This window comes from Lactuca serriola, chromosome 4, assembly GCF_051521515.1.
Source record: "Lactuca serriola cultivar US96UC23 chromosome 4, Lser_US96UC23_V15, whole genome shotgun sequence".
Taxonomy (NCBI): Eukaryota; Viridiplantae; Streptophyta; class Magnoliopsida; order Asterales; family Asteraceae; genus Lactuca; species Lactuca serriola.
In genome coordinates, this window is record NC_136411.1 from 60,627,262 (window position 1) to 60,699,350 (window position 72,089).

Sequence of the window (72,089 nt, forward strand, 5' to 3'; positions counted from 1 at the left end):
CGAGTATGGATCTTGTGCTTCCATTAGTATGATCCCACTACTACCTTCCACACATATCTATACTTTCCTCAAGGATCATCTAGGTCCTTTAAGACCTACTCATAATAATACTCCCGATACCTGCTCAACAACGAAACAACCACACTAAAATACTTATTAGGTTCTCCTAGGATTTCCCACATCCCCTACCATCTACTTCTGAAGGACTCCAAACAATGACAGCCAACCACTTCATGAATACAATTACATGCAACAAAACTTGAATAATCTTTTGACTAAAGGACCCAACCCTACAACCGTTGGACTCAGAAAAGATGTGCATAATAGGTCCAAGTCCTTCATTCTAAGATTATTTAACCTTCATAGCATGTAATTTAATGTATTCATTTGATGCTTAAATCACATCAATATGGGTACCACAAAGCACAAAGAAAGCAACATTCGAGCAGAGGAGCCGACTCGCACTAAGACACAATAAAATCAGGCACATCCTCATACGAAATTCTCGATCTCTATCTCCTAGCATCTCGGATACATGTTCAACCTGACCTCACTCTCTCAAGAGTGGATAATAATTCTCACGCTGACCCGACATGCATTGCACCTACTCATGAAACTTCCACCAGCCCTACAACACTCGTGTATGCTAATCATACATAACACTAGATCCTATAGACATTTGAATATTCGATCAATACCCTAAACCCTTCATCAAACAAGAACATGATATAAGGCTAAACCAAACGTATTGGGTTTTTTTACTCTAACATCCATGTGGTGCACATACAACCCTAATTCTTTGGATCTAAGTTTACTCTAGTTACACATGAAATATTCATTTTTCCAAAGCATGAAGCCTAACTAGCATACAATTGGAGATATACAACATAATAAAACTAGTTAGATGATTACATCTTTTATATAGCTTGTAGAAGTTGGCCTTTCAAGAGCTTATTACCCCAAGTGTGATGCCTCAAACAAGTCACAAACACCATGAAAAAGTGGAGGATAATGAGAGAGAAGTTATGAAGAATAAATCAGCTAGGGTTTTAAGTTTTAACCTTAGGAGTCTTAGGGTCGATTTTAGCTAGCTAAGGGTTTAATTTATAGTTTGGAATTCTTACAGTTTCAACTTGTAAACCCTAATTCACTTGGGCTTTTAATCCAATAACTCATTAGCCTTTTGGATTAACTCTTCATGGACTCTCACAAATATTTAGTCCAATCCTAATCAACATGGATCATTATCCCAAACCATAAGTATTACTGATTTACCTAATCAGTCCCCGTAAATTTAATTAGTCTCTTTTGAACACTAAATTAATTCCAAATTAATTCTTGATTAATACCAATTAAATATTATGATTTCTCAATTAATATATTATTCTTATAATATATTAGTAAATCATAAATAACCTCTTTCTCAAAATCCATCATATCAAATTGTTTTGGTGAAGGCAACCCGAAATGGACTATGTTACTCTCAGGGTCAAGTACATATCAATTATAGTTATGGGCTTAGACACCTAATCCAACAGTCTCCCCTTTGATAAGTCTAATAACTATAACTATAATTACGAATTAAACACCGACTAGAAATCATAGCTCTCAAAAAGCCGTTGTCGAACTCTGACACGTCCATTAGATAAGGGATCATATATTCCTCTATTCTACAAGACATCGTATGAACTGAGACATGGATTATAATCATTCTCTCTATTCATGTGTTTTTTCCCGATTTCCGATTTATGACGACTGACTAATTGAACAAATTAAATCAGTCCAGACATGGATTATAATCATTCTCTCCATCTAGTTTGATTTAATTATATGTGAATGTGATTTTAAAATTGATGAGTGAGTTGTGTTGTTAATTTCAGGGTGGTTGTGGTTAAGGGTGAACATTTGGACTGGACCAGACCAGACCAGCTCTTGGACTGGATCGATTTCGGAGCATATTATGGATCGTGGACCAAACCGAATAAGATTTACTGGGTCTAGGTCCATTTTCGTGTCTAAGTCCGGGTTTTCTGGTTCTTGGACTCGCTTGGACAGGTACAACTTTACATGCATACAGTACAACTTGGTAAAACACGTTTTTGGGTTTGATACAACTTGTTAAAACGACTATGGACATGGTACAACTCCTAAAAATGAACATGTTTCTGTTTCTTGTGACCTTTGGACCAGTCAAATTTTGATTGTTTATACTTTATACCATTTGTTTGAAGGATTGTAACTCATTAAATATAATACCAAAAACAACACAATTATAGTCTAAAGTCATTTAAAAACTCTAAATTATAAGTTGGAAAAAAACCTCATGTCAATTCGACTTAAAACAAGTAAGATATTCTTATTTAAAGAATTTCATAGAATACAAAAGTTTAAATTTCTTGCTGAAAAACTAATATATTTTAGCTTTGATATCTCATCTTTGAAGGATTGTAACTAATTGAATATAACACCAAAATACAACAATATTGTAGTCTAAAATCATCTAAAAACTCTAAATTACACGTTGGAAACAAACCGCACGTCAATTCGACTTAAAACGAATGAGATATGCTTGTTTAAAGAATTTCACAGAATACAAAAGTTTAAATTTCTTACTAAAAAGTTGAAATATTTCAGCTTCGATATCTCATCTATGAAAGATTGTAACTTATCGAATATAACACCAAAACAACAAAATTATAGTAAAAAATCATCTAAAAACTGTAAATTACATGTTAGAAAAAACTACATGTTAATCCGATTTAAAACGAATGAGATATGTTTATTTAAAGAATTTCACAAAATATACAAGTTTAAATATCTTGCTGAAATGCCGAAATATTTCAACTTTTATATCTCATATTTGAAGAATTGTAACTCATTGAATATAACACCAAAAACAATAAAATTATAGTCTAAAATCATCTAAAAACTCTGAATTACATGTTGGAAAAAACCGCAAGTCAATCTAACATAAAATGAATGAGATATGTTTGTTTAAACAATTTCGCATAATAAAACCTTTTTAAAAAAATATATGGCGGTCCAAAACCGGTTTTTTCCCGGAACCGGCCGGACCGGATAGGTTTAGCTCAAATCCTAGAATCGATAACCGACCCGGGGGTCCAAAAAAAGATCCGGCCTGGTACGGTCCACAGGTCCAAATGCTAATCTGTAGTTGTGGTTCCATTGTACTCGTATGAGATCATTTTCCATTACCACCACTTGTATATGTACATGTACTTATTTTTTATTTTTTATTTTAGAGTTAATTACATATTTGGTCCCTAAATATAATTTATTTTTTCAGTTTTGGTCCCATAAAGTTTTCTTTTTAAATTTTTGTCCTCATTTGAGGTTCTTGCAATGTTTTTTGGTTCATGTTTCAATTAAAAAACTATTTTGAGTTTAATTGATTTTTTGAAATTATGGTCCTAAAATACAATCATTTTCTTGGAACAGGGACCAAAATTGCAAAATATATAATAATCATGGACCAAAATTGTAATTTACTCTTTTTTAGTTATAACTTTCTGACATCATCATGTATAATATAACTAACATTTTTTTTTCTAGTATACCAAAGCTAGGAAAAATGGAATGTGTGTAAGTCCTTTTTGCAGACTTTCAAAGCTGTGTGCGGTATTACTTAATTCCTTTGCATAAACAATAGATAATCCACTTGAAGCATACATAATCATAGAGTTACAAATGTATTGCAAATATGTGTCGCATCAAATTAATTAAACAAATCTTTTGAATCACAATATTTGATCTAATTTAAATTACAACGTGTTTTTTTATACTGATAACTGTGAAATTGACTCGTCAAGGCATTAAGGGAGAAGATATTGGTTTTATAACTCCTTAATTTATCAGGCCAAGCTCATAAAATAATATCTTCCAAAATTAATGGAGATACATACCATACATAACTACAAGGTAACAAACACATTATTATATAATAATATTTAAAAGATGGTCTTTATATTTTTAATCATTTTGGAAGCTACTTAAAAGAAAGTCTCATGGTTTGTATTTTCCATAATGTAGGGAAGGAATAAGATTGCATATTGGTGTCCCTCTTAGACTTGTAATGACTATTTTACCATTCAAATGTTTTTTGGTCCCGTTTGTATCCCTTTGAGCAAAAGGATATGGTACGTACATTAAGGGAGGTTGATTTTGGGGTACCGATTCCATCAAAAGTTGGGGTTGAGACATCCGCTAGGGATTACACACTAATGTTTGACGTTGCTACAACTGTTGGTTTAATTTCAGTTTTCACTTTTATCCAACTGTGTTTTGGCTCAATTCAACACTATCATGTCTACAATATACTATTTATTGGATACATTCAGAGTCTATTGCTCTGGTGTCCTTGTGCTCACATCACCTGCCTAAGTTGGAACAGCAAAGTATGCCATATTTTTTATTAGTTTATTATAGGTTGTCATTAAGTTATCTAATAGACTAATACTAATTTGTGTGACTAGTTTTATTTATTTATTTTTCCTTACCTTTTTTCCTTTTTAAAAAGGAAAGACAAATAAAGATTATAAAATGTATATTTATATATGCAGGATCTTACGATCAAGTTATTTGTGTATCAAGAATATCCAAAGGATTTTATAGCATCATTTAAATAGGGGGTAATTTTTTTTCATCACACGTAATTAGATAACTCTTTTTGAGGCTTTCTTTTTGCATCCAACTATTTTTTGTATCTTTTCTGAAGGTATCTCTCATGAAAAAGCTTCAACATTCAAATAATATTTTTCTTCATGGGATAATAAACAACAAATACGATTTAACTTTTAGGTCAAAGGCGCTTAGCTAGGTTTGACTTAATTGCATTGACTGGGTTCTTGTTCCTTTTTGTAGCCTCAATGGATGAGTCCAGAAATTCTTTGTAACGAGCAAGCTGATGAAAAGTAAGTCTATATACAAGGAAACAAATATATATTTTTCATGAATAATTTGGAATCCAATATTTGGTTTGTTTGCGTTGGGATTAAACCTAGAGACAATATCTGATATGCAGAACTTTAGAACAATAAAGAATAAGCATATATTAAATTCAATATGTTTTTTTGACTTTCAAGATTTATCATTATAGTGAGTATGACATTGGTGCATAAGTAATTCATATATCTATGATGTTTTTGTTTCAACTTTAAGGGTATTTTAGACATTTAACTATTTTTGTATATACATTGTGACGTAGGAAAAACCTTACATATGTTTTTTTACTTAACATAATATTTTTTCTGTATTACGAATATTATACTATTTTGTTAACTGGATTGATTTACTGAAATATTATATGCAATTTTTTTCTCAGGTCCGGGGTAGCAAAGTCCATTACACATATGATGACATTGATAAAATATGTGAAAATGGTTGACTTTCGTATCATGCTTCATTTATCGGTGATATTTTGTATGTACAAACAATATAACAGTGAAATGTTAGGTAGCATCGTCTTTTGACATGTGGTTTACAATGTTTTTGTTAACTGTACATGTAGCGTCCTCTTTTGACATGTAGTATACATACAATGTTTTTGATAAATTGTTTAACATTTAGATGAAATTGAATTTTTGGTATTATATTTATTTCTATATTAAACGTAAATAAATGTGGTAAATGCATATCATAAATGCACGTTTTAAATGAGTATCTTTATTTGGACGCTAAATTTCTGACACGCAAATGCATGCCATATTCATTTATGACATGGGATTTAATGATATGCATTGCGCGTCATAAATGTGCATGCTAAGGTTATGACACACATATGCGTGTCGTCTTACTTTATGTCATGACCTTCCTTGACATGTAATGTGCTTCATATATGCATGTCATAAGTTTACGACACACAAAAGCTTGTCGTCTTCCTTTATGACAAGGCCTTCCTTGACATGGATTTGCATGTCATCTATGGTTTTTATGACACGCAATGCATGTCATTAAAGGGTATTTTGTAGTAGTTGCCTAACAGAGTAGGTGGTGGATGTTGACTTTAAGCATATAGTCTTCCCTAGTGAAAAGATAAGATTTACAAAGGATGTTTAGTTCAAATTATGTTTGTGTTGGATTAAGGCGTCTAAACTAGTAACTAAATTGGTATATTCTTGTAATAAGAATCAAAATATTTTTGGGGTTTCCTCATAACTAGAATTTGGTTAGAATGACATTTATAGAAAGAGGATGATTTATTTGAATATTATATGATTAATAAATTAATTGAAAATTATGAGGAAATGATTTATGAATATATTATATGATTAATATATTAGCTAGAAATAGAAAATTTATATGATTAATAAATTAATATGAAATCAATTAGAATCGATTAACTATTAATCAAAATTAATCTGGAAATAATTTGGGAATAATTAGAATTAACTAAAGGTGCAATGGGTGAATTGTAATTTTTCATAGTTGAGCAAGAAAAGGCAATTCTAAAACCTACCATCAAGGTGGACGGTTTTGGGAGCCTTTGTAGGGTTTCGAGAAGCTTCCTGGTAGTAAATAAGGACATGATTTGAACTAGAGATTAAATCTATTATTTAGTCATTCAAATTTTGCTTTGTTCCTAATTTACCTAAACCATAAATATTTACCAAAACCATAAATAGGACCGCAAGGACATTAATTTTTGTGGATACACTTCCAAGGAAGATACTCTGGCCTAAAATCTCCTCCTTAATCTCTCCTTTTGTCTTCTAGTTCTAGGGTTTAGGTGTGATCCATTAGAGGCATCATCCTTTTGGTACTAAGCTTTCCAAAACCTACACTACAAGGAGATTGAAGTGATTTGTTTACTACAACAAATCAATAGGTATGTAACTCTACATTTGGTAATTTCCAATTACACTAGGGTTATAGTAGGTTTAATTGCTCATTGTATGCTGTCATCAAGGTGTATGACATAGATTTTTTATATGATGTATGTACCCTATTAATTGTTAATTGTTTTCCACTTTACTTTTGTATTCTATAAAACCGGTCAATTTTGACATTGGGGTAGTTTTGTTGGATTAGGTGTCTAAACACATAATTATAATTGGTATAAACTTGAATTTATTGTAGCACAGTCTTTTTGAATTGCCCTCAAACCTAGCAATTAGACATGATGGTTTTAGAGAGAGGGAGAGAGAGGTTGATTTATAATTTGATTATTAAATTGAAATAAATAATTTATTAATATATTCTGAGAATAATATATTAATTAGGAATAGTAACAATTAAATAATAATTAATCAAAAATAATTAGAATTAATTTCGAGATTAATGGAATTAATTAAAAGTGTAGTGTAAAGTGTAATTGTTCAATAGTTGAACAAAAGGCTCTAAAACCTTTCACCAGGAGGGTGGACGGTTTCTATGAGGATAATCTAGGGTTTCTAGATTATCCCATGTGGACAATTACGACATCCCTTTTCTAAGATGTGAATTATATAGTTTGATCCTAGCCTTAATATTTCCTTTTTGGGTTTCTATATTAAGGATTATTCTTATTTAACTAATACTACCTTCCTTTTATAGATGTCTACTCCAAATGATGATTATGGTTCCTCTTCCTTCAATCAAAACTTCTCGTTGTTGAACATCTACTCAAAGGTGACATTGGATGGCACCAGTTACAACGAATGAATGCAGAACATGAAAATGGCCCTTCGTTTCGAGGACAAGGAATATGTCCTTGATAAAGAACTAAATGAGATTGACGAAAAGAAGTCCATTCCTGAAGAATTAACCGCCTATAAGAGGCACTACAATGATACGACAAAAGTTGTTTGCATCATGGTCGTCACATGATCCCTGAGTTGCAAAGATTCTATGAGGATTACTGGACGTATGAGATAAACAAGGACCTTGTGGAGAAGTACCACAAGCGAGCTCGTCAAGAAAAATACAAGGCGGTAAAGTCCCTCATGGCGTTCAAAATAAAAGAGGGAGAATATGTATGAGGCCACATACAGAGAATGCAATGTTACATGGAGCGCCTTGTTAGGCTTAATGTGCATTTTGATGAGGATTTGGCTATTGATATAGTCTTGAACTCCTTACTAAGTTGTTATGTTAAGTTCATCTTGACCTATCATCTAAACAATAGTGACACCACCTTGGCTCAATTGCATAACCTCCTGCTAATAGCTGAAACATGTATGAAGGTAAATAGTATTGCCTCCACTCCTGCTAGGGCTACCGTCCTAGCCAGTGGGCAAGGAAAAGGGTAAAAAGAGGAAAGGTCCTCCCAAGCAAAACTGGAAGGGAAAGTCTCATGCAGGGTCATCCAGTAGTTGGATCAAAAGGAAAGTCTAGTTCTGATCACCCACCCTCTTCTTACTCCAAAGAGGCTATCTGCTTTACTATAACGACAAGGGGAATTGGAAACGAAGCTGCCCGAAGTATCTGCAAGATATCAAAGATGGAAAGGTGTAGCCAAATTCTGCATGTATATACACTATTTTATCTAATAACTCATCATCTTATCGTTCTTGGGTCCTTAATACACGATGGTGATTTCATATTTATTCTGCTTTTCATGGGCTAAGAAGAAGTGAAGAGGTGGAGCACGGTAGAATGAACCTGATCATGGGGAATATGCGATCTTCAACTGTTACCAAGATTAGAGTTTATAGTCTAGTGCTTGGTGATGGTGTTAGTTTGGATTTAATAAATTGTTGCTACTCATCCAAAATGACACGATTTCTTTTTATGCATTGTTCAGACAAGGTTTCAGATATTCTTTTAATGATTTTAATGGTTCACTTCCTGCTTATAAAAATTGTATTTTTTATTTTGAAGCTTTAACTTGTGATGGTGTGTATGAAACTATGATATGTGTAGACAATTTAGGCAATAGTTTATTTCAGATTGATTCGTCTAATGGTATAGACAAAGCATTCTTGTGGCAGTGTCATCTTCGACACATCAACAAGAAACGCATCGCCCAAATCCAAAAGGATGGAGTGTTGGAATCATTTGACCTAAGTTCGGATGATTCATGCAAATATTGTCTTTTGGTTAAGATGAGAAAATCACCTTTCATTGGATCTTCTGAAAGAGGTAAAGGTTAGGTGGACCTTATAAACACAGATGTGTGTGGGCCCTTCAGATCCATTATAAGGGATGTAAATCAATTTTATGTAACATTTACAGATGATTATATTATATATGGCTATATTTACTTAATCAAACATAAATCAGAAACCTTTGAAAAGTTCAAATAGTTTAAAAATGAAATTGAGAATCAATTGGGCAGGAAGATAAAGATGCCCTGATCACATAGAGGCTGATAGTATCTTAGTACCGAGTTCCACAACTACCTCAAGGAATGTGGAATAGTTTCACAATTGACCCCTCCTAGGACACCACAACTTAATGGTGTGTCTGAGAGGCGCAATCGAACCTTTTTGGACATGGTTTGTTCCATGATGAGTCGAGCTTCTCTTCCAATTTCATTATGGAGGTATGCCTTAGAAACTGTCACCCATATTAATAATCTTGTCCCAACTAAGAAGGTTGTCAAAACACCTCACGGGATGTGGATATGGAAGATTCCCTCGTTATCACATATAAAGGTTTGGGGTTGTGAAGCTTTCGTTAGACGAGATACTCACGACAAGTTTGAACCTCGTAGTGAGAGATGTATTTTCATCGGCTGCCCACAAAAGTCCTTTGGATATTTGTTTTACAAACCTAGTGTGAACGTGGTCTTTGTAGCATGAAGAGGAGTCTTTCATGAGAGAGAGAGAGAGAGAGATCATATGCAAAGAGGATAGTGGGAGTACCATTAACCTTTGAAGAGATTCAAGAATCAAATGATGAAGGAACCTCTAAATATGCTAGGGTTCAACCAGAGGAAGAGATTTCAATTAGACATGTTGACAATTCATTACCTGTTAAGCATTCCAGTAAGGTTTGCATGCCACCTGATTTCTACGGTTTCCATATAACTACATATGGTAATACGTTTATCAGTGATAGTACACTGGTAAATTTGGATGGACCTCCTAATTACAAGGAAGCAATGACATGCTCTGATATAGACCAATGGAAAGAGGCAATGGACAGCGAGATCAAGTCCATGTATGACAAATAAGTTTTGAATTTGGTTGATCAACAACTTGGTCGGAAGACAGTATGTTGCAAATGGATCTTTAAGAAGAAAACTAGCATGGATGGTAATGTTTACACATTCAAAGCACGACTGCTTGTGAAGGGATTTACTCAAACCCTAGGGGTTGACTATGACGAGACCTTCTCACCAGTGGCTAAGATAAAATCTATCAGGATCATGCTAGCCATAGTTGTCATTCATGACTATGAAATTTGGTAGATGGATGTCAAAACTACTTTCCTCAACGGGAAGTTGGCTGAGGATGTTTACATGAGTCACCCAAAGGGTTTTGTTGATGTAAAGTTTCCCAATAGAGCGTGCAAGCTTGAGCAATCCATCTATTTGTTGAAACAAGATTCTCCTAGATGGAATCTTTGTTTCGACAAGAAGGTCAAAGAGTTTGGCTTCTACAGAAGTGAATATCAGCCCGGTGTATATGTCAAAGCTAGTAGGAGTATAGTAACCTTCTTAGTGGGAGTATAGTAACCTTCCTATTTATATGTCAAAGACACCATCGGTTTTCGTTTTGCTTCTTTGTTCAGGGCTGCGCCCAAACCATTAGTCGTCATGAGCCTTTGGACCTTGGAGAAGAAGGAAATTGGCTCTTTTCAGATGTGGGAGTTATGGTTTAAGTGATCCAAGTGCCCAATGGTGTCTTTGGAGGCCCATGGTATAATCATAATTTGATAACTCGATCTTTTATGGATTTTGCGTTTTGTTCGGGTGGTTTTAAGGGTTGAGTGTGTTTTTAGAAGCGTAGGGCTTCTCACCACCTTTCCATGGATATAAGGCTCGTTGGAAACGGACCTAAGATAACGAAGTTGTGGCATTTTGAAGATTTTGGCAGAAATGTCCCTTATTGCAAAAGGCTTGCATTTCAGTCCCATGCGTGCATGGCTTAAGGCACGTGCCTGGGTGAGTACACCCAGCGTAATATGGGGGTACGCCCAGCGTAATGATCAGAGTGCCAAACCCCTAATTTTTAGGGGTTCAACACTATTTAAGCATCTTTATGAGCTCAAGGCTCTTTCATTTCTCAATCTCCATTGTCTTCTAGCCTTATTTCGGAAACCCTAATCTCACTTTGAGTGTTTGAGAGATCTAAGTGTGCTTTTTGGTGTGTTCTTGCTCATTTTCAAGAAAAGGGTGCTTGGTGCTAGCTTGTGGTTTAAAGGAAGACTTATGGATCCAGACTTTTGGCTTCATTTCCAGCTCATTCAAGGTATAAAGTTCTTATCTTGACTTTTTCTTATGTTTGTTTGAGTTTAGGGCAAGATTAAGGGTTTTTATGGTGTATTAAGTTCTTCTTGTGTGTTTGAGCCACTCTAGGAGCTTGGAGTGATAGATCTTGCCTCTTCTGATGTTTCTAGTTAATAAAAAAATGATTGCTTGATGTTTAAGAGTGGTCCATGCATGTCCTATTTGGATTATGTTGGGTCTTAATGGATTAAGTTGGTTGTTGGGTCCCACTGAGTCATGCAAATGCATAAAGGTGTTGATTTTATGCATTAAGAGCTTAGTTTGAAAGTCTTCTAAGGTTTTGATGCAAGGACTTAACAGATTAAGTCGTAATTTAGATTTTGGAAAAGTTTTGGTTACGCCCAATGTACCTTCTTTTGGTCGCAATCTGGAATACGTTGAGTACGCCCAACATAGATGAGCGTACGCACGGCGTTCGTCGTCAGATGGGTTTTGGACTTCGCATCCTTGAGCCACTTTGTTGCTTTGGGCCTTTTGGTCTGACTCCTAAGGGTGCCAAGGGGAGTGTTCTATTGTTGAGGTTTTGGTTGGAGCATCCATCCTTTGGACTTCACGATTTGAGTGTGATATCATTTTAACCATCTGGGGTTATCAATGTTGTTGGGATTCAAGAAATGTTCAGCTAGTCTTCAGGGGTTGTGCGGTCTTTTGGGATGGTTGGTGATGGAACACTAGCATTGGTAAGCGCCGGTTGTCAACAGGTCGATCATTGGAGGGTAAGAAGGACTAGACATCATTTAATTCTCCTGTGCTTTGAGAACTTAGTCGAATCAAAGTGGGGTATAATCATTTAGGTATTTAGGAATAGAATCAGGTGTGAAACTTGGATGAGTTTCGCATCCCTGTCGGGGACGAAGATGGCCCAAGTTTTATAGTAGGGAGTTGGGAGTTCGGGAAATTTCCCATAATTGGGTTCGTATCTTCTTGGTGTTTGATAGTAGGCTTCGGGGCACCCAGTTTGGGGTTCCAATCATGACTCGAGTTCAGCATGGGTGTTTGGTTGAGTGCACGCTCGACTCTGGATGTGTTCGAATTGATAGATTAGCGGTAAGGCTTTGGGCGGCGGTTATGGAAAGGTGGAAGTGTTGTAAGATTGCGAGGTGGCCAGTAGCATTTACTAGCAATCAATTAGTATGGGAAGTGCTGTAAGACTGCGGGGTGGCTTGTAGCATTTATCGGTCTTTGTGTAGCGGTGAGATTGTGGCAACTGGCAAATCTGTGATTTGCTCATGGATTTCTTTGGATGGCTGTTCGCAAGGCTGTGGGAGGGCCACAACATGTTTAGAATCAGGAATTGGTAGGTTGTGGGAGACTGGGTATGAGGTAAGACTATAATTTGTCCTGTAGCATTCAGTTTAGCATCAGGTTGGTGTCGAGAGGGTTCGGGTAATTATCGCTAGTCAAGGTTTTCTTTCAAGAGTTGCGTGGGGCAACTGTGTGAGTGTCTTTTGACTCAACAACTGGGCGAGAGTCTGGTATTTCAGATAGTTGGCAGACAAGTTGGGACCAGGGAGGTCTCGGCTGCTTTTGGAAAGCAGCTAGGAGGCAGTGTGATGATTCGGGCAGTAGTAGTGACATGGGGTTCTTGTGTGTGGGGTAGCTTTTTGATCGGGAAATGCTAAGTCGCTTGTAGTGAGATTAAATAATCTCAGAGTAACTGATTTGACTCTGTTGAGTAGCTCTCATTTGAGTCTAACCGTTGCAGGGATGGATCTTCTACATGAAGGATTATCTGAGCCATTTGTTAAGTATAGGCATTCTGCATCTGGTTATGGTCAGTGAATTCTTTCTGTTGGTAGCATCAAGATGTTTAGGGTTGGAACTATTATGTTTGGTCTATTATTCGATGAGGACCTGGCATGGAGTTGTTTCAGCGTGGGAGGTCTGTCAGGGAGTCAGACCAATGTAGATTCCGGGTTTCAGAATGGTAGAAATTGTTTCCATCGGGGACTAAGGGTTTGTTTTCTTCGGGATGGAAGTTTCGGTTGGGTTTAGTTGTCTTAGGAAGGTCGCTTTATGCATAGTATTTTCAGTTATGTTCCTCGAGTTGTTTGGTATGATATTAGTCTTAGTAAGGAACGATTTCGAGGACGAAATCTAATTTAAGTGGGGGAGAGTTGTAACACTCGGTTTTGATTTTGCTTCTTTGTTTGAGGTTGCATCCTAACCATCAGTCCTCATGAGGGTTAGGGCCTTGGAGAAGAAAGAAATTGGCTCTTTTCGGATGTGGGTGTTATGGTTTAAGTGATCCAAGTGCTTGATGGTGTCTTTGGAGGCCCAGGGTATAATCATAATTTGATAACTCAGTCTTTTATGGATTTTGGGTTTTGTTTGGGTGGTTTTAAGGCTTGGATGTGTTGTTAGAAGATTAGGTCTTCTCGGCGCCTTTCCGTAGATATAAGGCTCGTTGGAAACAGACCTAACATGAGGAAGTTATGGCATTTTGAAGATTTTGGCAAAAATGGCCCTTATTGGAAAAGGCTTGCGTTTCAGTCCCATGCGTGCATGGCTTAAGGCACATGCCTGGGTGAGTACACCCAACGTAATGGCCAGAGTGCCAAACCCTAATTTTTAGGGTTTGGGCACTATTTAAGCATCTTTATGAGCTCAAGTCTCTTTCATTTCTTAGCCTCCATTGCCTTCTAACCTCATTTCGGAAACCCAAATCTCATTTTGAGTGTTTGAGAGATCTAAGTGTGCATTTGGGTGTGTTCTTGCTCATTTTCAAGAATAGGGTGCTTAGTGCTAGATTGTGGTTCAAAGGAAGACTTTTAGATCTAGACTTTTGACTTCATTTCCAGCTCATTCACAAATTTCTTATATTGACTTCCTCTTATGCTAGTTTGAGTTTAGGGAAATATTAAGGGTTTTTATGGTGTATTAAGTTCTTCTTGTGAGTTTGAGCCACTCCTGGAGCTTGGAGTGATAGATCTTGCCTTTTCTGATGTTTCTAGTTCATAAAAATGCTTGCTTGATGTTTAAGAATGGTCCATGCAGGTTCTAGTTGGATTATGTTAGGTATTAATTGATTAAGTAGGTTGTTGGGTCCCATTGAGTCATGTAAATGCATAAAAGTGTTGACTTTATGCATTAAGAGCTTAGTTTGAAAGTCTTTTGAGGTTTTGATGCAATGACTTAACGGATTAACATGTAGTTTGGATTTTGGAAAAGTTTTGGTTACGTCCTGCGTAACTGATGGTACGCCCAACTTACCTTATTTTGGTAGCGATCCGGAATTCGTCGAGTACGGCCAACGTAGCTGAGCGTACGCCTTGCGTTCGTCATCAGATGGGTTTTGGGCTTCACATCCTTGGGTGACTTTCTTGCTTTGGGCCTTTTTGGTTAACCGAGATTTATTAATGGCAAAGGAATTATTGGGCTTTAGGATAAGGCCCATATGGGTTTGGACCCAATTTGGAAAATTGGACCATTAATGGGCTTTTATGGATCTTGTAGTTTTGGGTCTTTGGTTTTAGGCTTGGGCATCCATTTTGGTTCATGTTGGGTCAGTGGTAAAATGGTCATTTTACCCCAAGTATGGATTATGGATCATAGTTTGGAACCTAATTGCTAATTGGGTGTTATTTTGGTATTAATAGCCCGGAGGGGTCGTCAGGTTAGCAGCTAGGGATTTCTTTCAGTGAGCTTCTGCATTCGAGGTGAGTCTCCTCACTGTTCTATGGGTCGAAGGCACCAATACCGACCCATTTGGTTTATGTATTGTAGGAAGAACCGGGGGTAACCTTTGACAGTTTGTATGAAAGACCAGGAGGCGGCTCCTAGAAAACTGTATGTAGGACCAGAGTCTGAACTCTGTATTTAACTAGTTAAGGAGTGTAGATTGTATGTTGGCTGTCTTTATTATGCTTGCATGAAGACCCAGAGGTGGCTCCTGGCACTTGTCTGTAAGACCTAAGGTTTTGGCCCCGGCCTGGTAAGGAAGACCACGGGGCGGCTCATGGCATAATCGCAAGACTATGGCTATCACATAGCACTTTTATTGATTGATTGTTTATGTATGATATGTATGGATCGTTTGATACGTTTGGTGTGTGGTTTTTGGGGAACTCACTAAGCTTTATGCTTACTGTTTATAACTTATGGTTTCAGGTACTTCCAGTTCGAAAGGGAATGGTCTGGCTTGATCGCAGCGCATGCACCCATGTTTTTCGCAATATGTGATTTTGGGAATGAACTCTGATAATTGTTTTATTTTGAAATGCTTTTCAATTTTTGGATGAAGTTACACTAGTGTTTTAGGGATGTTACAATGAAGGACCTAGGTGAGGCTTCCTATATTATGAGGATAAAAATGCTAAGGACATGAGTAAAAGACTAATTAGACTTAGTCAAATTACAAATTTGGAAAAGGTGCTAAAACATTTTAGTATGGAAAATTCCAAGAAAGGAGAACTGCCCATCCAGAGTAATACCAAAATGACTAAGACTCAGATTCCGAGTACCAATGTAGAGATATCAGAAATGAGTATGATTCCATACACTTCCGCTGTAGGATCTATCATGTATGCTATGGCATGTACTCACCCTAACGTGTCCTTTTCTTTGAAAATGGTTAGTCATTATCCGGGAAATCCAGGTAAAGCTCATTGTATAGAAGTTAATAATATTCTCAAGTATCTAAGAAGGACTAAGGACTGAGTCCTAGTACTTGGTAGTAGTGATACGTTGAGAGTAACGGGGTATAGTGACGCCAACTTTCAAACAGACAAAGACAACTTCTGTTCTCAATCTGGCTGGGTGTTTACCTTGAATGGAGGAGTAGTTACTTGGAAAAGTTCCAAGAAAGAGATAGTGGCTGAATCTACCTGTGAATCAGAGTACATAGCAGCAAGCAAAGCATTGGAGGAAGAAATTTTGTTGAAAAAATTCATTGGAGATCTTGGAGTTGTGCCAACCATCAAGAAGTCAATGGAAATTTTCTGTGATAATGAATGAGCGGTTACCTTGACAAAGGAACCAAGAGATCATAGCATATCAAGTCATATCGACAGAAAATACCATTTCATCAGACATAGAGTAAAAGAAGGTCACCTCATAGTGAAAATGGTATCATCTGAAGAGAATCCTGCAGATCCACTCACAAAGGGTCTGAGTAGGGCTAAACACATTCCGCATTCCAGGAGCATTGGTCTGAAAGATGATATTAGTTTTAGTAGTTAGATAGCTAGTTTAAAAGTTGTAACAGAGTAAATGTAATTGGCTTTTGGTTATAAAATAATGGATAATTATTTATGTGTTTTGTTTACTATATTTTGTCAGTTGTTTATTCTTGTGTTTCATTTTATCATGTTTTACTTCGCAAATAATTTGATTATTCAAACTCCACAGTCGTTCATACTTTTAGAAGTAAGTATTGAATTAAGACTATCATTAATTGAATTGTATATTGTCTAAAGAGTTTTAGACATAACAATGGTATTGCTACAATGTTCATGGGTACTTAGAAATGGAGATTTAAGTATTGGATTAACCCACACTCATAGAATTACTTCATGGGATTTATCACGAGTAATTCTGAAACGATAATATCTTATGATCTTAAAACAAAGATATATGAGTTGTACTTTACAAGTTAGTTGTGCATTAATGATACATAAACGCATCAGTAACTTGATTTTATAAAACGTATTGTTGTGCACGATTTGATGAGTAAATGGTGCAAACATATAAGTCAAAGTTTATTCCTTCCTTTTTCCCTAACGAAAAAAGCGATATCTTTGGGCCCCTCAGTTATTTGGTGTTGACTTATAGTGTTGGGCCCGACTAAGACTAAATTGATGTGTTCGATTAGAAGTTCTATGTCATTACAAATCAGAAATTGGGAAACAAAGTATTGGACAATGAGATTGATTCTATTCCATGTCTCATGTTTGAATGATATCGTGCAGAACAGAGGATTATATGATCACTTATCTTAGGACACATAACTGAATGGGTTAGAGTGTGACAGCGGCTTTTCGAAGCTACAATTTTTTGATCGATTTGGAAGTTATACTAGCAATTATAGTTCTAGACTTATCCGAGTGGGAGATTGTTGGATTAGGTGTCTAAGTCTATACCTATAATTGGTATAAACTTCAATTGATATTAACACAGTCCTTTTGGGTTGCCCTCAAACCTAGCAATTAAACATGATGATTTTTGGAGAGAGAGGTTGATTTATTATTTGATTAATAAATTGAAATAAATAATTTATTAATATATTTTGAAAACAATATATTAATTAGAAATAGTAATATTTAATTAATAATTAATCAGAAATTAATTGTAATTAATTTCGGGATTAATATAATTAATTAAAAGTGAATGGTATAAAGCGCAATTGTTTAATAGTTGACCAAAGGCTCCAGAACCTTCCACCAGGAGGGTGGTCGGTTTCAAGGAGGATAATCTAGGGTTTCTAGATTATCCCATGTGAATAATTAGGAAGTTAGATAACTACCAAATTTGAATTATTATTATTTAATTCAAATCAGGGTTATCTAGGGTTTCCTAGTTGTAGTATATCAGGACCCTATGCTATGATTTTCGGCCATCACTTCCTTCCCAAGGCTTGGCCAGAATTCTACTCCCCCCTATCCTCTTTCAATAATCTACTTCTTGCTAGCTTGGGTGTGAACCACTAGAGGCCCGACATTTGTGGTGCTTGCTTCCAAATCTTCTACAAGTCAAGGATAATTGTTATTTACCATAATAACAATAAGGTATGTAATCTTAAACCTTTTCTTGTGTATTTCGAAAATCACCTAGGGTTTTTAGGGTTCTTATTTTGATGCTCTTAGTTATAGGCCCAATAGTGAAAACATAGATCTTCTTTTAGGTTGCATGCACACTTAAGAGTTTTAAGTTTGTTTTGTTATTCCTAAAACCCATTAAGATTTATATCAAGATGTGCATAAGCTCGGAATGAAGAATAGAAATCTATGTCTTAAGTGCTACTTGTGTCAAGGTATTATTATGTGCTTGGGTACAAATCTTACTCATGCTAGGGTACTATATTGATGATGTGATTTATTCCATTCCCCTCATTCGTTGTAATTATTAATCCTCGTTGGCTGCCAAGAATCCCAAAAGCGGCATAGTCAGCTCATTGTTCATATTGATTCATTGGATTAGATCTTGTAGGATTCGTCGAATAGAATCAAGCTGTGAGGATCGTTGGAAATGGGTACCAAGGGTAGATATGTTATATATATATATATATATATATATATATATATATATATATATATATATATATGATAGCACTACAACAAACGAGACCTATAGGGACGACATTTGTCGTCTCTATAGGTTCAAAAAGTCGTCCCTATAGGTGATTGGGGCGACATGTCGTCCCTATAGCTTTCGTTTCTATAGCCCCGTCGCAATAGATCTGTACTGTCGTCACTAAAAAGACTCGTCGCAATTGGTGGCCTTTGGTGACGATAGGTCGCCCTATTCTGATTCGTCGCAATAATTTGTTGGTCTCCTTTGGTAAAGCTATAGGGACGACATGTCGTCTCTATAGGTTCATCTATAAAAGCAACTTGTCGTCTCCACAAATACAGCAATAGAGACGACTTGGCGCCTCCATAGATAAACCTATGGAGACACACGTCGTCCTCATAGATGCGGCGATAGACACAACTAATCGTCTCTATAGAAGCATACAGAGTGGGCAACAATCACCCTATAGCAACGGTGTTTCGTCGTGGTTGATACATCTGTAGAGACGACATGTCGTCTCTATAGGTGTGCCATGTCGTCTCTATAGATAACCTTATAAAAACAACATGTCGTCTCTATAGGTATGGCCATGTTGTCTCTACAGATCTGTTCATATAGCTCCTTTTAACCACTATAATTTTCTAAATTCTTAAAACAATAAATTTACAAAATAGCTAAATCGGTAAATTTAATAGCAAAATATTAAAATACAATATAATCTCAAAACATTAAAATATAATACAATCTCAAAACATTTACCAAAACATTCATTTGAAATGTATAAAAGTTTCATAGAATTACAAATACTACCTAATTTAATTTGATCCACTAGAAGTTGGCCAATCGGTCATTTGATCATCATCACTTTGGGCATCATCACTTTGAGTATCATCATTATATATCACTTTTCTGTTCGGAAGTTGTACATGTGAGAGATCAACATTGAATTAAACCGGCAGTGGAGGTTGGGTGTTTGGATTTTGAGACATGAACATTTGTTGCATTTGTTGATTAAACTGTTGACTCAATTGTTGAGTCAACTGAAGAGCAAATGCATTGAGGTCTACATTATTTGTTGAAGGAGCCGGGATATTATAAGGTGCTACATTTTTCACTTTTCGACCAACACCCCGTGTATGACCTCTCCTTTCTCCAAGTACACGAGCCAAGCATTCTAGCTGTTTGACTTTTGATTCATCACCACCAACCTCGTCCAACATTTTCTTATACTCATTTTCAATTTTAACCTACAAAAAAAACAATAAACATACATATAAACATACATTAGTTTTTTTTAACTATAATTAATAAGAACAATAAGTCTAAAATTTCATCATACCTATCATAGCAATCTACTTTTGATATATTTAATGTATTTTTAAATAGCAATATAAACAATCTAGGTAATCCACTTTTAATACCATAATAATATATAAACTTTTTACTCACCCAATCTTGTTGTGCTCGCATGTTGCACCATCCACGACCTTCTTTATAGTGACTATTCTTCCAACCCTCAATATAATTCACCTTTCCTGTTGCTTTTCTCTATATAGGGTTGGAAAAAAAACTATTATTAAGATTTCATATAACTATTAATAAATCCTTAAATAATACTAAAAATAAACTTACTTCCTTAAACCGTTTTTGGGAATAGGGTTCACTCCCATGTGAACTTGGATAAAGTTGTTTTCCTCTGTTCTCGCTATTTTGTACAGACTTTCCCTTCCATTTTTCATTTGTGTAAAGCTTGTCGATAACTTTTCCCCACTCTTTTTCAGACTGTGTCCGTGGGGGATTTCTCTTTACGAAGTCCACATCCTTATAGCCTCCCACTGTATCAAAATGTTCTTTTAACTTCCCTTTCCGACGCCTGTAACACGATGCACAATCACTGTCGATTCCTTGAATCATTTGATTCCAGAAAGGTGCGTCTCGGAAAGCTTCAATATCAAAATAATTCTACAAAAGAAAGGATTATTACACATCTAAAAATTATAAGATTTAAATAAAAATAAAACATTATATTGTATACTTACATGCACTTCGAGATAAACTTTTTTTTTGAATTTTGCAGGGACATCTTTCCAACTTGGATAGTGAAAAGGGACAAATTTTGCAACACTATTTGAGACACACCGTATGTAAACTTGGTAATTGTCTCCACAAAACTTAAATTGTTTTCCCGTAAGTTCAATTTCAAGTGGTAGTGGCCCTTTGTTTTTATCAAACTTTCGTTCCAAATTTATGTTTCGTCCATTCATACGAGTTTTCTTTGGCTTTGCTACATTGACACATGTAATTGAAAAGTTAGTATGTTAAAAATATATTCACTATGAAGACATATTTTATCATAAGTTACTTACATGACTCACAGGATGTCGGGATCTTCTGTGGATGTCGGGGAGGTTCATTCCCACCATCTCCACCATGGCTCCGTGCAACATGTGCCGACATTTCTTTGATTGAAATAAATAATAAAAATAAATTAAACAAATATTATAAGTAACAATTAAAACATTGTAAAAACTATCCATTAAAGATACAAAAACATTACAATACATTCAATCATAATCATCACTAGAATAATATGTGTCTACAGGATCATCATCGTTTTCATCATTATCAATAATTTCGTCTTCTGAAGGGTATGTATCACTGTCTTCCTCATCATCATCAATGAAACCTTCATCTGCTCTCGTTACAAATAGGACAGTTTTGCTTCGACTCATTCTCCTTCCAAAACAAAGCACAATCATTAACACAAGCATGTATAGATTGATATCCTAACCCAATTTTTTTCAGCTTCTTCTTAGCTTCATAGTGTGAAGCTGGAATCGTATTTTCTTTTGGGAATGCAACTCTTAAAAACTCTAAAAGTTGGTCCATGGAACTGTCTGTCCATTTATTGATGGCTTTCATGTGCATCAGTTTTGCTACAAAGTTTAGGGAAGACATCCAACTACAACCAGGGTATAACTCTGTATTGGCCTCTTTAAACAATGCATCAAATTCTGGGTCTAAACCAATTCCTTCTCCATCAGTATTTCCTTCATGTGTATTTTCCTCTTCCATAACATCATCTATTACATCAAACATTTCATTTGTTGTTGTAGTATGGTTTTTAGGAAACCAAATGTTTTCTAAATCCGAAGAAGGATATTCCTCCCCGTGATGAATCCATATACGATATGATTGAAGAAATCCACGGTCATGTATGTGGGCATAAACTGTAGTCACAATTTGTCGATACATATTCGCACAATCTCTACACGGGCAACATGTTTTTCCTTCACCATCGACATGGTTCTTTGCAATCTCTATAAAGTTTCTAAGACCTTTTAGGAATTCTAGAGAGCTCCGATTTGGCAGTGTAATCCAACTCTTATCAATTGTCATAACTGTTTGATTATCAAGAATTAGATTGTATGTATAGTAAATATAAAACTAATTTGTTTTTATTTAGGAATTATTTTTCATATTCTTCATATTATATCATCTTACTTGTATTGCTTTATTTTTTTATAGCATTCTACTTCTACTTCTATTGCTTTATTTTTTTATAGCATTATACTTCTATTATAGCTAAACAACTTGAAGCCTAGTACAACAAAATGAGGGAATATATATTATAGATTAATCCTAGAAACTAGAAACTTAATTCTAAAAACCATACTTGAAAGTTTAAACAAATTACTTTTAGTAATTCAAAAGATCATTTATGAATGTTGAAATGGTTCATCTCTAGTTGTTTATATTTGATCTGATTCAACATACTTTGTGTGCTTAATTCATGTTAAGTTGCATATCATACTTTGATCAAACTACCAATTATAACAAGAAATAGCATTGTACTTTTATTGATTTGATTACTATATCATTATACTTTAATCATTGTTCCCTATTGAATCATCACATGTTAAGGTTATTGCATGAAAATTATTAACATGATGAAATGGATTTACCTACAAAAGGAAATTACTATACATGATTGAAATAAAGAACTCTTACCTCTTTAAACTTGAATTTTCTAAAAAGTTAACTTTGATCGGTAATGTTACTACTCGAGCTCCATGATTTCTTACTCCAAATTCTGCAACAAATTAAATAATCAGATTATACAAGCAAATGATTGGAATCTTACCCCATTCGGTGACTTGTTATCTGTAAACTCTGTCCTAAAAATAAACCCTGTACCAAGAATCTACAAAAACAGAAACAACCAACAAAAATAACCCAATTAAATCTTTTTGGTGTTTGGTTTGTTTGATTCCATGGGATTTGTAATTCCATTCCATTGTTTGGTTGTAAAAGACTATGGAATTTAATTCAGTTGGAGTTCACAAAATCCTTTTTGATTCCAACATTTCATTCTAAGTCCCAAGGAATTCAAATCCAAGCATCTCCTTTTTAAGAATACATATTTTTTCAAAGGGTAATTATCATTGTTTATAATATTTAAAACCATTTATCATTTATATTCATTTAAAAACGAGTAGTTTTGCCACTTATCATTTAAAAACAAAAATATACAAAGGAATGGAACTGAATTCCATTTATCTTAGTTACTTGATATTATGTTATGTTTGCAACACAACATGAATCTACTTAGTTATAGCAAAAGCCATTTAGTTCAAAAGCAATTCTCACAATTCTTACAATTACAATTGAGAATACGATTTGCACTTAATGCATAAAGAACATAAGAAACAGCACTGATGTTAGCATATCTAATAAAGTACTTAGTTACAATTCAATACTGATTTTAGCATAAATTGATTACATAAACTAAGAGCAAAATTCAGATTTCGTACATATATGATACCATCATAGCATAAATTCTGATTCAACTGATTCTGATTCAACCGATTTCAACTGAAAACTGATTTCGTATATAGAGTTCATCTCGACAGGAGGGAGGAGCAAAATCATATAGATCAAAATTCAGATCATCCATTAACACCAACATCAGTTTTTCAACTGATTTTAGAAAAACAATAAAGAATCGAATATGAATATTCATTTTCACATTAAGTCATTCTTTATGTATTAAGTCAAAATGAAACAATAGATTAACCTTAGAATACCAGAATCCAAATAATGTTTTAAACATGATTTGTTCTTGTTGATTAAGTTCTGTCAAGATTAAGTCCATTAAGACAAAAACAGCTACTTAACCCCACTAACATCATTTATCTTTTATCCATTCAGCACTTTATCTTATAAAGCATTTAATGAGGGGAAAATGAGTATTAAAATCTAATCATTTACAAAAACTTTCTATGTTCTAATGACTAATGAGATAAGCCAAATTCCTAATGTTTTACTGAACCTAACAAAACTAACTATTTTCAATTGTGTTGAAAGTGAGATAACATACATATCCTTGTCACCCAAGACCAAAGGATTAATGCCAATGGTACATTGACAGTGAAAGTCAAAAAAGACCTTGCTACACATCAAATTGCACATTTTTTCTTTTGCAGAGAATCAAACAAGACCAAAAATTAGTTGCAGGTGATAGCTGTTAGTATAGTTTATCAGGAATTATGAGGGCGTTTGGTTTGCAGAAAGTGGAAGGAATTAAAATCAGTTAAAGGAATTGGCATTTGAAAGATTTGGAATTGGATTTCTCCAGGAAACGAAATGGGGTTAAATTAGGTTACAATAAGTTATCTGAGCACAACATCAAACTAAACCCTAAATTCTGAGCTTCTAAATCGGTGCTGCAAACATATCTGGGTGAAAAATACCTTTAATCGCAGAAGCGAAATCCACAAAGAAATCAATACTCCAGACTTGAATAACGAATAACTAGAAGGAAAATCAACAGAAAAATTGTTGATGTGGTTACAGTTTATCAGTATTGCATCTTCAAAACGAGAAGCTATGAAAGAAAATCACATTCTAGTTTCAAAAAGAGAATTACTAACCTAGGTCACCGGAGTGAGGCTTGTATTCACTAGAATTTGTAACCGGAGGTGAAATGAAGCCGGTAGTTAGAATCATCGGAGTTGAAGCTAATCATCAGTGGTCTTCGGCAACTAGCATGGGGATCGAGAGAGATGAAGAAGATTTGCAGTGATTGGGAGGTGAGGAAGTCGCAATAGTTATCCCCAAAACGATGTGCAAAGTTCCGACTCGCTTTAACCCCTATTCGATCGATCGATCGAGAAAGAGTGAGATTGTTGATTGAGCGTGCATGAACAAAACGAAGGGGTTGCTCTCGTTATTCCGGGCAAAGAAAGCTATGGGGACGACAAGTCGCGTCTATAGTTATCCCCAAAACGATGTCGTATTTTTATTTCCGTGGAATTATTAAAAAAAAGTCATTTTTATTTTTTTGTTATTTGTTATAGCGATAAGTCGTCTCCACAGATGTTTAATGAACGCGCCAATCCCACGTCATTTCCCGCTTCACATATTGAGACAACATGTCGTCGCTGTAGCTTCAAAAGTCAAAAAAAATCCGTCAACTCTATGGAGACGACATGTCGTCCCTATAGGTAGCCTATAGTGACGACAAATGTCGTCCCTATAGATCTCGTCCCTATAGGTGCTTTTTCTTGTAGTGTAGTTGGTTTTCCAGGTTTATAAATTATTTAAACATTGTAGGATTGAAAACGTTATGTATCTCACTAGGTTTTCCAACATGACTCGCTCATTTTATATATACAGGTAGCGATATTTAGACTGGTGAAGACTTGAGTAGGAAGCAGAGTGATTGAAGAGAAGACTTGCAATAATGTTTAGGACCATTAGGTATTTACGCTGTAACTTATCTAATATATTGATTATAACATCTTTAGAGTTTTATTATTTTTAGACATGTACTCAAAGTTGTTTTAGTGTTCTGGGAATATCCACAATAAAAATATATCATGATTTTAAAGCGTAAATGATATTTTTTCGATTCTGAAAATTAGGAATGCTATACTAATTTTTTTTTAAATAATGAAATTTTCTGAAATTTTTCCTTGAAAGTATAGTAGTAGTTTTATTACTGTAAAAATAATTTAGTGTGCAAATTGATAAATTAATAAAAATGTATTTCTTTTTATAGTTTGCCAATCTACACACCATGTAATTGGGATAAGTAGAGTTTTTTCACATGTAAAAAGAATAATGGTTTAACGATCAAAAAATAGTTAAATACTAAACAGAAAAAATCGTATATTTTATGTTGTGCTTTTTTGTGTATCAATCTATGAAGGCGGATAATTGAGAAATACATAGTTTTGAAAAAAATTTGTAAAAGGTATAATAATTTAATCATTAGTAAATAGTTGTATTGTTAAACCGATAAAATAATAAAAATGTGTTATATTTAATAGTTATTGTATTGTCTCAAATATACACAATCTAATAACATAAAAAACCAGTTGCACAACCTACATGGAATAATAGAGCTTGCATGACATTATCAATTTAAATTATAAAACCTATGTGAAATGAAACTTAGGTGCTATTGTTTTTTTGAAGTGAAATTTTATGAAGTCTGCAGACCAGCTCTGTATCACTTTTGCAACCCTCTGCAGCAGAAGAGGTGAACTAAATGACTGCAGTCTGTAATAAAAAATAGGTTTGTTTTTTAACATCTGTAGACTGCTATAGAAAACTGAAATTTAAATAAACTGAAAATAATTCTCAATACCGAAATTTTAATAATTATAGTCTTAAAACATTAAAAAAAATACTAAAAAGAACATGTCAAAAAAACAAAAACATAAAATTTACAAAAAAAATGTAAAAGAAGCTATCAATATTATTCTAACAAAATCTAATTTTAAAAAACATAAAAAAAAAGTAAATAAATAAATTAAGAAAATATTGCATACGATGTCTACAAAGTTTGTAAGAGAATTACACATGTTAAAAAAGATGCAACAGAAACTGAAAATATTATTAACAGAAACGGTAAAAAATAAAAATCAAAGTTTTATTTAAAAAAAATCAAGTTATAGTAAATTGTGGAAGCTATAAAAAGAAATTGTATCAAATCCACAAATCAAAGTTTAAAAAAAATCAAAGTTTTAAAAAAATTTATACCAAAATTCTAAAATATATCAGTTGGAAAAAATGAAAGATAAAGAGGTCTAAAGAGGCAAGTCAAGTGATGTCTCGTGCAGAACACACATAAATTTTGTAGTTTGAAGCCTTCCAAAAAACAAAATGCTGCGAGAGGGCAAATGCTACGTGTGTGATGCTCCGCGTAACAAAAAATGGTCTGAAGATTTAAAAAAAAAAACAAACAACACTTTATAGTTTTTTGCTGTGACACATTTTGACAGAGGAGAGGCCGAGATGAAAGTTTACAATCAAGTTAGGTGAGGGATGAGGAGGTCTAAACGATGAGAGAGTTTGGATATGGTGATGTCACTAGCTACGACTACTCCTATGTCCTCATCTCTTCTCCTCCCACATCCTTAAACCACCATTGACAAAAGTGTTGTCTCAAATCTTGCTGCAAATCAGGTTCCCATATACGGGATTACAGGTGGATGGAATCCAATGTGGTTTGTGTGAATTCAGTCCATCTAGGTTTTTTGTTGCTTGATTTTTTCTTCTTTAACCTTCAATTAATAATTTTTGTAGGTTTTGGGGAACCATTTGTGGGTTTATCTCAATTTGAAAATAAGTTTATTATTTACGTTTCTTTGTTGGTCTTTGTGTTCTAGTCATTGCATATGAAGTTCTATAAAGTTTTTGTCAAAATCTTACCAAAGAAAATGAGGTTTGCCGAAGGAGGCGATGGCTAAAATAAAGGAGAGAGCATTTGGAGTGGGTGGCCCGAAGAAATGATAGAAAATGTGGAAGTGAGATGATAGGATTCATCTGTAATCTAATTATAATACTAAATAGATAAAAATAATACATAAAAATAAATTAGTAATCTATTTAAAACTTAACAAATTCTGTAATTATTTCAAGGATCAAAGCTGCAAACAAACGTTATAACGTGAATCATTTTTACAAGTTGACCATTTCAATTATTTAGTTATACTTATTGGTAACATTATATAAAATTAAATTATACTTTTATTTGAAAAAGTAAAAGTTTGAAAATGTCAAACCGTCCTGGCTCCCTCACCGTTTGCTGCTGCTCATATTGCCACTTGTTTTCTTTTCGCCATATTTTTTTATCTAATATAATGATACCACATTTACATCATTTTTACTATTTTTTTTGTTAAATAAGTTATGGTGAATAAAAGTTCAAAACTTGGTACAAAAGTCGAGATAGAAGAGCATGTGGGGAGTTCCATGGGAATTTGAACCGGACCATAACCCAATCAATAAGGTCTGGGGCGGTCAGACCGTGTCTTAAGGGCGACCACCCCACCTCACAACACACTCCCACTTTATCCAGGTAAATAGGTTGTTCCATTTTTGGCATCAGCGACAACCGGCTCATTCTCTTCCCATCATTCAACCATATTTTACCCAATCATATTATCCATTTTTTTATTTTTTTTAGTCGTTAGTATTATAGCTTTGGGTAAATTACACTATAGTCCCCATATATATATATATATATATATATATATATATATATATATATATATATATATATATATATATATATATACAGAGAGAGAGAGGAATGATCATTTGAGAACTCAAAGTTTTCCGAGAACCCGACAACTAAAGGTGGAACGTTGGATCAAAAAAATGAAGGGTCGAGATGCAAGGTGGCGTTTTTGTAAATAAGTAGACAAAAAAAGGAGGAGGTGTATCTTAATTAATTCAGTCAGAGGTATTATAGGAATAAAAGTATACTTAAATGATGTAACGCCCGTAGATCAGGGCTAGTTAATTTAGAGACGATAAGCGTCAAAAATGACTTTTTTAGGAAAGATTATTTAGAAGGAGTAATCTTAACTAAGATGTAGTTTATGTTACGAGGTTTCCGAATATATAAAGAACGTCGAAATCCGAGTTATAACGAAGAAGTTATGACCTGTCGAAGTTTCGCGACAGAACCGGCACGACACAACGCGACGTAAATAGTGAATTTACATTAGAGCGATATTTATCCAAAACAATCTAAATGAGAATTGAAGATCTCATCAATAGTACTGCAACGACGGAAAGACGGGCGAAAACGGACGTCAGACGAAGGAGTTATGAGTTTATAACGGAGTTTTCCTGTCCCGGCCTACTAAAAATGATATATAAGTAATATAATTATAATATATTAAAAATAAAGTCAAAATTAACCAATAGATTCTAAACGAGAGTTGTAGAGCATAATCTCACCTTCGCGTCGATATAAAGAACGTCGAAAATGGAGTTCGTATGCGAAAGTTATGAATTTCTGAAGTTCGGGGCGCGAAACCCCAAAACTGTCGGATACCACGACGTGACAAGCAGTGCCACGACGTGGCCAGTCTTCTGACACCTCCAGGAGTCACCCAGATGCAACTTGCGATGACGCATGCAGTGACGACCAAGCCCACGACGTGGAAAAAGGTGTCACGACGTGGCAAGGGCCAATCTTGCCCTATAAATAGATTTGAAGGGCCAGCCAAGTTTGGTTGCTCATTCTCTCATCTCTCACCATATTACCTCGATTTACATGTAAAGAAGTACCCCCGAAGCCCTGATATCATCCCGAGACCCGAAGCGAGTCCCGAAGCCCGAAGATCACGAGAAGTGCAATTCCCGAGCCGAAGCTCTGTCCGCGAGGAGCCCGATTTTTGTGAAGATCTTCCAGATCTACCGAAGAATACTACTTCTGCAAGTCGTAGTGCTGTCTGATCATCTTCTGATCAAGTGAGTGTATAGTCCTTTTCACAAACACGTTTTTAATACAAGTATTGTTTGAATGTATTAAGTATATGTTTTGTGTGAGTGTGTAGTTACTTTCTTCTAACTTATAGATAGGAGTTATTCTCTATGAGATACGTGTTATGTGTATGTGTCTCATCTATTATTTGGAATGTGTATTGGATGAACATGTTATACAGGTTTTAAACTATGTATAAAAGTGTATATTTAAATCTACGAAAATGTTGGGTAGAACATGGATAGATGGGATAGTTGGCGACTATGGAGTTAGCGCTTATTGTATAAACCTTGGTGACTATGGAGTTAGCGCCTACTGTTAAGTAAACCTTGGTGACTATGGAGTTAGCGCCTATTGTATAAGCCTTGGTGACTATGAAGTTAGCGCTAATTGTATAAACCTTGGTGACTATGGGGTTAGCGCCTATTGAGTAAACCCTGGCAACGATGTGACTTCGTGCCTATACCTCATTTCAATCCTTAAGAATGAAGGATAGATGATTCTTAGGGTAGATCCTTAAGATAAATGGAGATAATGGGTATGGGTAATTGGGTTGATTGTTTGATGATTAAATACAATAAATATATTATTGTGGGTTGAAAACCCTATATGCTCACCAGGCTCCCAAGCCTGACCTACTCAGTTTTCTTTTCATTAGAGGTAATGGCACAAGAGTATAAGTTGGTGGACTTGACGAGAGATTTTGGATTATAGATCAGTAGTTATAAATAACTGTTGTAAGGTCTATTTTATACTGTTTATGCTTTTGGTCTGTATCGGAACATGACATCCCGAGATTTTGTTATTTAATGAAAATACATTTCTTTAAAGAAATGCTTTGATAAATTCTTATCACATTTTGTTTTGGGAACAAATTCCGCAACCGTTTTCTTTAAACGATTACTCTGATTTATAAAACAAAGCATAAACAAATCGGTCTTTTCTGGTCGTGAAATTTGGGATGTCACAAATAATTTCTTAAATCTAATATCTGATAAAATAAATTTTCATCTCTCTCTCCTCCCCATTTTCCTCTCTCGCTCAAACCTACGATCCATCCTCTGACGACTCACCTCCGTCGAATTGCCTCTAATCCTTCATCCAATTCCATGCTTTCGATTCGCAAATTACTTCTACTCACACGAATACGGTGAAGATAAACGATCGATTTCTATATCCCAATCGATCAAACTATCATCATCGATCATCAATCTATATGAAATCTTAAATCCCCAAACGATCAAAGTTTCATTGTTATTGAACTCCTTGATCTCACTTTCTTCATAGAAAAAACTCCATTGAAGATGCTTTGATTTTGAATCGTTTATCTTCCATCAATTCATTCCCCGGAGTACACTGTAATCGCTGACTTCATCTTGGCCTCCACTGTGGATTGAAGATCTGAACGAAGAAGATGATCCCTTGTCGATCAAAATTTAGGTATCATCGGTTTCTATTGTTGACTCCTAACCTTTGTTTGACCTTTATGAATTGTTTTTGCCTATTCGTTAAGTTGAACCTGTTTAGTCATTATGTTTTTAAAAAGAGTTAAATCCTTGTGTCGATTGTAGGTATAAAAATAGACAAATGTGTTATTAAAAAATATAGATATTTGTTTGCACTCAACATGTTCGATGAAATGCCTCAATGAGAAATATCACATGTTAACTTCACTTTGACTTCATGAATGATGATTTAATTCCAATTTAGGATTCTGAAGAATTTTTTTGGTTATATATTGAGAAATACAGGAGATATTTTTATTTGTGGAAGATTGCAGCCTTTTGAGCATAGAATATAATGTCGGAAACTAGTCGTCTTCCATAAATAAATTTTCATAATACAATTTAAATGGATTACATGCTCCTCGGGTACATGTTTTAATTTTATTTACTTCTTCTGTCGTCATCTTTTGCTCTTATGATATACATGCTACAACAAAAGATCCTCCTGCTTCATGGTAATTAGTAATATCTATTTGATGTTAGAATTATGAGTAGAAGAGATTAGGAACATGTTAGAATGATGGTTTTTGTCTGGACTTGGTGATGAACAAACTTCCTGTTAGTAAATAGTTAATATAGAACTAAAATTGTTAAATGTGAGCTCCTTTCTCAAATATTTAATAATATTTTTTTGTCAAACAATATTGGCAGGAAGAAATTGAAAGAGGCAAGAGAGCAATTTATTTGATGGGCGCTTCCTTGCTAGAAACATGCAATGGTATTTGACTATATGTTTTGCCTATCAATTCCTACTCATTCCTTTTAATATAATATTAATATTAATATTAATATAAAAATTCAACAGTGAATTCACACAGCCCGTATGGGCAAAGTATTTTATATTAATATTAATATAAAAATTCAATAGTAAATACACATTCTGTTGTACACTTAGTAGGAAATATTGATGGAGATGCAGATGAGTGTGCAGTTTGTGTGGGAACAGGAAAATGTCGTATTCATCGATATATATATATATATATATATATATATATATATATATATATATATATAATTTAGCTCTACCTATATTTTTTAAATGTTGTGATGAAAGAAAATCTATAAACAAAGTTTTAATTTTCAGGTAGAATAATTTTTTTATTTGTATAATCACTCCAAGTCATCAAAGTAAATAGAAATGTTCGTTATGACTTCATTTTATCTCATATGTTGTGTCATCATCCTCTTCCTTTATGGCAGATTCCAAGTAAACTTTATTTGTGTCTTTTTATATTAATCGTTAAAACATTTGATTTTGTATAAATTTTGACGATATTGTAACAAAAATGAAATTTGTGTTTTGAACATTTTGTTAGGAGTTGGTTTCGAATATTGGCTGGTGAGGAAATATATTATTTCTGAAGATGGAGAAGTTGATGTTCGAGTTGCAGTCACATGTATTATCCTGGTTGGTTACTATATTCATTAATTAAACTCATATTTCCAAAAGTGGTTCATGATTTAATGAAGTCTATGTTTTACTTGCTTATATCTGAGGCTTATGTTATCTTTTTCAGAGCACAAAAGGCACCCCTTTGGCAATGGCTGCAGTGAGGTCTTGTTTGGGTGTATACTACATGATCACGAAGATTGTAAGGAAAATGCCATGTAAGATCTATGCAGCCCTCAAAGAGCTCAGCCTTGGTATGATGGAGAAGGAATGGAATGTATCATTCCATTGGAATAGACGATTCCTAAATGAATGTAATTCCTTCCATTTTCTGGAATTTATGAAGAGGAACAATTCTGTTAGCCCTAAAGTTGCTTATGAAACAGCAACTGCTTTGCAGGTACAGTTAGATGAATTTTAATAAACTCAACTATATATATATGAGAAACAAATATCTTGCTCTTTGATAAAACGATTACAAAAAAAAGATTTACTAATTTCCTGTATTTCTTCTTGTAGAATGTATCATTCCATTGGAATAGACGAATCCTGAATGAATATATTTCCTTCCATTTTCTGGAATTTATGAAGAGGAATAATTTTGTTAGCCCTAAAGTTGTTTATGAAACAACAACTGCTTTGCAAGTATAGTTGAATGAATTTACTAAATACAACTATATATATGAGAAACTAATATCTTGCTCTTTGATAAAACTATTACAAAAAAAAAAGTTTGCTAATTTCTTGTATTTCTTCTTACATTTGCAGATTTGCTCTTGATATTGACCTTGATGCTCCAAAAATTAGAATTCCTATAAGATTAAATGCCTCATCAAAGTATAACAGTCATTTTCGTTTGGATTTTGGTCATTTTACGTTGAGGAAAGAGGTATATTTTAATTAATCTTTGGGATATTTTTTGTTCCATCATTGATTTTTGATTCAGTGACCAATAAACTAATCATTTAGTATAATATATACATGAAAATATAATTTTATTGAAGTATTTTGGTTGCAAACTTTACATATGAATTATATGTGATTCACATGTAAATCACATGTAATTTACATATGATTTACACGTAAATCACAAGTGAATCACATATGAATTACATGTGATTCACATGTAAATAACATGTAATTCACATGTGATTCACATTTTAATCACACGTAATTCACATATGATTCACATGTAAATATAAATTACATGTAATTCATGTGTACATCACAAGTGAATCACATGTAAATAACATGTAATTCACATATGAATTACATGTGATTCACATGTAGTTCACATATGATTATTTTGTGATTCACATGTAAATTACAAGTGAATTACCTATGAATTACATGTGATTCACAAGTTAATCACATATGAATCATATGTGATTCACATGTAAATCACATGTAATTCACATATTATTCATATGTAATTCACATTTAAATCACAAGTGAATCACATATTAATTACATGTGATTCACATGTAAATCACAAGTGAATCACATATGAATTATGTCTATATGCACACATGCATTTTGTGTAAGTGTTATTCGTTAATTATTTTTTAAACTTTTCTTATGAATTTCACATTTAAATCTTAAAAGATACAATCACATGTGAATATCACATTATATAATCACATGTGAATCTTACATGATATATACATGTGCGTGTTCTTGCGTTAATCACATTTTTTTTATTTTCCTGTAGATTTTGAAGAATTTTTGGAAAATATTGAAGATGTGAAAAGTGATAAATTGAAGAAAATATGGAAATCTTGATATGAAGAAACGATAACACTGTGAATCTTTGTAGTTTTTTTTATATTTTATTTTGTATCGAATAAAATACTTGTATTATGTTTATAGATTGATTAATAAAAATGAGATTTTTTATAATTTACTTACGAATATTATAGGTTAAGAAATATATATATATATATATATATATATATATATATATATATATATATATATATATATATATATGCATTTGAAAAAATATGCATATATGCACCTAAAAACGTTGATATTTTTGTTAAAAATTGCACTTTTTTATAAGAATTGCATTTTTTTTGAAAAAAAATGCACTTTTTTTTTTTATAAAAATAGCATTTTTTTTGAAAAAAAAAATGTAGTTTTTGTGAAAAAACGCGGTATTTTTGAAAAAAAATGCAGTTATTTTGAAAAAAAAAAATACAGTTTTTTCTAGAAAAAATGCAGTTTTTTTTGAAAAAAAAAGTGCAATTTTTTTTGGAAAAAAGATGCAATTTTAAAAAAAATAAAGTTTTTCATCTTTTTTTGAAGAATTTATGTTTTTTGAAAAAAACTAAAAATATCCATTTTTTGAAAAAAATCAAAATTATTTTTAAAAAAAATTAAGTTCGAAATTTTGAGTTATTTTGTTAATTTTTAGACATTTATATTAATATATTAAATATCACAAAAAAATTAAACATTAAATGAGATTGGTAAGATGATGATCATGTCCTTAACGAATTACTTTTGATCCAACACTCCGCTTTTAGTTCTCGGGTTCTCGGGAAACTTTGAGTGTCAACCGATCTCAACCCTATATATATATATATATATATATATATATATATATATATATATATATATATGTGTGTGTGTGTGTGTGTGTGTGTGTGTGTGTGGGTGTGTGTTTGTGTGCGTGCGCTAAAACATACGTTTCATCTTTATTTTTGAAAATTAATTCGGATCGTCTTTGAGTTTTTTTCTTACACACGTACTCCCTGCTGACATGAAATTACTACTTGACCCTTAATATTTTATTAGTTTTAGATTAAAACATAAAATAAAATAAAACAAATATCGCACCTCTCCATCAAGTACTACCATTGCCTTCAACATCGTCACCACCTCCAACCACAAGTCCACAACCATCATCGGAAAGCGTCATCACCCTCCTTTTGCGATAAGACACCCTTTCTTTTCTGATCGAAAACCAAATCTCCCTATTTGTCAATGGATGATTCTCAAGGATCTTATCAACCAAACTCCGATGACATCCCAATAGAGCTATTCGTCTCCAAGAAGAAGAAGTCACACAACAAAATCACTACCTCTAACACTGCCAATCTCATATTCACTGATTCTTCTACAAATTGAGTCTTCTCCATTGACCTCTTCCATCGAACACTCATACTCTGTTTCTTAAGCCTCTACTTGTTGATTCTTCTGGAAATCCCCTCGTTTTCATTGCTCGTAACTAGGTTAACACTTTTCTCTCTTCAGATTCTAGATTTCCAACACCACCACTACCATCTCAGATCTGTATTTTAAGAAAAGGAGATCAGAGAAGAAGAAGAATAAGATTGGAGACGAAGCAGGCGTCAGATTCCAACAACCACCTGTGTAATCAACTTCTACTCCTTCTTCAATCTACAATTCATTGATGCCTCCGATCTAAAACCTTAGGAGATCGATGACATCTATAACAAAACCATAGTTGGTGTTGATGGCGTTAACGGAGCTCAATTTCTCAAAACCTTAGTCGACGTTGATGGCGGTGCACACCGGTGGCAGTTTACCAACGTCAATAGCGGCACAGATCGGTTGCTCTATAGATCGGTAGCAACATACCGATGGTGGCTTAAGGAGGAATTATTTTAGGGTTTTTAAAGAGTGTAGAGAAGAGAGACAGTACAGGGAAGGTGGGGTGGGTGGGGAAGTGGGGGTTGGGTATGCAGTGGGACCATATATATTTTTCTTTTTTTTTAAATTAATAATAATTATAACATAAAGCTATTTGGAAAAGAAATATATATAAAGGGCATTATGATCATTTCAAATATGACACAAACTAAAATCGCAATAAAATCGCATATGAGGGACGAAGGGTTCACATTTTAAACAAACAAGGGATGTTCTGAGTTAATTTTTGAAAATAGAGACTAAGCATGCATTTTGGCACCTATACGAGGGACCATTGGTGTAATTTACCCTTTAGCTTTTTAAATTTGACTCTAATCACACCATTCATAAAATATAGATAGAGATTATATGAATGGTTCATGTGGTTTATTAATAATCACACATTTAGTTTTTGTTAATACCTTTTTAATAAAAATGGTCCATGTGATTTCCAAAACTTATATGAATGATCCTTTTATTCACACTATTAGTTTTGTATGCTAATATGAGGATAATTTGGTCTATTTAGGTTTAGCGTGGCTTGGGTTAGTGACTACGAGATTATAACTTTCCATCAAGTATTTTTAAAATGTTACTCTGACTCATCCAATTTGAACTTTGTAAAATGTTACTTTCATTCCTCTACTTTCTAAACTTTTGGGTTTACCCCATTAGTATATATAATATGATTTCCTTAATATCTTTCGTTCATTAACCTAAACAATAATATTTTTTACGTGAGCTAAGAGGTGAAAATTCAACGATGTTCCATGGGATGTTGAAAAGAAAAAGGTGGCAAATGGCGGTGAACGAGCTTCTTAAAGATGGTGATTGAACTTCTGACTCAATCTGGTCAAAAAAGAATTTTTAAAGTTCTTCTATGATAAATTTAAGAAAGTAGTTGGTCTGATCTTGTTCAAAGAATACCTCAGTTTTTCGCTTTAGACTATGAGCGGGTGGAAAGCCTTGATAAGGAGTTATCTGAGGAGGAAATTAAACAATTTTTATAGGATTGTGGTAGTGACAAAGCTCCAGGACTGAATCTGTTCAGTTTTTATTTTGTTAAGCGATTTTGGAATCTTTTAAAGGAGATATTCTTGAGTTTATAACTGATTTTCGACAAGGGGTTTAGTCCTTTAGGTATGTAATTATTCTTTTATCAGTCTCATCCCAAGGTATAATATCCTCATGTGGTTAAAGACTTTAGACCCATCAGTTTGATTGGCATGATTTACAAGACAATTGCAAAAACTTTAGCTAACTGTGTTGCAAAGGCGGTGTGGTCTATTGTTGGTGTCGAGCAGTCCACTTTTATAAAAGGGAGACAAATCTTAGATGTTCCGCTCTCGTTGAATGAAGTAATTTCTTAACGTAAAAAACCTATGAAAAAAATTCATGACGTTGAAGGTGGGATTTGAAAAGGCATATGAATCGGTTTCAATGGATTTTCTATTCAAAGTCATGCACTTTATGGACTTTGGTCCTCATTAGATGATGTGGATTAAGGTTTCCTCGCTTCATCCAAATCTTTTGTTCTTTTTAATGGTTGTCCAGATGAAGAATTTAGGTTTGAACGTGGCCTTAGACAAGGCAACCCTCTATCTCCATTTCTCTTTCATCTTGTCATGGAAGCGTTAAATATAGTTATGTTTGATCCAGTAGAGCCTGGGATTTTTTATCATATGAGAACGAGAATGAACGAAATTCAAGTGTCACATTTGTTGTAAGCAGAAGGTGTTATCTTTATGGGACAGTTGTCTAAGCAGAATGTAGAGAATCTCATCATTATTTTGAAATGTTTTATGAAGTTTCAAGCCTTCATATAAATTTTCATAAATCAATTTTTTTTCTTTGGGTGGAACTTGGGAGTCCCGGAGGGTTAGATTCTCAGTTTTGCTAGGGTGGGAATCCTTTCCTTTCAAATGTCATGGGATCCTAGTTGCTAGGGTTAGATTCTCTGTTTTGCACAGATTAAGAGTTGGGATCCGATTTTTGATTATTTTAAGTCCAAATTGAGCACTTAGAAGGAGAAAATGTTATCGCTTAGCGAGTGATATACACTTATTAGAGATATTTTGGGGTTATTGAGAGTTTATTATTTTTCTCTTTTTACAATGCATCTAAAAGTTGGTGTGCATTGGAATCGGCTAGAGTTGCTTTCTTTTGAGGAGCTTATCTTTATGACACTTGATATGACCTTATTTAGTTATATATTTTAGATCACTCTCTTAATATATTGGATAAAAATATTATATTTTTAGATATACGATACTTAAAATGCTTTGAAATGTTTGTTTATGGTTAAAATTGGAATTGGAATGCAAAAAGAGCTGAAAATATGCAAAAATGATGTTGTTGGCAAATTGACCTCTATTTGGTGTTTTCACCATATCTCATGACTCGTAACTCCGATTGAGGAGATTCAAGATGTTATGAAAATTAGACAAAATTTAGAACAAGGTTTGTGTTTGTGAAAAGTTCTGATTCCTAGTTCCCACACCGTGGCAAAGCCATTTCCACGGTGTGGAAAATTAAAAAAATTCGTGCATGTGAAGAATCCAATTTCCACGACGTGGCAAGCCCTTTTCCACATTGCAGCGATGTTGAAACCTATAAATATAGCCAAAAATTAACCCTAATTATATATCTTCAAACCTAATTCGATTTTGCGATTATAAACCCCCGAGCTGCGATTTTGAGAGTCTAGAAGGCGGTCGGATGGCTGTTAAGCTGATTTGGAGAGAAGATCTTAAGGATTAAAGAGTTGATTCATGCCAGAAATCATTCAATTTATTGTTTCGACCATGATTAGTATTCCGTTATGATTTTTCATATGTTTTAATTTCTGAATTTATGTGTTTAAACCTTTTGATTTGCGTTTAAGATTCGATGAATCATTGACATTATGGATTAATTTGCTATTCAGAATATTTATTCTTATTTAATTTATTATGTTTGCTTGATAAAAGATCATTATGTGTTAAAGTTTCAATCTTTTCTATTTATTGTTGAGTATTGTTAGGTTTAGATGACCAATCAAGCTTGACGTGCTTGAATTATGTGATTTTATGAATTATAAAATTTTATGACTAGTGCTTGATCAAAACCTAGGGTTAAATAGTAAAGTTTGTAATTTTAATGTGTGAGAATACATATGATGGCAATTTGTGTCTAGTAGCTTCAGGATATTTGATGCTAATAATTCAAGTCTCTTATAATACGAAATGAACACTGATTTTTTAGGATAATTAGTTCACTTGATCACTACAATTAAAAGTCTCAAAAATCAAATGATTGGTTTTCTAAAGCCGGAAACTAGTCAATTTAGGAATCGGTGAATAAAGAATAAATTTGCATTTCATTTACTAGTAAACCAATATTTTGAGATGTAATTTTGTCTAAACCAAAGTATCTAAAGTGATTCTTCAAATCATTTTATCTAGTTAGTCTATTTATTGATTTGTTTCATATTTAATAATCAAACCCCCTTTTAATACTTTCGTTTATTTAATATAACATATAATCAAATATTCTAATGTTAATTCACTACCGTTCCCCTTGAGTTTATGACCCTTACTTATCAAAACAATATTATACACGACCAGGTTCACTGCATGTCTGGTGTGGTTTAGACGCCATAGACTAGGAATTATAAATAAAAAAGCTAGTACATTAGAAACACACATCAACACTAATGGTGGTTTTCAAGTGGAAGAGAAGGTTTAGCTGTAAAAGGGGTTTGGTCTAGTATCATGACTTCCAGCCTTCATTTTCATGATAAACATATTATTCCTTTATCTTTATTACAGAAATCATCTAGGGATGGTAGAAAAATGATTTTTTGGAAAGTTGTTTGGGTGGGACCTTTTGCGTTGTAGATCGCTTTTCCTAGACTTGTGTCTTTAGAGACTGATCATGATTGTTCCATTGCAGACAGGTGAGAAGACAATGATTGGAAGTGTAGGTGGAGAGTAGACCCAAAAGAGGGATTTGATACGTTTCAGTTGGGCCTTAAATGATATTTTAGGTAAGTTGGTATTAAAGATCATATGGATACCTGTGTTTGGGTTGTGGCAAATGGAATCGAGTACCCGATTGTCACACCTTCCCCGGCCGCTGGCGGAAATGCCTAGTGGTGACGGTACATAGATTACCTAAATCACAGAGTGCAATCCATGACTATAGATGAAACCCATCTATCTTAGAGCTTATAGAACATCCTTGCCTTGATCCTTACTCTATCCTAGGAACATATGTGATTTTTGAAAATGTCAACTTGATGTTGGTGAGTTCAAAGGTTTTCAGATAAATGTAATAAACTCTTTTGAAAACTTTTTATAAATTCTTACAATGATTATGATCATTTTTCTTAAATTCCGGGTTTCCTATGCTTTATTACGTTATCACTTATCTTTTTAGGATACTTTACTAACCCTAATTTACTATCTGTAGCACCTGGAATCTAGAAGATTAATTGTGGAAATAAATTCCCTTTCCTAGGGACCAACATGGCGAATTGATGGTGGGAAAATCGACGTGTTGGAGGCTTTTGGGACGGGCGTTTTTATGAACCAACCCGGTGAGTTGGTGAAGGAAAGTCGGCGAGTTGGACGCTGATTGAGAAACCCTAATTTTTAGGCTGTTGCATCCTATTTAAAGGCCTTAAGTTCTTTGGCCGGCCTCCTTACCAGCCTCCTCTGTCCATAAACCCTAAAATCGAGCCTTATCTTCCATTGTTGAGTGTGAGATCTTGGGGAGAGCCTTGAGAGTTAATTTTTGGTGCTTGTTGAAGGAGCTAAGGAATTAGGAGTTGTTTGGCTTGAAGAAGAAGTCTTGGATCCAAAATCTCTGTCTCATTTACCAAGTTTTGAGGTACCAAGTTCTCGCCTTGCTTAGTAGTTGATTAGATCTCTTCTTGGGTTAGAGTTTATGTTTTTTAGACATGGTTGGATGGATGTCGGGGATTCGGACGTCCCAAATGATTATTTTTCAGATCTAAGGTCTACATGAGCTCTTTTGGTATAATGGTGCCAACTTTATGGATTTAAGGGCTTCATGCATTCATTAAGTCTTTCATTTAGCTCTTTTTGAGCTTTTGAGCTCCTCCGAGTCATGCTTAAGCATAAAGTTGGAAACTTTACATGTCCATCTAGCCTTATGAGGTCAGATCTGCATTTTGGGATTTTGTCTTTAATGATTAAGTGCTTAATGATTAAGCCCTCACTCTTTTAAGACTAGGGTTTGGGTTTGGACCCATTTAGGTGGTTCATAAGGGTAAAGTTTGAAACTTTACCCTTCTTGATCTCATTTTGGTCGACATTTGAGCTTTGGAGCTCTTGGATTCGTTGAAGGCAGCTTAATGCATTTAGCACTGCTTATCATCTGCATACTGACGGCCAGAGTGGGAGGACCATTCAGATGCTCGAGGATATGTTGCGAGTCTATGTGATCACTTTTTATGGGAGTTGAGACTCATACCTTCCCTCATCTGAGTGCTTTTACAATAACATCTATCACTCCAGCGTCGATGCGTCGCCGTTTGAGCTTCTCTATGGGAGGAAGTGTTCTACCCTAGTATGTTGAGGAGAGGTTGGTCACAGGGTCATGGGAATGACCGAGGTGGTTCTCAAGAAGATAGAGTATATACAACAGATCGAACGGAGGTTGCGAACATCTCATAGTTGACAAAAGAGTTATGCTGACAAACATCGATCTGAGTTGGAATTCCAAGTCAGCGATATAGTGTTGCTGAAGGTATCACCCTAGAAGGTTGTAATATACTTTAGGAATAGGGGTATGTTGGGGCCCAATATATTGGGCCGTTTCAATTGATTGCCAGGATTGGCAGGGTAGCTTATCGCTTCGAATTTCCTGAGGAGCTCAGCCAGATTCACAACACCTTCCATTTTTCTCAGCTTCTAAAATGTGTGGCTGATGATCCAACGTTTGTACCTTTGGATGATATTCAGGTTGAAGATCGCTTGAATTATGTTGAGAGAACAGTGGAGATCTTGGCATGGAAGATGAAGGCATTGCGTTACAACGTGGTATCTTTGGTCAAGGTACAGTGGCAGCATCGGAAGAGTTCCGAGTGTACTTGGGAACTTGAGGTGGAGATGAGGGAGCTCTACCCTAAGTTTTTCGCATCATCGGACTTTGAGGATGAAGTCTGATTCAAGTAGGGGAGAACGTAATTCAAATTTCAATATTCTAAGTATTTAAGGATGGCCACAATGTGGGGAAGGGTGCCACAACGTGGCGATTCAAGAATATTGCGATCTCATTTAGGGCCACTACAGCGTGGTAGCCTATGGCAATGACGTGACAGCGGTTTAATGATAAACCTTAATTTTTGGGATTTTCTCCCTATTTAAGGGAATGTGATGGCTAGGGTTGCTCACCCTCAGCCTCCATCACACTCTCTCATCCTCCAAGAAAACCCTAACCTCCGTTTGTGCTCTCTAAGATTTTGTGTTGATTTTAGAGAAGAAGAAGAAGAAGAAGAATAAGAATAAGAATAAGAGGAAGAAAAAGGTGACTTCTAGACCTGGATTCAACAAAGAACTCTTCTGATCATCTTGTTGTGCATATTCTAGACTCTTGTAAGTCCCCAAGTTCTAAGCTTTTTGGTTTATTATGCATAGATCTAGGTTTATATGCCTTATTCTTCATGTTGGAACTTATTGGAGTGTTGGGATTTCATAAAGTTGCCAACTTTATGAATCCCCAGAGACTTTTTTGGGTAAGATTTTTGGATTTGGATTTTTATAAAGTTTTGAAATCTTGCGTGAAGTCTTGGCCCTTTTTCTCTATTTTGACCTTATAAGTGTCCAAGATATGCATTAGACATGCATGACTGGAAAGTATGGATTTTAATGTGATGATAAGGTGCTAGAAACGTTCTGTAATGCGGATCTAGTAAGCCTCCAAAGAAAATCCACTTAATGGTTTAAGCTACCCAGACCCGTCACCACAGCGTGGCTTAGGTTCCCACGACATGGCGACTAGGTCAAGGCCTGCTTGTTTTATTGGATAGTTGCTACGAGATGGTGACCTACTGTAGTTGACTTTGACTTTAAATTCTCACCATTGACTTTGACCAACTTTGACCTATGGGTATTTTAGAGTTGTAAATTTAGTTGAAGTATCTGATTACCGTATAGGTGACCGGTAGAGTTGGTATTCGGAGCAACGTATTGTTTAGCTATTTAGTCAAACTGTGAGGTGAGTCTTCAAAACATTTCCACTCTATTAAGGTTCCATTTAACATTAAAAATTAGAATATATTTTAAATATATAATTACATGTATCATATTTTACGTTCTTATAGAAAGTACTGCTATACGAGCTCGACCCTTCACGATTCACAGTCGTTTGCATTTGATGGACTTTTTTGTTCCTTGCTGAAGCAATTTTGTGTTTGTCTGTTTGGAAATACTCAATTTTTTCCTTCCAGTTATCAACATCCATACCATCTCGAGGGTTGGATAATGCTCTCAGGATATTCTGATACCCTCCAAGTTCCATAAAATATTGTTTTGCATTAACTTTATGCTCTCGATAACCTTTTAACAAAGCTGCTTGAAAACTCTCTGTAAATAGATGAGCTTCTGGATCCCCGTACATCTGATCCAAATCAAACTTTGTCTACAAAAAAAGGTTAACCAAGTAAAAACCAGCCATAATTAACCATATAATATATATATATATATATATATATATATATATATATATATATATATAATTTACCCCTAAATGTTTTATAACTGTATCCTTTATTGCAGGGGAAACTTTTTCCCAAGTTCATTTATCAAAAGGGACCATCTGCCACATTATTTTTCCAACTTCTCATGCAGACATGTCTTTTAGCTCTTCTACAGGATCATATGTCATATCCCTATCATAATCCATGTTAATCGGTGTGCCCTTATTCTGTAAGAGCGCTCTTTCAAGCTTAATATTCTTGGCTTTACCTCAGACTTTCCTACGTTGCTCAACTACAAATATAATTAAAAATTATTAGAAATAGTATTTAATTTATAATAACTGAATAAAAATAGTAAATAAAAATTTATAATAAGACTTATGGTACTGCTCATGATGACCAACACCTCTACCACCTAGGAAATGTGGGTCCTCAACTCCACCACCACCGTGTCCCCGGCCCATAACAGCAGCCATGGTGTGCACAAACAAAATCGATATCGACATCATTTCCTGAAAAATTATAAGATATACAGATATAATTTTTCTTACAAATACACATTACATAGAAATAAACATTTACATAGGAATAAACATTTCTATTTAAACTAGCAATCAAATAAAGTTCATATTACAAATACCCATTACATAAGAACTATTCTAATCATAATCTTCCTCATATCCTTCAACGTCTTCTTCGGTATCATAATAAGAATCGGTCTCCTCGTAATCAGTCTTGCAATCAGAAACATCTTTGACTCTACCAGTTGGCGGAGGAACTTCAGTTGCACTTTCTACATCAACGACTCTAGGAATGTTTTGAAAGTACATGCTGAAATCGATAAAAAGTGGAGCATCGGATAAAGAGATATTTTGAACGACATCGACATTATTAACATTTTCGTGTGAGCCATTGTCAACATTTTGGACAGGGTCATTGTAAGCAAGTTGGATAGGGTCATCGTTCGATGATAGATCCTAAATACTTTGATGATTAACATGCTTTGACAACACACCGATGGTTATTGTTTTGGTTTGTTTGAGAAGGCTCTTTGATGCAGAACACTTGTTTGGCTTGTAAAGCATATATGAGTTGATCATCTTTGTATGCTTCACGTCGTGTGTCAATACTGGTGAAATTATCACTAGAAATAACTCATGTTCGAGTATCAAACCACTTGCAACGAAATAGTACCGTTGAATAATCATGTGTATAGCACAACTCCATAATCTCTTCTAACTAGCCATAATATTTCTCGCCTTTCTCACCCACCGCTAAAACCCCAGAGTTTAGTGTTGTGCATTGTGAGTCACGACTAAGTACCATAAACCTAACACCGTTGACTCTGCATGCGGTGTAAGTATAAGCATTCATTTGCAGACCGATTGCAAGAGCCGACAACTCTTTGTGGAATTCTTGAGAGTTTTCTGTTTTCATTTGATGAACCTAGGAAATATAAAGTAATATGTATTATGTATTCTTTAGATTAGTGAAACAAATTTGTTTCTTAATTTGTGTTACCTTTTCACGAAACCAATTAGGAAATTATCTCTTTTCATCACTTTGAGGATGTTCAGATTTGAATCTCCTATGTTGATGACAAAAAGATATAGATGTGAAAAGATAAAAAAATTAAGGATGAAAGTTAGAGATAAGAATAGTTACTTGATATACTGTCTGACTTCTTCACAGCTATTCAATACAAACCACTCCATGTTACGCATTTCCGTTAAATTAAGAGTTTTGATTTGAGTTGTACAGGCCGGTTAACATTTAGACTCAAACATCAAAAACCTTGTTTTTTCAATGACATCTTCATTTCTTTCAGGACAATTGAATTGAGTCTGTACATCTCGAAGGTACATCGAACAAAATGATAAAGCATAACCCTCAGCTATAGAAACTTCCGGCCTCGACTTGTTTCTGACATAGTTTTTTAGTTTTTTCATATACCTTTCGAAGGGACACATCCAATACATACATATCGGGCCTCCGGCAATCGCTTCATCAGGTAAATGCAAATGTAAATGAACCATAATGTCAAAAAAACGTTGGAGGATAAAACAATTCTAACTTGCACAAGATTACAATAATGTCTACTTTTTCTTTCCTCATATCCTCCACCTTCAATGTTCTTGAACAAAGTTGATTGAAAAATGTACAAAGGTCTACAATATGTGTATAAGTGTCTTTGTCTAACAACCCTCTAACTCCAATCGGTATCAAACATTGCATAAGAATGTGATGGTCATGCGCATTCAACCCAATAATGTTAGTATCAGTATCATTCACTTTCTTACTGATGTTAGAACCAAACCCATCTGGCAGTTTAACATCTTTTATAAATTAACAAAAGAGTTGTCGACTAGATTTCGTGAAAGAGTATCTTGCATGGGGTCTATGAAACTTGTCACCCTTTTTTTGCAACCATTCCTTTCTCCGAATGTTTAGAATTCTCAAGTCTTCTCATGCATTTGATGTGTCTTTACTTTTATCGTTCATTAGAAGAGTACCTAACAAACTCTCGTCCACATTTTTCTTGACATGCAATAAATCTATGTTGTGTTTCAGCTGTAGAGAAGACCAATACTCAAGTTCGAAGAAAATTTTTCGTTTCGACCAGTTCAACTCGTCATCTTGCTGCTTTGGTTCCCCATCTCCATGCTCAGGATGTTTACATGGTTTACGAGTTAGTAGTCGACCTAGTTGCTCTTGTATGTCGTCATTACTAAAGTGTCTCGGAGCGGATCTTGTCTCTTCCATCCCGTTACAGTCCAACCTCTTTCGTAAATGATCATTAGCATATAGGAAACGACAATGAACAATATATACGACTTTATTTGTTGCACGGTATGAAGGAGCGTCTTCATTGAAAGTAGCACATGCTTTATACCCTTGCCCACTTCAATCTAATAGACTACTACGATATGGCCAGTCATTTATTGTCCACAACAACATAGCTCTCATCATGAAGAATGTGTTTGTCGCCGCATCTTTAATACGTATTCCTAAGTTCCACAAATGTTTAAGCTCTTCCACCAACGGCCTAAGAAAAACATCCATATTCTTACCAGGAGCTTTAGGGTCGGGATCCAACAAAGTCAACATGAATGATGACTCTTTCATACAAAGCCAGGGTGACAGATTGTATGTGGTGATTATGACTGGCCATGTGCTAGGTAGATTACACATGTTTCCAAATGGATTACAACCTCTTAGCTGAAAGACCTAGGCGTACATTACGGGGTTCAGTCAAGAAGTCGGGGTATTCTTTTTATCAAAATCTTGCCAATGTTCCCCATCAACAGGATGACGCATCACACCATCTTCTGAACGTATGATACTATGTCAAATCATATTCTTGGTAGTGTACCTCGAGCAATATAAAGGTCGTAGTCTAGGGGTTAAGGGAAAGTATCGTAACACCTTATGAGCTACTTTCTTACCCTTGGTGTTTTTATCGATCCCTCGGCTCTCTTTACAAACAAGACAAACTTGCAAAGAACCGTGTTCTTTCCAAAATAGAAAACAATCGTTTTTGAACACATGTATCGACTTATACCCCATACCAATAGACTTCAGTTTCTTTTTGGCTTGATAATATGAAAGGGGAACCTTGTTGCCTTCGGGAAATGTTGATTGGAACAACTCAAGGAGTTGATCAAATGAACTATTAGTCCATTTGTTGTTCACCTTGATATGCATTAACCTTGCTAGAAACTCAAGGGAAGAAAAGGTGAAACCAGGATACAATTTAGTTTCCACTTCTTCTAACAACTGTGCAAAATCATCATCCACACCGCTACCCCTTGTATTCGAGGTTCCTTCGTTGAGGTTGGTATCATTTTCTTTCGAATCCCACATCACATCGTTGACAAAATCGGCCATTTTGTTACTTGGCAAGGCGACTGAAGAAATTAAAGATTCACTATAATAGATCCAAGTTGTGTACGACTTACTGAAACCATTTTATAAATATATGGCGTTCCACTGCAGTCCGGTACTTGAAGTAACGGTTATCACATTTGTGACACGCACATCTAATTTTACCATTACTATCAAGGTGTGACTTGGATTTCTCGATAAAAGCTTTGAGTCCTGCTTGGAACTCGAGATAGTCTCGATGTGGATTACTAGTCTAACTTTTATCAATAAACATGATGTTGCTGAAACATAATTTCGGGTTTACAGTCTAGTCTATGGAATTAACATTGTTTTTTTACAATCCACATTGTTTTTCTTTCTTTTTTTTTTACAAAAATTAACATCCTACATTATTTGCAACATTGCACTTTTATAGCATCTTACTATTGTACCTTTTTATATATATATATATATTTTTTATTTATAAATTTTTTTTTCTCATTATAACATTGTATTTTAAACAATTTTATTATGTTATTGTTTTCTATTGCAGTGGTTACTTTATGTTTTTGAAGATATGCATCTTATTATTGTACGTTTTTTATAATTTTTTTTATTCATAACATTTTTTTTTGTTTTATTTCAATTATAGCATTGTACTTTAAATAGTTATATATATATATATATATATATATATATATATATATATATATATATATATATATATATATATATATATCATAAAAGTAGAATTATTATGTTGTTCTTTTTTACTATCGAGATTAAAAAATATATAATTTTTATTTATAGAATTGTATATATATGTTGCAAGTTAAAAATTTACAAAATAAAAAAGATATGAAAATATAACAATTTCTAACTTTTTTTTTAAAATACACCTGTGACTCAAAAAATTCGATATTACAATTTAAAAAATAAAATAAATTTTTTTATTTATGTGTTTTTTAATTAATTTTAATTACAATTACTTGTAATTTATATAGACAAAAGTTGTAAGTATTAAGTAAAAAGGTCAAAGATCCAACGATTTTTTCCACATATTTATAAAAAGTATTTATATTAAAAAAATTAAAATTAATAAATTGGTATATGTTTAGCGATTAGCTTTTTTTTCCATCATATAATATATATATATATATATATATATATATATATATATATATATATATATATATATATATTTCCAATTATATCATTGCATTTTAAACAATTTTATAACATTTTGTTTTTGTTTTTTTTAATTATAACATCCTACTTATACCAAAACCACATACTTTCACATAATACATAAGAGCATCAAATACAAATACTTTCACATACATATACCACATATACACCAAATACACATACATTCACATACATATATAATAACAACCTACTTATACCAAATACACATATACTTTCACAAATATAGATAATAACATCCTACTTATACGAAATACACAAATTTCACATTCATATACCACCTCCTACTTATATGAAATACACAAATTTCACATTCATATATCATATATACACCAAACACACATACATTCACACATATACATAATAATATCCTACTTGTACCAAATACACATACTTTTACATATATAGATAATAACATCGTATTTATACCAAATACATATTTCACATTCATATACCACATATACACCAAACACACCTACATCGACATATATACACCAAATTTACATAGATTCACATACATATATCAAATATACACACATATGCCAATTTTCACATAATTTATACAACTACACATATTTTGCACTTAAAATCGAATTTCACAATAAATAGAAGTAAATAGAACTTGTGGTGGCAGAAATCAAAGAAAATGGTATAGTGGTGGCGGTAGTCGCGGGTGGTGGTCGAGAACCCAATAAAAGATTGAAACCGACAAGTTTTTGCAATTAACCACTAAAATAAGCTTAAAATCGATGTTACAAGAGAAAAGGGAAATGAAACTAAGCTGGAAATACCTCTAAATCGCAAGAAATTACTCATTGTCGCTGGAAAAATTAGTCCTCCCTAGAAAATAATCTCACCGGAAATTACTCAATGTCGCCGATATCCTCTTCTATGTGGCGGCAGTCGCCGGTATCTTCTCCTTGTGAACCGACGATCGACGAGGAATATGCAGAAGAGAGATAACAAATAACAATAATGGAGTCAACAAAAGAGAGAAGAGAAAAGGAAAAAGTGTTGACTGTTTTGGGTTAACTGCGTCGACCTTTAACGACAACACCTTTACCGACGACGTTTGAGGCTTTAGCGGCGACTTCTATCAATAGCGGCGACTCTTCTGAGGAAATTATTTCCGCGTCACTTATTTGATCTTTAACGACGATATTTGTAGGTTTTAGTGGCGACAAGAGTCGCCGGTATTGCATATGTGCGTTCCATGAATACCCCAGCCGTTGGATTAGAAATACAATCAGACAGTGCTTGTTTACCAGAATGTCAAAGTGCGGATCAATGTCATGGCTCTTTAGCGGCGACATTGACCTTTCGCGGCGACATTTCAATATGTCGCTGCTAAAGGTCCATGGCGTCGCTATTTGTGTCGATGCTAAAGGCTTTATTTTTTGTGGTGACCATAGTCGTAGCCACCATGAACCAAGACGACCACGACCCACAACGTGACACCGGGATGGTATGCACGATCGTGGTTCGTTGCCACGTATACCACATAACCACTCGTCCTCCGTATACCGTATAGCCTAAAGAGTAGAAATCAAAAAAACATGGCTAATGACATCAAAAGGGTGGCTTCTGGCTAAGTACCAGAGCTAGGAGTGGTTCAAATGCTGATTGGTCAAATTGGTGTACTAATCCGGAAGCGTTTGATTGAACGTTTTGTTATCTCTGGCGAATCTTTGATAGTGTTTTTTATACAAGTTTCTTGCGGCTTAAAAGAAGAGGTTTATGGTATTGATTATTTTTTTTAACAAAAATCATGTGTTTTTAAAAAACTTCAAATGAATTAACCAAGCTAAAAAATGTAACAAGGCTTTAAGTGTATATAACATTAAAATTACTACAGGAAACTCTAAAAGTGGAAGCAAGAACTCAAGAATTGGGGAGGAACATGGGTAACAATGGGGGACAAACGTAGGACCCACCACACCGCCCATGCGCACGCAAACTTATCTCTCTCCTCTTCCTTCATGACCTAACCCTAACCCAAACAACACTTAGCAGCACAAGAAGAGCATCTTTCTCTCTCTCTCTAACCTTCACCAACAGCAACCAAATTCTTCATATATTATTTTCTTAGCGGATTCAGAAAAGTGAGTAGAGAGAAAGAAGTTGCAAATATGGAAGATTCAGCTCAGAATTTGGTTGGGTTTACTGGTGAAGGTTAGAGAAGAAACCCTCAAGAAAGCCAACAAAACATCTTTGCTACTTGCCTAGAGGGTATTTGATCAAGAATTCAAGATGGATCCAGTCACTGCCCATGGTCGTCATCTACCTCCTCCTTTTCATACTAGAGATCTGCAGCTGCACCACCACCAGCAGTTTCAGCAACACCATGTTCATCACCATCAGCAGCAACAACAGCAGCATCATCAACAGCAGCCAAATTCCGAGGAGGATGAGCAAAGTGGTGGAAGTAGCAGTCTCAACCATGGCCAAAAGCGAGAGCGTGAAGAAAACCACAACAATATTAACAATGATGGTAATAGAGAATTGGCGTCGGTTGTGACCGGTGGCGAAGGAGATCATAGCAGCGGTGGTGGAAGTGGCGGCTCTAGACGCCCTCGGGGCCGCCCAGCTGGCTCCAAGAACAAACCAAAGCCACCCATAATCATCACCAGAGATAGCGCGAACGCGCTGAGGTCCCATGTGATGGAGGTCGCTAATGGGTGTGATATTCAAGAAAGTATATCGAACTTTGCGACGAGAAGGCAAAGAGGGGTGTGTATATTAAGCGGTAATGGCACAGTTACCAACGTTACACTAAAGCAGCCAGCGGCACCGGGGGCGGTTGTGACACTTCATGGGCGATTCGAGATCTTATCACTGTCTGGTTCGTTCCTTCCTCCGCCAGCTCCGCCTGCGGCTTCAGGATTGACCATCTACCTAGCTGGTGGTCAAGGACAGGTAGTTGGAGGCGGAGTAGTGGGGCCTTTGTTGGCGTCGGGCCCTGTAGTGATCATGGCAGCATCTTTTGGGAATGCTGCGTATGAGAGACTTCCTCTTGAAGATGAAGAAACTACACCAGGTTCAGGAAACGGGCCTCTAGGGTCACCTTCTGGTATTGGTAGCCAACAACAACAACTCATGAACGATGGAAATCCATCGTTATTTCATGGATTGCCTCCCAACTTGCTAAATTCATGCCAATTGCCAACAGATGCATATTGGGGTGCAAATCGTCCCCCTTTCTGAAGCGAAGGAGTGTAACAGATCTTTCGGTTCATTCTATTTTCATTTAATTTCACCTTTGCAAACCTCTTCCTTTTTCGGATTTCATATATTAAACTAGTTGTGATAGCATGTTTGCTTTAAGAATTTAGGGTGTAAAAAGTTTGTGAAATATCCTACCATATGGCCTTCAGTTGTTGAAATTATGACGCTAATGGATATCGACCGATTATATATGATATTTATCAAATGTTCAAAACTTCTCCAAATAAATTAACAGACTTTGTGTTCGAATAGCGTTAGTGAAACAAAAAAAAAAAAATAGCACAGAAGTCGTTAAGTTACAGCAAATTAACAATCAAAATTTGGTATGGTTTTCTGGGTCCTAGAAAATATATATTCCAGGGGCTCCCATTCATTGATATTTTTTAATTTTTAATTTTTTTTCTTGACTTTAATTAGTTAATGGACAATCTTGAAAGATATAATGAAGATGTAAAAAAGCTACCTAGTTTAAGTATTTTAACGTGTCTATAGGTTTCCTTTTCTTGCAACATCACCCATAAAAACCTCAAAAACAACTTAAAAAAATCAACCTTAAAAACCTCATTTTAGAAACCCCACATTTTATGATTGTATACTTTCTATTCTCCATCATCATTCAACAATTTCAAATATATTACCGTCTTCCCAAATAAATTATTTTAAATAATTACTTTAGAAAATTATAATTCGTTCTTTTACCTTTTAATTGCTAAACAAATATCGTCAATATCAAAGTTAATAGTTAAATACATTTGACTGCAAAGAAAAAGCGTGATTATTTTTGGACAATGAGAGTGTACGAATACAAAAACTAAGTAAAATTCATAGAAAATCAACTTAATAATTAAATATGTTAAACACAAATATATAGCGAGTTACATATTGATTAAACCTGTTATTATTTTTTTCTTTTTCGGTAAAAAAATGAAATATTACAGCCAATACTGTATTTACATTCATATCGAGTTATATATATATATATATATATATATATATATATATATATATATATATATTGAGTTGCATATTGATTAAACCTGTTACTATTTTTTTCTTTTTTGATAAGAAAATAATAAAATATTACAGTCTAATATTTATATTCATACATGTATTTATAATTTAATACATTCATTTTAGAAACCTACAAAAAAAAAATACTCATTTTAACATAAAATTTATATAAAATTCACAAATTAATAAAATTCATTCAAAATTTAATAAACAAAATTCACAGGTTATATTACATTCCATTCACCTTAATTACACACATTCATAAGATCTAATAAACCATTCACACGTTATTACACAATATTTATGGGATCAAAAAAACCATTCATAATATGAATACATCTCATACGAAATTAATATATTAAAACAAAAAAAATACACATTCACAATTTAATACATACAAAATACGAACTCACAACTAAATTTACAAATAATAACTTATCAATTTTCAATGAGGTATTTCATCAAACACATTTTATGCACCACATGATGCAGAGTTTCATGGTGGTGTTAGGCAATCGATATGGTGGGTTTGATGAAGGTGTTTTAAGTCCCAGCAGACTTTGGCGGAACCTAAACACTTTATGACAACGATTTTGTAGAAATGCTAGATTTCGCTGGAACCCTACAACCTTCATATTTAAACAAGGAAAACAAGCTACTTAGTAGATCTTTACACAGAGATAACATATTGGGATCCGGAGAGGAAGAATAATCATTAGATAATAGAATCAAACATACCTTCAAATAGGTTGTGAACAAATCCACAAATAGAATACAATTTTTGTAGATTTGATACTTGATGAAAAAACTAGATCTAAAGGAACTTAACTATGGAATCATGAGCACGAACCATAAAACGGTTCATACATATGGAGATGAAGCAAATTTGGAAAGGTGGCGACAATGACGCACCTCGCTAGATGTTATAAGAGGTTGACGATGGTGGTGATGGTCTGACGTCGATGACAACAACGATTCACTAGAACATCAATGGGGTTAAGAAGCGAAGGTGGTAGCAATCTTTGTATGTCATGTCGTCGTTGTAGGCGGTGGCAGTGGTATGGTGGGTATCATTGGTGGTAGAAATCAAAAGGAAATATTATTTGTTTTATCGAAGCTTGTTGAGAAGAGAGAGGCAAGATCTGATTTTGAAATATGATGAGTTGTGTATAAATAATTAGGTTTTCATAAAACTACTAGTAATAGAAATCAAAATGAGTAAATGTTAATGTTAGAATAGACAAAAGTACTCTTATTAAAAATGGTTTATATATATATATATATATATATATATATATATATATATATATATATATATGTGTGTGTGTGTGTGTGTGTGTGTGTGAGAGAGAGAGAGAGAGAGATGGTTAAAATAAAAACAGTAAATAATGTGAAAACGTAAAAAAAAAACTACTTTTATATTACTATTTTGCAATAAATTTTGTATCCCCAACTTTATGTCATTATTCAACAATGAATATATGAATAATCACACATTAAAACTAATATTATCATTTATTACATTAATGCACACATACAAAATTTATAATAGAATAATAACATTTAATAAAGATTTAAATAATCAAACGTTAACATAAACATAGTGTTTTTACGTTATCACAATATTTAGTATTTTTATTTGTACTTTTATATATATATATATATATATATATATATATATATATATATATATATATATATATATATATATATATATATATATATATATATATATATATATACTTGTAGTAGTTAAAATCAAAAGGGAGGATATGTTAATTGGAATACACAAAAATACTCTTAGTGAAAATGGTTTATATATATATATATATATATATATATATATATATATATATATATATATATATATATAAGAGAGAGAGAGAATGATCAACATATAACCAACTTAAACTTATAGAATCATAAAAAGCCACACTTATAACCCTAGAATTATAATATTAATTTACTAGATTAAAATTGTGTACAATAAAATTATATATTGTTGTACATGAGATCACATATAAAAGACGGTGTAATGGGGATTCTTCATTATTGGTATTTAAGTAGTTAGGAAAATAAACATCCTACAATTTAAAAAATTTTACTTCAATTTTTTTTATCACTCTCTATTTTTTTCATTCTTCTTAACCTATCATGTAACATCCCAAAATCAAGGCTAAAAATTTCATTTTTAAATAAGTTATTGTGTAAAACCATCAGTATAAAAACATTCATTATAATATCTCGTGACAAACCAAAGTGTCGGTAATCAAAACATATTATCATAAAACCATATCAGAGTGTAATCCCAATGATCTCATGTGCCGAAAACATAGTGTGATGCACTGTGATCGAGCCAACTCATTTCCTTGAAAACAAAGTACCTGAAACCAAAACTGAAAACCGTAAGCACGAAGCTTAGTGAGTTCCCCAGATACCACACACCATACAAACCAACTGATCCATACATGCCATACATAGCCAAGAGCCATACATAACCAACATATCCATAATCAAGTAAGGTGCTATGTGCCAAACATAGTCTTGCTAAGGTGCTACGTGCCAAACATAGTCTTGCTAAGGTGCTATGTGCCAAACATAGTCTTGTGGTTATGCCACTGGCTGCACGTGGTCTTCCTGGTCAAGCCTGGGGCCACTCCCTAGGTCTTACAGACAAGTGCCAACAGCCACCCCTGGTCTTTCATGCAAGTATCATAAAGACAACTATACATACTACTCTACTAGGCTACTCCGCATATAGTGTGCCAGGAGCCACCTCCTGGTCTTTCATACACAATGGCATACAGTGCGCCAGGAGCCACCTCCGGGTCTTTCATACATATTGCCTAAGGCTAACCCCCGGGTCTTCCTATCATACATAACATACTGTGTGCCAGGAGCCGCCTCCTAGTCTTTCATGCATAATGCCTAGGGCTAACCCCCAGGTCTTCCTATCATACATAGTAAACTAAATGGGCCGGCATTGTGGTCGTAAACCCATACAAACAGTGAGGAGACTCACCTCGCACTACTGAACTTTGCTGATAATCCTCTAGTTGTTGTCCAACAACTCTCTAAACTGCTGCTCCACTAGCTTCTCGAGCTACTAATATCAATATAACACTTTGTTCCAAACTGAACTCTAGAAGTCAAACTAAGTCAACTCTAGTTAAAGTCAAAGTCCTGGTCAAAGTCAACCTTTCAGTTGACTCGACTCGCCGATTCAACCCATAGACTCGCCGAGTCCTTACACTTAGAAGCTCTCAAAATACGACCCAACTCGCCGAGTCACCCCAGGACTCGTCGAGTACAACAATCTTTGAGTCCCATCTTGTCCAACTTACCGAGTCACTAGTAAACTCACTGATTTGCGTCTTAACCAGCAAAGGTTGGGGGTTCTGCGACCTGAATCGTTGAGTCCAAGAACAGACTCGTCGAGTCCTAGGCAATCTTCAACAGACTCGCCAAGTTGTTCTTCCAACTCGCCGAGTCCATGCACATATTCATGCAACTCGTCGAGTACACCCATGTGACTCGCCGAGTCTCTACATTTCTCAATCCATACGGTGGATTTTCGAGCCATGCAGGGGCTCTAATCCATAGATCCACTCTTCTACAATCTAACCCTCACATAAAGTTGCAAAATTTACGTGAAACCAAGGAGATATAGACCCAAAACACTCTAGGGCTAGGGTTTAAGACAAAGGGGCTTCACCAATGACTCATTGACTGTTGCTTTAAGACACTCTGCCAACTAGTGAATGCTACGGGCGACCCACATAGTCTTACAACACTTCTGCGCTGCCAGCCAACTAAAGCTACGGGCCACACCGCAGCCTAACTATACTTCACATACGATTGCTACGGGCCACACCGCATTCTTACTAAACTAATGCTACGGGCCACACCGCGGTCTTACTAAACTAATGGTACGGGCCACACCACAGTCTAACTATCCTCACATACGATTTCTACAGGCCACACCGCAGTCTTACTAAACTAATGCTACGGGCCACACCGCAGTCGCACCACACTTCGAAGCTATCTGCTAACCATTGCTACAGACCGCCCCACAGTCTTACCACACTCCTCTTACTATCTGGCTACCGGTGAATGCTATGGCCATCCGGTAGTCTGACAACACCTTTCCACACCGACTGGCTGCTAGTGGATGCTACGACTAACCCATAGTCAAGCATACAAGCACAATCTAGTATCTCCAAGTTGTACTCATGTCCTATCTGAAACTCCTAACCGATTCTTCTGCAATCTGCTATCGGGCAGCCCGAGAATGCGATCTCACAATTGGCAAGTTTTCCGAACTTCCAGTTCACACTTTCCTCAATTCATACAGCCACCTGGTCCGTATTTCTTCCTGACAGGAGAGCAAAACTTATCCCAGTTCCAAAACCGATGTTGCTCCTATAACATGATTATTTCTCCCCCACTTAGCTTTGGCTAAGTCTTTACTGCACGCGAAAACCCGAGGATTTCCATTCCTTCCTCCCTTGTACAAAAGGCATGATAACTACCATCGCCTTGAGGTCGCTAGCGATCCATCACTAGCCCACTCCAAATATCGAACGATTACCGAATACTAGATGAACACCTCCTACATCCCAGATACTGATAATCCCCTGAGCTCCAACTAATGCCCTTAAGGTCTGAATAAATAATGCTCAGAGCAACCCCATCAGTGATAGACCACTTCCCTTGATGCTTCCTAAAGCTATCCCAAGTACCAAGACCAGAACCACCAAACCCTGGTGATGGTGGAGGGCTACTCCATGGACCGTGCCCACCGACCTCCACGCAACCCTCCTAAATCATTTTGGTCACAACCGAGACAATACTGGACACTTCGATCCCGAAGTGAGAGATGACCTCACACTAGCTACTAATAGTTCCCGGTATGCAATTGGCGCATAACAATTCTTAAAGTACAATCCGAATACAAGCAGAGAGACAACTCATACATACTATCACCTGAGCTCGGGGTAAGAACAACCCTAATACACATAGAATCGAAAAATAGCCATAGATACATACATGCAACACTCCCTGCTGTAATCCAGATCTCCCTCCGCTGTCACTGCAAGTCCCTACCCTCTCACCCATCCGCAATCCTCAAAGTTGTCGGGAAAATGCACTCCCCGCTTCTCCCCTCATCGTCGGGCAGTCGGCTTTCTTGTGGCCCACCTGATTGCAGTGAAAACATAATGGGCTTGCCCCCCGTGGGCAGTCCCTGTTGACGTGACCATCACTGCCATACTTGTAGTAGCATGAACCCCTGGAATGACAAACTCCCTCGTGTGGTTTCCCGCACGTGCTGCACTGACTTCGAACCTCCCGACCTACTAATCGCTGATTTGAAGTCTTGGGTCTCTTCCCGGGACCCTCCAAAGTATACATCTGATCCGACCTCCTCTTCGCAATGTGCTCCAAATCAATCTCCCTTTCCCGCGCCCTAGCAATCATAGAGTCCAGGGTCGGGCATGCCGAGAGGCTGACATGCTCCCAAATATCAGCTCTCAACATGTCATGATAGCGGGTCCTTTGCATCTCATCATCCCATGCCTACTGAGGCACCAATAAGGCCCTCTCCCGAAACTTGGCGGTAATCTCTGCCACCGACTCTGTCGTCAGTCTCATGTCTAGGAACTCTCTGGCCAGCTGCTGAATCTCCACTGTCGATGCAAACTCCGCCCTAAAGCTGGTCACAAAGTCGGGCCAAGTCATAGCCTCAATGGCTGAGGCTCCCAAGGAATCACCAACTGACTCCCACCAGTCTCTGGCTCCGTCTCTCAAACATCCCGCCGCAAAGCGGACCTTCGACCCCTCCGGGTAGAAGCTCGTCAATTGCGCAGACTCAATGTCTGCGATCCATCTCCTGGTAGCAATGGGGTCCTTCACCCCGTGAAAATCCGGCGCACTACCCCCTATGAATTCCTTGAAGAATAGTGTGCGCCTACTCGCCTGGCCAGACGCCAAATCACTCCTAAAAGCTCGGAGGCGATCCTCCATGAGCTCAATGATCCCCTCCTTGATCAACCCGAAAATGACCGGGTTCGCCTCAAGGATGCCTCTCGTACTCCCAGACGCGATGAACTCGCGTAACCCAGCATCAACTTGCTCGGATCCCGTGCCCGAGCCTGTTCCTGACCCAGATCCTGAGCCTCCTGCTCCATGTCTAAGGATGCAAGTTTTACCCGCGGATGCCCGAACCGATCAGACCGGGTATTACCCGCCTTAACGGGTAACGGATGGGATGGAGTTTACATTTTGTACCCGAAGCGGGGACGGGGCGGGGATGCGTACGATACTATTTGCCCCGTTAAGACCCGATATATATATATATATATATATATATATATCGAAATTTGTTCACTTTAATAACTATTTAATGGAGTATCAATTTACAAGACTTACTCAACGGTTGTGTGTGTCTTCGATTAAAATAAAAAGGAAAACCTTTAGTTTCCCCATGTAAATTTAAACACTCAAAGACATTTCTCCTTTCATTTCCAGACTTGTGAGTTGTGACCATGGACAACTCCCCATGTAACTTTCTCTTTCATTTTTGAACTCGTTTTTGGTTATAACTTGTTAATTGCGGAACTAGTTTATTGTGTGTATGCTTTAATTTGTATGAACTCGTTCTTTTAATATCAACTCGATGTTGCTATGAACTTGATTTTTTGTAATATGAACTCAATGTCTGAACTCAATTTTGTAACAATCGAATTGATGTTATATGAACTTGAATCTTTCTAGATATCTGAGTACAAGCACTGGATCGTCTTCATCTCTTTCAGATTTCGAATCTTAGTGGCATGCATTCTTCACACTTCGACATTCAACCACCGAGAATCAAGGAATCAAGCATTGGCATCCATTCTCCGATCATCTATTCTATTCATCGACGTCTTTAAGCATCAATATTCATTCCATTGAACGACGATCATCATCATTCATGAAGACTCAAAATCACTATGACTTGAAGAATTAGCAATGTTTGGTGTTTTTGGAATGTTTCTTAGTTTGATCGAGATGTATATAGCAATACTTTACAGAAAAAAACATTGTAATTGTATGATTGGATACACCCTTTATTTACGTCATACGGCTACACACTCCAAATGAGAAACAAAAGTTTTAGGATTAACTTTTAAACATGCTTCCAACAGTTGTGGTTGTGTGTATAGCATACCTCTTAACAGTTTTGAATCGATATTGGTTGTGTAAAGAATAAAATATGATTGTCTTTTTCTTTTATTTGTATGATTTTTTTGTTCTAAACGGGTATCCATCGGGTTTACCGTACTTGGCGGGGATTTTTTACCCAAATCTGTCGGGGATTAGGCGGGGCGGGGGTGGGGATGGGTCTAGTGATCGGAGTTTGGGTACGGGGACGGGTATTGCATTCCCCGCCAATATCCGCCCCCGGTTGCATCTCTATCCATGTCGCGTGGTCACCATACTGGAGATAAACATATAAATATCTGGATCAAAACATACCCCGAGAGGTCTCACACATTATCCAGGATTCCTGGTTCCATCTCGACCCTCCTTGACTCGAGTACGGATCCTTTGCTTCCAGTAGTACGGGCCCATACTACCTTCCACATCTATTCGTACTTTCCTCAAGGGTTGCTTCAACTTCACCAAGTCCCTTTCACTACTACTAACATTGTTCTCAACACTACTCTCATTCTAGGATTGCACTAGGGTAACCTCCAAACCGCACCTAGTCCTCAGCTACTGAAGGCATCTTTATAATTCCAATTAGCCACTACCTGGATACCATCACATGTGACGAGGCTCAGATAATCCTTCGGGTAAAGGACTCGTCCCTACAACGGTTAGACTCATATGAGAGCTGCGAAATAGGGCCAAATCCAACACTCTGAGATTATTCAACCCTGATCACATGTGACTTGGCGTATTCACCTAATGGCTAACTCTCATCACTCAGAGTCCAACAAAGCACAAAGATAGTAGCATTCAGACAAAAAGGAAATCTACCCAGAACATAATCAAGCATTTCTATCCTCAAAACAAGAATCTGTACTAGCATGCGAGGCTAAGCTCATATAATCAGGTATAACCTAAATAGGCTATCCTATTACTGTCTACTCAATACTAGCATGCAATCCTCATAAGCTAAAGTACATAAAGCAGGCACATAAGGCATCATTCCTAGATCCTTAGTCCTATTCTAGCATGATGTTCTACTGAAACTGATAAACATAATATAAACTTGTATGGGTATCTTGGGGTAAACTTACTTGAGCTTGGCTGATTGCACGCATCACACACTTTGTTCTTCTCAAAGTTCTTTTCTCTTTCCAGAATCTTTTCAAACTCATTTTTATAAAATGCTTTTCCTTTTGAAAATTTTCATACCAAGCCCTTTGAGTTCAGACACACCTAAGGGTATGTCCGAATCCCTCAAACCAAGGCTTTGATACCAACTTGTAACATCCCAAAATTCAAGGCCAAATATTTCATTTTTAAATAAGTTATTATATAAAACCATCAGTATAAAAACATTCATTATAATATCTCGTGACAAACCAAAGTGTAGGTAATCAAAACATATTATCATAAAACCATATCTGAGTGTAATCCCAAGGATCTCATGTGCGGAAAACATAGTGTGATGCGCTGTGATCGAGCCGGCTCCTTTCCTTGAAAACAAAGTACCTGAAACCAAAACTAAAAACCGTAAGCACGAAGGTTAGTGAGTTCCCCATATACCACATACCATACAAACCAACTGATCTATACATTCCATACATAGCCAAGAGCCATACATAACCAACATATCCATAATCAAGTAATGTGCTATGTGCCAAACATAGTATTTCTAAGGTGCAATGTGCCAAACATAGTCTTGATAAGGTGCTATGTGCCAAACATAGTCTTGTGGTTATGCCACGGGCCGCACGTGGTCTTCCTGGTCAAGCCTGGGGCCACTCCCTGGGTCTTACAGACAAGTGCCAAGGGCCACCTCCTGATCTTTCATGTAAGTATCACAAAGACAACTATACATACTACTCTACTAGGCTACTCCGCATATATTGTGCCAGGAGCCACCTCCTGTTCTTTCATACATATTGCCTAGGGCTAACCCCCGGGTCTTCCTATCATACATAATAACATGCTGTGTTCCAGGAGCCACCTCCTGGTCTTTCATGCATTATGCCTAAGGCTAACCCCCGGGTCTTCGTATCATACATAACATACTGTGTGCTAGGAGCCGCCTCCTGTTCTTTCATGCATAATGTCTAGGGCTAACCCCCGGGTCTTCCTATCATACATAATAACTAAATGGGTCGGCATTGTGGCCGTAGACCCATACAAACAGTGAGGAGACTTACCTCGCACTACTGAACTTTGCTGATAATCCTCTAGTTGTTGTCCAACAACTCTCTGAACCGCTGCTCCACTAGCTTCTCGAGCTACTAATATCAATATAACACTTTGTTCCAAACTGAACTCTAGAAGTCAAACTAAGTCAACTCTAGTTAAAGTCAAAGTCCTGGTCAAAGTCAACCTTTCAGTTGACTCGACTCGCCGATTCAACCCATAGACTCGCCGAGTCCTTACACTTAGAAGCTCTCAAAATACGACCCAACTCGCCGAGTCACCCCAGGACTCGTCGAGTACAACAATCTCTGAGTCCCATCCTGTCCAACTTACCGAGTCACTAGTAAACTCACTGATTTGCGTCTTAACCAGCAAAGGTTGGGGGTTCTGCGACCTGACTTCTAGAGTCCAAGAACAGACTCGCCGAGTCCTAGGAAATCTTCAACAGACTCGCCAAGTTGTTCTTCCAACTCGCCAAGTCCATGCACATATTCATGCAACTCGTCGAGTACACCCATGTGACTCGCCGAGTCTTTCCATTTCTCAATCCATACAGTGTATTTTCGAGCCATGCAGGGGCTCCAATCCATAGATCCACTCTTCTACAATCTAACCCTCACATAAAGTTGCAAAATTTACTTGAAACCAAGGAGATATAGACCCAAAACACTCTAGGTCTAGGGTTTAAGATAAAGGGGCTTCACCAATGATTCATTGACTGCTGCTTTAAGACATTCCGGACCATCACAATCCTAGATCTGATGTAGAAACCTCAGATCTAAGCCCCAAACCCGAAATAGAGCTCAATCTTGCCAAAATAGCCCTAAATCTCATTCAAGAATAGATCTAGATGCAAACAGGGTGAAGGTAACAGCTTATTACCTCCAAGATGACCTCCTACTGAAGAATAATCCAAATCTCTGTAGGTGCCCTTGATCCAAGCTTCTTGATCTTCAAGATCTCTTCACAAAAACCACTTATCTAAGCTCCAAATTGCTTCCAAGGACTCTCACTCACGATTTAGGGTTTCTGGATCTCAAAAGGGTAACAAAGAGGTTGGGGAAGGGATGTAATGTTCTTTAAATAGGGCACAACCCCCGGGATTAGGGTTTTTCTCGTTCAGACCAGAATCGCCGAGTCCACCAGCCGACTTGCCGAGTCGGTCACTTACTCTATTCCCCGGATCCCGCTCCGAATCGTCGAGTTCCTCCCCGGACTCGACGAGTTGACTCTTGAATTAGAGCCTTTCCTTTCTTTTCTTGATTGTTCTGATTCTGGGTGTTACATATCTAATCTTCAACCCTAGCTAATACGCCTCCTTCACCAAACATTGTTCCACCATAATATACCTTCACTTGATTCAGGAGAAAATCCAATCCTCCGGTGGCACCTTCATTTCCAACCATCATGAGTAACTTTATCCTCTCATCTATTTACCGATATTGCTTTTTCTCTGATTACACTTTCTTCCTCGACAATGGTAGATAGTTAAAGTTCCAAGTCACTATTATTTTGCTCCACCACTCATATAAGATCACTCATCATTCTTTTATTAACAACTAAATCAATATGTCTTAATTTTCTTGTATTTCCTTTATCTAGCTTAATTCTAGTGGAAAGCAAAACTCAGATCACACAAAAATCAAACAAATACATAAATGGGGACAATTCAATTATAGAGGAGGGAAAGATAAGCACTGTATGTCACACCCCCGAACTAGACGGCGAAAACGTCCGAGGGATCGCGTGGCTTTAATTGAATATCATCACAATGAATATATATGAATCATAACATAAACGTCACCATGCATCAATATATTACAACTGGGATTGTTCACATCAAGTGCATTGTTTTAACATTACATATTCATAACATAAATTGTTTGAGTGCTTTTAACAACATAACATCCTAACATTACTTCATATTACTCTTCCGCTTACCTGTTACCTGAGAATACAAGTTATTTTGGAAAAACGTCAACATTTGAAATGTTGGTGAGTTCATAAGCAATGTTGTGATAAAATGATTTGTGTAGTTTGTAAAACCCAGAAAATCCGATATTTTCTGAAAAGTGTGAAGATCCATAAGTTGATGCATGAATGATTTCAAAAAAATATATATGAAGGGTATTTTGTATTATTGTTATAAAATTTCGAGCGAGTAGCATTGAATTCCCCGGAAAACCCGATGTTTTCCGATGTTGAAATGTATTCGTGATTACTGATTTTTGTATTGTCTTAACGAATGAATATTGATTAATCCACATTGTATATAGTCCTAATTTCGTCTACTTGATTTCTCGTAAGCCTTAGTGAACGAAAAGAAGGGGAGCATTATGTCCCACTATTATCGTAATGTAACGCCCGTAGATCCGGGCTAGTCAATTTAAAGATAATAGAGGTCGAAAACGACTTTTTGACAAAAGATTATTTATAATAGATAGTATTAACCAAGTTTTAGAATATGTCTCAAGGTTTCCGTACATATAAAGAACACCGAAATCCGAGTTATAACGAAGAAGTTATGGCATGTCGAGGTTTCATAGCAAAACCGGCACGACACCGGGAATCGTAAATAGTAAATTTATGATGGAGCGACTTTTAGCCTTAGAAATCTAAACGAAAGTTGTAGTATATGTTAAACCAAGAACATACAAAAAAAATAATGCCCAAATCTGACTTCGTATGAGGAAGTTATGAATTTTCTAAGATTTGGCTTAGCAGTGCACGACCCGAAACTCGAATTTTAGTTCGAGCGGTTTTTGGCTTACACGACCTAAATGAGAGTTGAAGATCTCATTAATAGGAACTCAACGGTAAAAAGATAGACGAAAACGGAGTCCGTATGAAGGAGTTACAAATTCTTCGCGGTCATTTAACAGTCTAAACGCCTCCTACTGTTAAATTTGAGATCGGTCGAGAATTAGCTGACGGAGTCTAAATGAAAGTTGTAGATCTTGATTTTACCTACGCGTTGAGAAAAAGAACGTCGAAAACAGAGCTTGTATGCAAGATTGATGATTTTTTCTAAATTTGAAGGCTGATACGCGATATTGGGTGACGCGGCATGATCACAGCCATTACTTTCTCTCCAAGGAAAGCCATCAGATGATGACATGTGGCACCAACTCAGCGAGTAGGTCCTCCTACTCGGTGAGTCCATCAGGATTGCACACTATAAATAGATGTGCCGGGTTCCATTCATTCTCACACCTTTCCTCTTCCACTTTCTCTCTCTAAAATCTCTCTCTCTCTAGCTCCCCTTAAGCCCCCTAAAGCCTAGGTAAACCCCCTAGCACCCGAAGGAAGCCCCGAGGCTCCCGGAGTCCTGAGAAAAGAGCCTTTCGGCTCGGGAACGCTGCTCCAGCGAAGCCCGGTTTTCGAGAAAACCCGCTGTAAGTGAGCTGTACCTATCCTATCTTTAGTATATCTTATGTTTCAAGGTTCTAAATAACGTAAGGTGTGGCTTGGCGGCAAGGTAAAAGTTAAGTCACGACAAGCCTTGGCGAGCCATGACATTTTTCAAGGCGTGACTATATTATATACATAAAAAGATATAAATCATATAATTATTGACTTTTATCAAATATATGAAGTTTTTAGAAGTTTTATATTAATATCTAATAGAAAAAAGTTAACAAAAACTCATTTATTTTAGGCTCGATAAAAAAACAAAAGGAAAAAATCAAAAAAATGTGCGCCTTGAAAAAAACTCACGCCATAACACGATAAGGCGCGCCTTGACACGTTATTTGGGCGCCACGCTTAACAAACCCGCCTTAGACGTTTTCGTAACAGCTACACCACGCCTCGCGCTATGGCACGCCTTGAGGCGCGCCATGGCACGCTTTTTAGAACCATGTTATGTTTCAATATAGTATTGTTATTAGGACCTTATAAGGAGTATTTGAGCTATTATTATGGGTTATATAAGTATTGTTTAACGCTTATATAATAGTAATAATAGCTAGACTATTAAATTAGTCTCGTCAAGCGTTAGACTAAACTCCAGTGGTAATGATAGTAGGTTTCGTCAAGGGATAATTGTTTTAAGAGTAACGAAGTGTTGTCCGAGTGCCGACTCACCATCTTATCAAGTGAGTGCATGGTCCCTTTCCTCTTATACATAGATATGAAGTATTTTACATAAATTACGTGCTATGTGTGCATATTATCTAAATACTTGTTGTTTATGCTCGATGAATGATTTTAATAATGTTTTAAATGATTTAAACTGTATATTTATATCTACTAATATGTTGGGATAAAACATGGGTAGATGAAATAGTTGGTGTGTGATGAAATAAAATCGTGAGAGACAGGTGAAGATAATTAGGTGAGGATAAATAGGTGATCATGAATCGGTGATGTAGGATACTACAACATTGTCTGACAATTTGGAGATGTAGTCATCTACCAGAGTATAGATGGCGACCACAGACTATTATAGACAACCTCGTGGAAACACCAACAGGCTCATAACCTGTAGGTGATGAATTACGAGTTCAGGCGATGTTGTAACTATGTATTCATGCGATGATACTCTAACCCCTTACTATGAATTATGAGTTCAGGCGATGTTGTAACTGCGTATTCATGCGATGATACCCTAACCCTTGGTGGGCGCGTATTGAGGGAGTAATCCCTGAATCAATACTGTCTAGGCGATGTAGGCGATGATCCTTAGGGAAAGTCGTTAGGAACAAACATATAAGGAGATGCGATGTAAGAAGATGAGAGGTAAAATATGATGTAGGAGACGACCCTTAAGATAAATCCTTAGGGAGGGTACTTAGGAATAAAGAAGATAACAGGGATGGGTAATTGGGTTAGTTGTTTGATGATTGAAAATAATAATTATATTATTGTGGGTTGAAAACCCTATGTACTCACCAGGTTTTCCAACCCGACCCACTCAGTTTATTTATATCACAGGTGTCGATATGAAGTGACATTACACTAAGAGATTAAAGAGATGTAGATCACTAGTGTAAATAAATGTAAGTTCCGTTTATGCTTATGTTCCTGTATTGACGATGACATCCCAAACGTTTTAAAATGAATAAAATACGTTTCTTCGAAAATGTTTTGATAACGTATTTATCGTATTTTTCTGGGAACAAATTCCGCAACATTTTTATGAAAAGAAGTACTTTGATTTTTAACAAAGCATAAACAAAATCGGTCTTTTCTGGCCGTGGAAAATGGGGATGTCACAGTTGGTATCAGAACATTAGTTTAATAGAACTAGGAATTTGTAGGAAATTTCTAGACTTAAACTTAGAATGCTAAGCGATGCTTGTGAGATGAGTGTCTGCTATATTTTAGACACAAGCACTAGTTTATTTTAGGAAAGACGCCTAAAATGTTTTATTTGCTAAATGATTTATGATGCCTTATATGCTATTATTTGGATTTATGGTATCTTGCCGACCGGATCTGGAAATTTTATGTGTTCAGATTTCTAAATGTTTGATTACGGTATTAGAACTGGCATATAACTTTTCGGTGTGACAAGGAGATCTATACGTCTATCGTAAATAAAATATTTCCTATCTTAAAATTCTCCCCTCGGTACACCGAACGTCTGCTAGGGTGTACAAAACGTCATGGTGAAGACATACTAGGAAATATCCGAGGAAGATGACAACCTGAGCCTAAGAATGTGATGGGTCATGCATCGGTCGTTGTGCCTGCACCCGGACCTATCATAATGGCAGAAGTTCAGGAAGTGATGCGAACCATGACAGACAGAGAAAATAGAAGAAATGAGATGCCTTACGATAGTGAATGATACCTATCGGAAGATATCATAAGAGGTATCTTGCCTTTAGAATACGTCTAATAAAATAGCAATATGTATAGAGAAGTACGGTACATCTGAATGTACACATTTGATTGGCGGGATGATAGAACGATTGGTGTAATTCCTAAAGTTTTCCTATCATCTGGAATGTCCATCACCAACCGAGTTGAAGCAGAATTGATGATTGAAGATACGCATGAAAGAAGTCCTAGTAGAGTCTAGGGAAACTTTTATGATTATTTGGACACACTCGTATGTGTTAAATTGTTTTGTGATTTTAGGACTTTGGGACTGCGAGACAATACTTGGGACGAGTATGAGTAGGTGTGAAAGGTAGTAGATGCATGTACTACCGGAAGCACAGGACTCACACTTGGATCGGGGAAAGTCACAAGGTTACCAAGAAGCCAATAATTGATTCCGTTTTATTCGAGCATGTCGTTACCATCGTTTCGGTAATAACTAAGAAGGTTGTTGTTATTCCGACCCTAGTGGTCATATCAAATTGAGTCCGACTACAATGAGTATGTTACGTGGTTCAGAGAACCAAGTTCGATGTAACATCTGACTTAAGCTACAGGATTGAAGTAAAAGATAATCGAAGTGATCGGTAGAGGTATCGCGACGGTTGCTTGTAGCTAGAAATGCTACCTTTTAAGATGTGATTAGAACATGAAGGAAGGTATAGTCTATTCTAGAATTTGACTCTAAAAGACCTGAGTCCAAGCAATGCATCATACGATGAGAAGTCATTAGAACTTGACCCATCGGTCTATTATGATAATCGAAGGAAGAAACTTATCTCAAGTTGAAGGATTCTCCAATAAAGATCGAGATCGTGACATGAAGATCATGACTGAAAGTCTAACATGATACAGAGAGCAGGTCCAAGATCGGGCACTGCCTGTGGTCAGGATGTCTTAGAGTTAGATACTCGAAGAAACATCAATGTTATGGTTATTACTTAGTATGAAGAGATAACATATGGATTCATCATGTGAGCCCTGTTTCGTTGATGATTCCAGGACGTAATCATCCTAAGGGGAGATAATTATAACGGCCGTAGATCCGGGCTAGTCAATTTAGAGATAATAGGGGTCGAAAACGACTTTTCGACAAAAGATTATTTATAATAAATAGTATTAACTAAGTTGTAGAATATGTCTCAGGGTTTCCGTACATATAAAGAACGCTGAAATCAGAGTCATAACGAAGAAGTTATGACCCGTCGAAGTTTCACGGCAAAACCGACACGACACCGGGAAGCGTAAATAGTAAATTTATCATGGAGCGACTTTTAGCCTTATCAATCTAAACGAAATTTGTAGTATATGTTAAACCAAGAACATACAAAAAAAAGAACGCCCAAATCTGACTTCGTATGAGGAAGTTATGAATTTTCTAAGATTTTGGTTAGCAGTGCACGACCCAAAACTCGAATTTTAGTTCGAGTGGCTTTTGACTTACACGACCTAAAGGAGAGTTGAAGATCTCATTAATAGGAACTCAACAGTAAAAAGATAGACGAAAACGGAGTCCGTATGAAGGAGTTACGAATTCTTCGCGGTCATTTAACAGTCTAAACGCCTCCTACTATTAAATTTGAGATCGGTCGAGAACTAGTTGACGGAGTCTAAATAAAGGCTGTAGATCTTGATTTTACCTACGCGTTGAAAAAAAGAACGTCGAAAACGGAGCTCGTATGTGAGAGTTATGATTTTTCTAATTTTGAAGGCTGATACGCGATATTGGGTGACATGGCGCGATCACAACCATTGCTTTCTCTCCAAGGAAAGCCATAAACGATGACACGTGGCACCAACTCGACGAGTAGCTCCTCCTACTCGGCGAGTTTATCAGGATTTCACACTATAAATAGATGTGTCGGGTTTCATTCATTCTCACACCTTTCCTCTTCCACTTTCTCTCTCTAAACTCTCTCTCTAGCTCCCCTTAAGCCCCCTAAAGCCTAGGTAAACCCCCTAGCACCCGAAGGAAGCCCCGAGGCTCCTGAAGTCCCGAGAAAAGAGCCTTTCTGCTCGGGAACACTGCTCCAGCGAAGCCCGGTTTTCGAGAAAACCCGCTGTAAGTGAGCTGTACCTATCCTATTTTTAGTACAACTTATGTTTCAATATAGTATTGTTATTAGGACATTATAAGGAGTATTTGAGGTATTATTATGGGTTATATAAGTATTGTTTAACGCTTATATAATATTAATAATAGCTAGACTATTAAATTAGTCTCGTCAAGCGTTAGACTAAACTCTAGTGGTAATGATACTAGGTTTCGTCAAGGGATAATTGTTTTTAGAGTAACGAAGTGCTGTCCGAGTGCCGACTCACCACCTTATCAAGTGAGTGCATGGTCCCTTTCATTTTATACATAGATATGAAGTATTTTACATAAATTACGTGCTATGTGTGCATATTATCTGAATACTTGTTGTTTATGTTGGATGAATGATTTTATGCATGTTTTAAATGATTTAAACTGTATATTTATATCTACTAATATGTTGGGATAAAACATGGGTAGATGAAATAGTTGGTGTGTGATGAAATAAAATAATGAGAAATAGGTGATGATAATTAGGTGAGATAGATAGGTGATGATGAATCGGTGATGTAGGATACTACAACCTTGTCCGACAATTTGGAGATGTAGTCATCTACCAGAGTATAGATGGCGACCACGAACTATTATAGACAACCCCATGGAAACACCAGCAGGCTCATAACCTGTAGGTGATGAATTACGTGTTTAGGCGATGTTGTAACTACGTATTCATGCGATGATACTCTAACCCTTTACTACGAATTATGAGTTCTGGCGATGTTGTAACTACGTATTCATGCGATGATACCCTAACCCTTGGTGGACACGTATTGAGGGAGTAATCCCTAAATCAATACTGTCTAGGCGATGTAGGCGATGATCCTTAGGGAAAGTCGTTAGGAACAAACATATAAGGAGATGCGATGTAAGAAGATGAGAGGTAAAATATGATGTAGGAGACGACCCTTAGGATAAATCCTTAGGGAGGGTACTTAGGAATAAAGAAGATAATGGGGATGGGTAATTGGGTTAGTTGTTTGATGATTGAACATAATAATTATATTATTGTGGGTTGAAAACCCTATGTACTCACCAGGTTTTCCAACCCGACCCACTCAGTTTATTTATATCACAGGTGTCGATATGAAGTGACATTACACTAAGAGATTAAAGAGATGTAGATCACTAGTGTAAATAAATGTAAGTTCCGTTTATGCTTATGTTCATGTATTGACGATGACATCCCAAACGTTTTTAAAACGAATAAAATACGTTTCTTCGAAAATGTTTTGATAACGTATTTATCGTATTTTTCTGGGAACAAATTCCGCAACATTTTTATGAAAAGAAATACTCTGATTTTTAACAAAGCATAAACAAAATCGGTCTTTTCTGGCCGTGGAAAATAGGGATGTCACACGTAAGTACCTTAGGCTGTCGTGGATGCGAAAGACACGATGGTCCAACTCGCATTTGATTACTGTGACCTTACTAGCTTTTCTAACGGGACACTTTGGCCCACTAGTACATAAAAGCTATTGAAAGTCATTTTATAAAATATTGGGTCATTGAAGGCCCAATAACATATAATCGTTATCCCTTTGGGCCCAAAGATCATGTTGGTGGGCTTGCAAGGCCCAACAAGCATGATTTAAAACTCATAAGCCCAAAGTTTGAAGATTTACTCATTTTAGTAATCACGTATCTATTGGAGGGTTTTGATTTAACGATTGTTGTTTTGTATTGATTCGAGACCGAATGAATTTGTTCATAACGATATTTGGTGTTGAATGTGTATTCGTTTGCCGTTTTGTCAGTAGTCGTGGATCTTGTATTTTGTCTTAATGAATTAATTTGTTTAAAAGTGGGATTTGACCTT

At 35.8% G+C, this 72,089-nt stretch overlaps 2 protein-coding genes across 2 annotated transcripts; one reads left to right on the forward strand and one right to left on the reverse strand.

Moving 5' to 3' along the window:
• Positions 1 to 19,311: 19,311 nt before the first annotated feature.
• LOC145100144 (uncharacterized) lies at positions 19,312 to 20,165 on the reverse strand. The gene is made up of 2 exons (XM_079037527.1): positions 20,072 to 20,165; positions 19,312 to 19,869 (listed from the first exon to the last, which is right to left on the reverse strand). Exons 1-2 carry the CDS (start codon positions 20,090 to 20,092, stop codon positions 19,570 to 19,572), a joined length of 321 nt encoding a protein of 106 aa, XP_078893653.1. The 5' UTR covers positions 20,093 to 20,165; the 3' UTR covers positions 19,312 to 19,569.
• A 30,542-nt stretch (positions 20,166 to 50,707) lies between these two features.
• Positions 50,708 to 52,168, forward strand: LOC145101682 (AT-hook motif nuclear-localized protein 18-like). The gene has a single exon (XM_079038937.1). It carries the CDS (start codon positions 50,989 to 50,991, stop codon positions 51,940 to 51,942), a length of 954 nt encoding a protein of 317 aa, XP_078895063.1. The 5' UTR covers positions 50,708 to 50,988; the 3' UTR covers positions 51,943 to 52,168.
• Positions 52,169 to 72,089: the final 19,921 nt, after the last annotated feature.

Excerpts from the sequence above, each read along its gene's own strand:
- LOC145100144 (XM_079037527.1), bottom strand. The coding sequence starts at position 20,092 with ATGCGAGCACAACAAGATTGG. Across the intron at positions 19,870-20,071 it reads TGCGAGCACAACAAGATTGG|GTTAAAATTGAAAATGAGTA; the intron begins GTGAGTAAAAAG and ends TTTTTTTTGTAG.
- LOC145101682 (XM_079038937.1), top strand. The coding sequence starts at position 50,989 with ATGGATCCAGTCACTGCCCATGGTCGTCATCTACCTCCTCCTTTTCAT.